General features: G+C 42.2%; 9 protein-coding genes across 20 annotated transcripts in view; 4 read left to right on the top strand and 5 right to left on the bottom strand.

Moving 5' to 3' along the window:
- ralgapa1 (Ral GTPase activating protein catalytic subunit alpha 1) overlaps positions 1-5,449 on the bottom strand; it is a 74,541-nt gene extending 69,092 nt beyond the window's left edge. For 2 of the 4 annotated variants that reach the window (XM_042709778.1, XM_042709779.1), the window contains exon 1: positions 4,990-5,449. In XM_042709778.1, the coding sequence (XP_042565712.1) occupies positions 4,990-5,095 (106 nt within the window). In that variant the 5' untranslated portion in view covers positions 5,096-5,449. The remainder of the gene's footprint in view (positions 1-4,989) is intronic. The other 2 variants (XM_031580740.2, XM_031580741.2) reach the window with 1 other exon arrangement.
- Positions 5,450-8,448: 2,999 nt separating this feature from the next.
- On the top strand, positions 8,449-17,464 carry LOC105899628 (WD repeat-containing protein 20). The gene is made up of 4 exons (XM_031580981.2): positions 8,449-8,774; positions 11,827-12,009; positions 12,576-14,150; positions 15,496-17,464. Exons 1-4 carry the CDS (start codon positions 8,511-8,513, stop codon positions 15,547-15,549), a joined length of 2,076 nt encoding a protein of 691 aa, XP_031436841.1. The 5' UTR covers positions 8,449-8,510; the 3' UTR covers positions 15,550-17,464.
- Positions 17,465-18,071: 607 nt separating this feature from the next.
- Positions 18,072-24,009, bottom strand: LOC105899626 (MAPK/MAK/MRK overlapping kinase). Of its 3 annotated transcripts, none has more exons than XM_031580989.2 (12): positions 23,530-24,009; positions 22,569-22,683; positions 22,056-22,145; positions 21,865-21,935; positions 21,585-21,663; positions 21,337-21,385; positions 21,026-21,204; positions 20,818-20,919; positions 20,135-20,308; positions 19,750-19,873; positions 19,332-19,523; positions 18,072-18,740 (listed from the first exon to the last, which is right to left on the bottom strand). In XM_031580989.2, exons 1-12 carry the CDS (start codon positions 23,621-23,623, stop codon positions 18,663-18,665), a joined length of 1,347 nt encoding a protein of 448 aa, XP_031436849.1. In that variant the 5' UTR covers positions 23,624-24,009; the 3' UTR covers positions 18,072-18,662. The 3 variants fall into 3 exon arrangements, with proteins under 3 accessions (XP_031436849.1, XP_031436847.1, XP_031436850.1); XM_031580987.2 differs by having other exon boundaries at positions 19,750-19,888; positions 23,530-24,008; XM_031580990.2 differs by lacking the exon at positions 23,530-24,009 and adding an exon at positions 22,995-23,287 and having other exon boundaries at positions 19,750-19,888.
- Positions 24,010-24,030: 21 nt separating this feature from the next.
- On the top strand, positions 24,031-34,855 carry LOC105899623 (nuclear export mediator factor NEMF). The gene is made up of 32 exons (XM_012826819.3): positions 24,031-24,194; positions 24,475-24,543; positions 24,677-24,779; positions 24,892-25,017; positions 25,251-25,399; positions 25,489-25,556; positions 25,814-25,903; positions 26,571-26,644; positions 26,738-26,808; positions 26,958-27,033; positions 27,129-27,269; positions 27,614-27,822; positions 28,139-28,327; positions 28,608-28,671; positions 28,777-28,865; positions 28,971-29,074; positions 29,222-29,284; positions 29,970-30,082; positions 30,545-30,602; positions 30,785-30,843; positions 30,970-31,090; positions 31,274-31,562; positions 31,730-31,772; positions 31,856-31,905; positions 32,000-32,153; positions 32,285-32,362; positions 32,856-33,053; positions 33,183-33,221; positions 33,345-33,451; positions 33,794-33,837; positions 33,944-34,023; positions 34,360-34,855. The coding sequence occupies exons 1-32, from the start codon at positions 24,136-24,138 to the stop codon at positions 34,435-34,437; spliced, it is 3,255 nt and encodes a 1,084-aa protein (XP_012682273.2). The 5' UTR covers positions 24,031-24,135; the 3' UTR covers positions 34,438-34,855.
- Positions 34,856-35,090: 235 nt separating this feature from the next.
- Positions 35,091-42,030, bottom strand: klhdc2 (kelch domain containing 2). Of its 6 annotated transcripts, none has more exons than XM_012826825.3 (14): positions 41,705-42,030; positions 40,371-40,697; positions 40,060-40,139; positions 39,834-39,951; positions 39,419-39,531; positions 39,124-39,208; positions 38,925-39,008; positions 38,679-38,759; positions 37,967-38,025; positions 37,543-37,652; positions 37,063-37,135; positions 36,707-36,794; positions 35,953-36,005; positions 35,091-35,663 (listed from the first exon to the last, which is right to left on the bottom strand). In XM_012826825.3, exons 2-14 carry the CDS (start codon positions 40,623-40,625, stop codon positions 35,540-35,542), a joined length of 1,323 nt encoding a protein of 440 aa, XP_012682279.1. In that variant the 5' UTR covers positions 40,626-40,697; positions 41,705-42,030; the 3' UTR covers positions 35,091-35,539. The 6 variants fall into 6 exon arrangements, with proteins under 6 accessions (XP_012682279.1, XP_031436846.1, XP_012682276.1 ...); XM_031580986.2 differs by having other exon boundaries at positions 40,371-40,703; positions 41,826-42,030; XM_012826822.3 differs by having other exon boundaries at positions 40,371-40,703; positions 41,705-42,029.
- A 514-nt stretch (positions 42,031-42,544) lies between these two features.
- pole2 (polymerase (DNA directed), epsilon 2) lies at positions 42,545-48,436 on the bottom strand. Its single transcript, XM_012826820.3, has 19 exons — positions 48,142-48,436; positions 47,569-47,669; positions 47,361-47,436; positions 47,178-47,255; positions 46,974-47,067; positions 46,445-46,519; positions 46,215-46,298; positions 46,073-46,129; positions 45,925-45,973; positions 45,677-45,749; positions 45,381-45,553; positions 45,079-45,168; positions 44,898-44,952; positions 44,604-44,663; positions 44,008-44,085; positions 43,631-43,739; positions 43,304-43,480; positions 43,010-43,077; positions 42,545-42,894 (listed from the first exon to the last, which is right to left on the bottom strand). Exons 1-19 carry the CDS (start codon positions 48,207-48,209, stop codon positions 42,876-42,878), a joined length of 1,584 nt encoding a protein of 527 aa, XP_012682274.1. The 5' UTR covers positions 48,210-48,436; the 3' UTR covers positions 42,545-42,875.
- Positions 48,437-48,866: 430 nt separating this feature from the next.
- Positions 48,867-53,064, top strand: LOC105899611 (kelch domain-containing protein 1). 2 transcript variants are annotated; one of them, XM_012826811.3, is made up of 13 exons: positions 48,868-49,220; positions 49,375-49,445; positions 49,647-49,764; positions 49,891-50,003; positions 50,392-50,476; positions 50,562-50,645; positions 51,042-51,122; positions 51,246-51,304; positions 51,524-51,633; positions 51,737-51,809; positions 51,972-52,056; positions 52,201-52,253; positions 52,565-53,064. In XM_012826811.3, the coding sequence occupies exons 1-13, from the start codon at positions 49,116-49,118 to the stop codon at positions 52,686-52,688; spliced, it is 1,161 nt and encodes a 386-aa protein (XP_012682265.1). In that variant the 5' UTR covers positions 48,868-49,115; the 3' UTR covers positions 52,689-53,064. The 2 variants fall into 2 exon arrangements, with proteins under 2 accessions (XP_031436415.1, XP_012682265.1); XM_031580555.2 differs by lacking the exon at positions 50,562-50,645 and having other exon boundaries at positions 48,867-49,220.
- An 83-nt stretch (positions 53,065-53,147) lies between these two features.
- dnaaf2 (dynein axonemal assembly factor 2) lies at positions 53,148-55,275 on the top strand. The gene is made up of 2 exons (XM_031580542.2): positions 53,148-54,799; positions 54,892-55,275. The coding sequence occupies exons 1-2, from the start codon at positions 53,348-53,350 to the stop codon at positions 55,273-55,275; spliced, it is 1,836 nt and encodes a 611-aa protein (XP_031436402.1). The 5' UTR covers positions 53,148-53,347.
- A 322-nt stretch (positions 55,276-55,597) lies between these two features.
- On the bottom strand, positions 55,598-60,290 carry lrr1 (leucine rich repeat protein 1). The gene is made up of 5 exons (XM_012826906.2): positions 60,021-60,290; positions 59,356-59,599; positions 58,798-58,896; positions 56,869-57,596; positions 55,598-56,312 (listed from the first exon to the last, which is right to left on the bottom strand). The coding sequence occupies exons 2-5, from the start codon at positions 59,536-59,538 to the stop codon at positions 56,057-56,059; spliced, it is 1,266 nt and encodes a 421-aa protein (XP_012682360.1). The 5' UTR covers positions 59,539-59,599; positions 60,021-60,290; the 3' UTR covers positions 55,598-56,056.
- Between the last annotated feature and the right edge of the window lie 6,870 nt (positions 60,291-67,160).

The following is a 67,160-nucleotide window of genomic DNA, read 5'->3' as shown; positions in this document are numbered from 1 at the left end:
CACACCATACACTACGCTTTTGTGCGTGTCAGATGGACACGTGCATGTTTTTCCTCAGGTAAATGTTTAAGTTTGTTAGTGTCAGGGACCCTGTCTTCCTGTGGCCTGGAGAACCTCAGACACACACACACCAGCACAACCCCCCCCCCCCACACACACACACAAGAAGCTTTCAAAGCAAAATCCAGTGTGGCATGATTTTACCCCTTAATCCACAACACAGCCAGCAGGGAATGAAGAAGACAGTAAGCCGAGCAGAGAAGAGAGTTAATGGAGGAAGACAGGTGAGGAGAGAAGGAGAGGAGAAGAGCTGACACATAAGGGGGGGGGGGAGAGAGAGAGAGAGAGAGAGAGAGAGAGATCTCAGGTGAAGCTGACGAAAACAAAGTGTCTGAGCCTATTCCTCTTTTATCACCACAAATGGCCAGGGCAGGGGAGGGCAGGGCAAACTGAGCCTTCTGTCAAGGATCCCCCCCTCCAACAGGCAAGCATTCTTTCCACAGTGCTTAGGAAAACAGAGATGTACTTGGCGTGACAGATACAGAGGACCAGTGAGCCAGGCCACCTGCAGCCATGCAGCACCAGTCAATCTCTAGTCCAGCAGCTCCGCAGAGCTAAGACCTCACTAGCAAGTCGCTGGTCCGGACATCACCCTAGCCACGGTGTGGTCAGCTCTCCACTAATGCCTAGGGGCGTGCTCTCACTCTTTCACTCAGCACGGAGTGGCTGAGCTTCAAGAAGTGGTGTCTGTAGCCAGCCGAACCCCGATTAGACAATCCTGGCCCACGCAGCTTTTCTGCTTTTTAGGGCCGTGGGGTTAAGTGTGTATGTGCAACAATGAGCTTAGCACTGACCACTATGCGTACATGAAATGTGTCTGTATAACTAGAGACAGAATTTGAAAGGGCAACCTGAACTTCATGTGAGAAGTGAGGCAAGGAGGGTGAAGCTCTGTCTGGTATTTGAGTTTATCCTTTTTACAGTGACATGACAGAACAGTAAGCAAAAACACTTAAATCTGTGAAAATAGGAAATGTCAGAAAACTCCTGTTATAGCTCTGAACATGATGAATTGAGTTTTACGGGAATCTGGTCTAGACCAGCACTACATTAAATGGCAACTCCTCTGCATAGCTATGCCATGTTAGGCCCGTCATGTGCAGACAACAAGCATGTGACCACAGACATCCCATGCACATGACACGAGATGCAACCTGACAAAAACGAACTTGTTGCACAACAGGTAGAGGAACTCTGTGGTGCGATAGAATCCACAATCTACAATCCGACACCAGCCTCGTGCCAAGTAATGAGAGTGAGGAATGACATGCATGTGACACTTGCCCCAGGTTACGATGGAGGAGCTGACGAGCAGCGGTCACGGCAAAACCAACATGTGCGCTTCTCTGTCTACTGGGACTGGTGCTTGTTCGTTCTAGACACCACAATACAACTTGGGGCCAGCAGACACACACACACACACACACAAAACATAGCAGAGAAAGATAGAGAGAGAGGGAGAGAAAGAGGGTGTGTGTGTGTGTGTGTGTGTGAGAGTGAGAGAGAGAGAGAGTTTGGCCTGATTACAAGGACTCCAACTCTTTCTCTTCTTCATAGGACTTTCTGTGGACTAAACTGGCCTCGGACAAAAGACCGCACACAGCAGGGGGAGATACACTGCCTGTGCTGAGGCACCCGGACACAGAAGAGTGTGTGTGTGTGAGTGTGTGTGTGTGTCTGCTCCAAAATAGCCCCCGTGTACACAGAGGAGCTCCTTGATAAGAGGGGGTATTTATAAAAACACTCAGGGCGATAATGTCTCTGTCTCTCTGTGTTTACCCTGCAGGCTTGGGACACAGGGGTTTGGCAGTGAACCCTGACGACCCCGTGCAGTGCTGCCCCAGATTTTTTTTTTTTTTTTTTTTTTTGCCAAAGGCCTTGAGGTTGCCAGACCTTTCGGGCATATGTGCAAAATCAGTGCTGTGACGGCGAGAATTTGTTGGGTGTTGGTGGAGTTAGTTTTGGACATGTCGAGTGCTTCAGGAAGAGCCGAGGATGAGATATGAACCCTACATGAGACTTACTGAGTCTAAATGAAATCAAGACAATGTCAAAAATGGGTAGTTTCTAACTGAGATCTACTTGCTCCCATGCACTTTCAAACAACTTGTGGTTTTAACAATCCATGCTAATCCACAGATTTCCCTGGCTTGCCTGCTTTTCAATGCAACCTCAATGCTGTGTAGCACGTCTGGTAAGGCTATGCTGCAATATTTAAATACACAACATGAATACATAGAATGAATCTGTGAAGGAACAGCAACACAAAGGTGATGATGTTTACATCCCTTGAAACTGCTTTGTAGTCATCTGCCGTCTCTGACAGTTTTCTTTAACATCAGCCCCTATATGTTACATACAACAGACAAATGTACCCTTAAAAGGTATCACAACACCATTATATAAATGACACTTAACATCTATGCTCCAAGGTCTATGACTATGTGCAAGACTATACCACAGTACCTCTGTGAAGTTGGCACCTAAGATATTAACACGTTTTAATGCCACTCACTGAAATATATCCTTATATTTAAACACATCCCTCTTATATATCAAATGCCCCCCAAAACAACGTACACAAACCAATTGGAAACAAGCAGGACAGCACAGACACATTATTGGAGAACGGCAGCAAGTTTATTTTCATGGCTTTAAGATGGGGGGAGCCCACTTCACACCGCTTATCGCAGTGCGACGCAGTCTGACCTTTGCACATGGGGCCAGCTCTCTGGCCACTTGTTCAGCAGTCTCCTCACAGCATCAACTGCCTGAACCCACAGCGAGAATGCCGCCCATCCTCTCGGAGCCAGCAAACTCAGGCTGAAATTTGAGTCCACTTCCTTACTCACTTTACAATACATACAGATTGTATGTGTGTGTGTATGTGTGTGTGTATGTGTGTGTCAGACAGCGGCCAAAAACACCTGTTAGGATATCAGCATTTAGATACCTTTCGCACACAAACATTCCCTCCACCCTACTGGTCAGTCAGTGTAAGAGATCAGCTACTGCAGCGCCCTGTTTTGCTTTCTGCCAACACTATTTGCTGATTGTTATCAGCATATCTTTAATGCCTTTCAGATGGTGAGTTGGGCACACCCAGCTGAAGCACAGGAGCATTTGGGTCCATTTCCTTCCCCTGCCAGACGAAATGTCTCTGTAGGTGTGTCAGGTCTTCTTGGAGAGGAAACAACACCATCACAGAGAAATGATCTACAGAATGGAGGACTGAACAGATGACTCCGGATGATGTGGCCCTTTACAAACAGTAACGTCTTGTTCTTGTTGCAACACACAGTCAATCAACCATTTTAATGACAAATTAATATGACATATTTAATGTACATAAACTACCTCTACAAATTCATGAGCAGGCCTAATTAAAGCAAAACACCACGTTCAGTGATTCAGACTTCAAATCTCTGAGGCAGCCTTCCTGAAAGAGACGAAAATCTAATCAACAATTAAAATTCTGTTTTTCAACAACACCTCCTCCTCCTCTAGAATTGCACTTTAGCCCAAGGCTGTGCCCAGGCTAATTCCCTCTCCAAGAAACTGGCACTAAATCCATGAGGATATGCCTCGCCTCACCTCACTCACTGGCACAGGGGCACCATCATGGCACCGTGTGTTCCCACACTACTGGCTACCGTGCAGCGGAAACAGGAAGACTACTGACTGCACTGGGCACAATAGAGGAAACCAGTTAATGTGCTTCGGTGGTGGCAATTCTGTCAATCCCCTGTTACAATGGCATGGCTTTAATTAATCAGTCTTCAAGGAGAGACATCCATGAAATAACAACAGGGGGAGACAGGGACATTTGCCTGATCGTGCACAAAGGCTTGTTGGATAACAGGACTTGGACTGTGCTGGATGGAGAAGCCTGAGCAACAATCATACATCAGGAAGCGCTTGTTGCCTCTTATCCAAACACAGAGGCCCCCGCTGGGAATAGGGTCTGAGATCTCACCCCCTCTCTGACTTTCCTGTCCCGTCCCAGAGGAAGCCCTGGTTTATTTCTGTTGTTCTGTGACGGTCCACCCAGTACTCAAAGAGCCAAGCCTATCCTTCAAATTCCTCTCCCCCTCCGTGTCAAATGCAAGCGTTCCCCCCTATTCTCTCTTCCTACAAGTCAAGTCTCATACACACACAAAACATCTCCAAAACTTACACTGCCATACGGATTCATTCAGGCAAGTTTCCTGATATGGATTAAATGTCTGGAGATGGAAAAAGTAAGCTGATTATTACTTCATAAATGGACCTTGTGGTGGTGGTTAATAAGAAACACAGATGCAGGAGAACTCGGTCTCCTCTCGTCCATAGCTAAGAGAACATTAATGGCATACCATAAGACACTACTGGATACGTTAAGGGTACCAGTGTTAGTTAAACATTCAAATCAAAGCTTAGAGGTTGGTCAGAAACTCTACAAAGATCCCCATGCAACCCAACCCAATGATCCTAATAAACTGAGTGTCTGCAGTCAACATAGGAGGACCAATTTGACAGTGTCAACAAATCTAAAACTGTAGCTGCGAACGAACGAAGCATCTTAAGTCAGAATGGCATTGTTCAAACGTCACACTCTGTCAAATGAATTAGCTCGACAGGGCGCAAATTTTAATAGACAAACGATAATAACGACCCTTGTGTCTGCATACATTTTACACGTTAGCATCTACCGACTGCTTCTACATTTGTCAATTCAGCTACAATACCGCACTTCTCAAAAACAGCATCGCAATCAACACTGAACTGACAAATATGGAATTCACTCTGCATCCAACAGGCGACATTCCGCCAAGCTAAATCACTGGATAGCCAACGAGGATATATACACATAACGATTAGCGAACGAGCTAGCGAACTGAACAGCTTCCACACAGAAAAGTACGTATATTGACCCCTTAACCAACTCACCTATTACGATTCGCAGGTGTTTTAAACGTGTCAGGACATCCTTTTTTGGATCCAATACTTTCTGTGTCGATTTTTTGACATCCCCATGAGGCTTTTTTGAGAACATTCCGAGCGGAAAGAATTTACAGGAGGGAGCAAGCCCCTGCTAATCTTCAGAAGATGGCTAGCTATAGGAGCTCTGCGTCCGTTATCATTTGCTTCGCAAGAATTTCACGGTCCAATGTGTGTTATAAAACCTAAATAAATTAGAAAAACTTGTCGAGAGGTGTGCATTTTGCAAGACAAATGTAAAATGAAATGTTGCCACCCCGTAGCTACAACACTCAACACACCTCTTCCGAAGCAGAATAAATCTCAAAACATGGCGGAATTCAGGAAAAGAAAAACAAGTTAATGGAAATCAGAGCAATTCAACACAGCAACTTAGAGGCATCCCAATCAACCATAACGCTTAGGAATACATTCTGATATTAAATTCAAAGCGTTGAATGAAGTTTGAAGTGTTGCTTTCCCTATGCATACATTTAAAAACAGTTTACTGAAATGTCATCAATTTGATTCATCAAACTTCTTACAAGCCCTTTGCCAGCACCCGCCCCTAATGTGTGCAACGTTAACATACCGAATGTTTAATTGCCTTTTTAGTCTTTTTTTCTTCTAATTTAACCATCGATAATCTCATTCGATTATGAAACATTTGCTAAATTATCCAACTACATAATGTCATAATGACACTGGCTAATTTAGTCACACGCAAATTGTATCGGCCTCTCCAAAAAGTTCAATCTGTATCTTCAATTGATTTGTATGGTCTGTAGACTTTGAAGGAGGAAAGTTGTTCAAAGTGATGTGTGCTCTGCTACCCTCTTCTGGATTGAGGACAGTGAATCGGTAGGTTTCTTGTGCTGAATTATTGTGCCGATTTCAACATTCAGGATATTTAAGACAATTAGTTGGTAAAGGTAGTACTGACACACGCTACCCATCGCAAGCTATAAGCAAACAAATGCAATTGTTCAATTTGCTGAAGGTGCCTTATGTATGCCCAGGTTTTGTTGTCATAAGCAAAAATGCATCTCGACCTTTAACAAATCAGCTGTGATCACATGATGAAAAGCTCAGTGCATATTGCCTATTTCTGAACTGTTGTTTATGACTTATTTAATTTTTAGCAGTGCTGGAAGACAGTCATTTCACTGTACCTTTAGATTACATTATTATAACAGTTCTATAAACATACGGCTAGCTTTTAGAAATTATCAGTTTCAGGGAAGTTTAATATTCTGCTGCAAGATGGCTCCAAATAATGACTGTCATGGTCAACCTCAGATTTACAGCAATTTAGTACAGATATTAGGCTTCTTACATAAATAGGCAACACTTATGGTACTGCACCTGTCAGAATTTGGGCACAACTATTTCTAATGGTATTAACTTTGCTTCTATCTTTCTATCAACCAAATTCTGAAATAGATAACACATAGAACCATACAGGAACTAGAAAGTAGCACACATTTTACTAGCCACCTCTGGTACTTTTCCAACAGTCTTGACTGAATTCACACATATTCTCTTGGGCACCTGGTTGCATTATTTTTCTTTCTACCTTCCCGTGTCCAACTCATCCCAATCTATATCTATTGGTTAGATGATTGTATGTCTACCTGATGCAGTTGTCTGTGTGACTATCTTGTTAGAAACAAATGTAAGGCCCAATAAGTACATGTCAGTGGAAATACACTAACCATGAATTTGCTATGAAGATCTCAGACTACTTCATTTTTGTGGTGGTATGTCTGTGTGTTTTTGACATATTGCTGTAAGTGTAGGGTAACATGCTGAGTCTACCTGCTGAGTATATGACTTCAGCATTATATTTTCAACAGCAAACAACTATGGTGAATTCTCATAATTATTTAACATCACTGAAAGTCTTCTCTGCAGTCCTCTATGTGCATCAGTTTCAACATAATCCTTTCCTAACTTGCACTTCCTCGTCCTTTTTCTACCTCTTCATATCCTTCCTCTAATGCTATGTCCTCTAACTAGTACTTAACTCGCACTTACAGTAGTTACATTCCTGCACTTTTTTTTTTACTTCTTATGTTAAATAGTATTTATTGTTACACTAGGTCTCGATTGCTCGTAGCTTAATTGTTCTCTACTTTGTACATCGCTTTGGATAAAAGCGTCTGCTACAGCTAAATGACTAAATATAATGTAAATGTAATAATCTCTTGGGTAATGATGTAATGCTTTGTATTGACCAATAGAGGGTGGTATTTTCTGGAACCTGAAATCTCCATGAAAGGGCCCCGATTCAGAGCATTAAACCTTTTGTTTTTGGTGAGTGGTGTGTGGTGATGTCATAACATAATAATCTTTGTACTCCTGCCTTGGTCATTTGAAAAGTAATAACCAGCCGAGATGGATATCTCTGTTGAACTGCAGGCCTGCATGATGGCTAGCATAAACGGCTAACATGCTGTTTGGGAGAATAGTGCAGCAGTACTTGTGTATTCCCAAAGCACTTGTTCCGGTAGTCTTGGTCATATATTACAGTAATGTACAGGCCTAAGCATAAAGACGTAAACATGACTTCCAGAAAAATATTAAAGATTCGTAAAAATGTAAGAGAATGGCATAGGTTACTGCATTTTCACTAAGCCTGAAAATTACAAAAACTTTTTTAACGGTTCAGAATGTTTCTGGTTGTTTCTGGTAATGCTTTTCCATAGTCTCCCATTCACTCCTATTGTTTGAACATCCTGCCCACTATGGTTTTGTTATAACACAATGCTGCCTATTACACTTCTAATAACTGTTTTGAAGGAGCCATATGTTGACATTTAGATATTCTTCAAAATGGACTTCTAGACTGTCATGTACAATTTAAGGCAATCATTTCATAATTTCAACATTCTTTCTGGAATTAAGTCTTGTTTTTATCAAATATTCCCAAATATGACAGCTAAGAGTCACTCAGTATTTTGACATCCCTTATCAAACCATTTTTCTAAATCTTACTGAGACATTGCCTACAAATGGTTATGAAATTGGACATACGCACACAGTCTGGTTTGTCTTGCAGTCTGTAGTATTGCATTTAGGTTGCCGTTATTATGTTCCGGCAAGTGTTTCACGATTCTGTTTTCTCTGACTGTAAAGCACACTGTACGCTATGTCTCAACGGGGAAAAAAAAACATTTGTGAAACCGGGCAATTTTTATCAAATGCAGCTGACAGGGTAGGATAAGGCTTTTGTTTTGTTGTTAACTATAATCCACAATTGAAAAGATGCAATCTAGGCTTTTACAACTCATGACAAAACATTTCCAACCTGTACAATATAGGGTCTACAATATAGATGTGCTGTGACGATGTGTATAAAACGTTTAATTAGAGATATTGAACTGCATCCAGCAATATGAGGCAGATTCACCAGTCAGTGCACACTGATTGAGAATGATGTCCAGAGATGCGCATGCTCTTGCGTAAGATCCGGGCCCGAGGAAGGATGAATGCAAATTTCAAAGATGGCGGCGGAGGGAGGAGGGAAGGAGATGAACGAAATTAAAACTCAGTTCACCACCCGGGAAGGCTCCTACAAACTCCTCACTCACTCCGAATATAGCCGCCCCAACAGGGTGCCTTTTAATTCACAAGGTTCTAACCCCGTCAAAGTCTCTTTCGTCAACGTCAACGATCAGTCTGGCAACGGCGACAGAATCTGTTTCAATGTGGGCCGGGAGCTGTACTTCTATATCTACAAAGGCGTCAGAAAGGTAAACACGATCCTTTCCGTTTACGACTCAAGTTTTTCCTGCTGCTAGTTTGTTGGGCTACTTGTTTAGATAGATGCGGAGTGCTCCAGCTCCTTTGGGACTGGGCTGAATTGCGAAGTCTAGGTTAGTTTGTGAATTGATGGCAGCCAGCTAGCTGCAAGCTAACATTAGCGTCAGTGTTGTGGCATGCACAACACAGCTAGCGCTTACTAGCATGCTAGATGGCTAGCAGTGTTAACCAGAAGTCCCCTACTAAGCTGATAGCGTCCTAAGCTGATAGCGCAGGCCCCGCTTCACCTGCTGCGGACGTCCCGTGACAGTGAAGGCAAACACAACCCAAAGCCCTATGGTTAATGTCTGCGAATGCGTTAATAACTTAGTGGTTAACTTGTTTGACCTCTGCCGCTCTTCAACTCGGATGTTTTGTGACGTGACACTTTAAGCATTGGTGACTGAGTCCCTGATGAGTGAAAAGCCAAGCTAAGCTTCAGAGACCTGTAAATGTATGACTCAGCTGTGCTTTTTGGAACGGTGGTGTCATGGTACTGACTTGCTGCGCATCGGAATTATTTAGTGTCGGTAGCTAACGTTAGCTTTGTGATAGACCTGTTTTCGTGTTGGCCTTCCAGGACACAAGTGCAGGTTTGTTTTCCGCTGGCCTAAATCAACACATTCTAGGGGCACTGACAGTGTCTGCTAATTAGTGTTGCTCCAGTGAGCCAAATGTTTCTACTTAGTTGGTCAGCTGTATCGTTTATTTATTTTTTTGGATGAGGGCGAGAGTGGACGGTAGTGACCACCTAGATAGCGAACCTAGTCCCATTTGCCTATCGCAGCACAAATGCGAGTTTTTCAGGCTAAACAAACAAGTGGCCACCAGCGTCTCTGATTTTGCGCACTGTTTTGGCGTTGATGGTAGACAGTGCATCACGAGTGTTGGGTTAGCTGTCCTTCATATAGTTTGGCCCGTATTCCATTTGTCTTGGCATGTAGTTGTGTACTGAAAACAGAACATACCATTGTTTAGGATATCTATCCTGAAACCCTGTGCCTCCCGTGTCCTGTGGGTTAGTTAGTTGAGAACAGATGTTTTTGTCTGTGCTGCATATTGGACATAGCTGGGACTGACAAACGCTGCCGCACATCCAAGCCAAGTAACTCGGTTCGCTTGCTGTTGATAAACAAGCAGCCTGCGTGGGCCAGCAGGTAGGAAATAGCATATTTAAGCAGACTACTTATTGGAAATACAATCCTCCAGGTCTGCATATTTTGAGGCTCAAGTAAGACGGTGCTGAAAGTGGTATGTGTGAGGATTTCGGAGATTCTCACCCGTCAGGATTCCTGTAGATGGCCTGGACAGCTTATGGGTTTTTTCCATCGGCATTATTGGCCGCCCTGAGCCAGGCTGTCCTAAGCTAATTTGCATTTCTGTGGATCCTCTCTTGGGCATAGATATGTGCTTTTTCGATTTGGCACGTTTGGCTGCAGCATGCATTTCCATTACAAGTTGAAAGGTGCCAAGATGTGCCTTGCTCTTTTTAGACCCTCTCCTCAGCAGGGCCAAGCCACTCCAGGTCGACCTCCAAACACCTGAATGACATCGAAGATCACTTTTGTTATTGGCTCAGTCATCATTCAGTGCTTGCTGTGTTGTCTGTATGTATGTATGTTTTTGTATAACAAGACACATATGAAGCAGATCTGGTTAAAAAAAGCTGAATCTGGAAAGTTTTGACTGGACAACAATAGTAAATGGTAAACTGCCCAATCAACGTTTCTACCACAGTGAGTGTGTTTAGGCAGACATTGAATGATCAAAATAAACATATGGTAACATTTTGACCAGTGCTATGAACTCAATACATTCCATGGTTAAATAACATTATCTGGAGAACTAGCAAGCTGGCCCACATAAACAGCTAAGAAGAATAACAAGGATTCAGGCTTAGAAAATAATGGAGTCAATTCTAACCAAGCAACCTTCTTTATCTTTGACTAAAGAAAGAAGTACTAGCCTGAAAACTAAACAGGTTGGTTTCTTTTTAGACTAAACCATGTTTCCTTTGTGAACTAATGTTACACACAGGCTACCTGAATACTTGTATGGTAACTGGGGTATAAACAGAGGAAACTAACGTTACACTTTGTGTCGTGGAGTTCTTTTCCTCTTCTTTGTTGAACATTTTTGTATGTCAGGACACCTCTGCGACCTTTATCCCTTGCTTAAAGACACATCTTCAAGCGAGTAGACCCTGACGTATGGTAATGCAAATCTAAGCGGTGCTTAGTCGACGAGCCAAGCCGCGGCATTCGTATGGAAAAACGGCAACAGAGTAGCTCCTGAGCTGGGCCAAACTGCGCCGGGTCCGTCTCCAAACGTGCCGAATGATGTTGAAGATCTCTTTTGTGATTGGCTCAGTCATCAATCAGCACTGGCCATAGCGGGTCTATATTTCATGACACGTATGAAGCAGATCTGGTTTTTAAAGTTTTAATGTGGAAAGTTTGAAAAGTAACTATAACAACGATAGGAAATGGTAAGCTGCCCATCTACATTTCTACCACAGTGAGTGAGTCTAGGCAGACATTGAAATACAATACATGTATTCTGTCATCGTGACAAGTGGTGTACACTCTATGGCAACTGGGGTATAAACTGAGGAAAGGTTATGCTTAGCGTCGTGGACTAATTTTTGTATGTCGGGACACCTTGGCTGCCTTCATCCCTTACTCAAAAGACTTTCCCTGCTGTGGTCAACCGGCTAAGCTTTCAGTATCACTACACAAGGCTGATGTCATCCCCCAAAACCCGTACTCTATCCATGAAAGAACCATAGAAAATGTTTCCGTATCTGTTTGCCACTGTGTGTGTCAATGTGTTTAGATTCTTGTATGTCACCATGTTAAATAGACTTGCACAGCTGCTGAATGAGTTTGCCAGCTAAACATGTGTGTTATTCTTTCTCTCACTGCTGTGTGTGTGTGTGTGTGTGTGTGTGTGTGTGTGATGTTTATGCATGTGTGTGTGTGTGTAATGGTTTGGTGGTGGCAGGCTGCCGACCTGAGCAAGCCGATCGACAAGCGGATCTACAAGGGGACGCAGCCTACGTGCCACGACTTCAACCACCTGACGGCCACGGCCGAGAGCGTCTCTCTGCTGGTGGGCTTCTCAGCGGGCCAGGTGCAGCTCATTGACCCGATCAAGAAGGAGACGAGCAAACTCTTCAATGAAGAAGTAAGTGTGTGTCTGTGTGGGTCTGTGTCATCCTCGTTGAAGAGGCCTTATAGACTTGATGAGTCAGCCTCTCACCCTATTGTGGCCATTTCAGAAATTGAGTGTTGCAGTGGAGTGTTTAGACATAGCCTTGACTTATGTGTGTGTGAGAGAGAAATAGAGAGAGATGAAGTGTGGACTGCTTGGTCTTTTTGTATGTGGTGGAGGGTCATGGCAAGTGTTTTCACTGCCATTCATTTCGAGTGCAGTCATATCTGCTGCTGCTGCTGCTGCTGCATGGTACTTTCGGAGGCATTTGTAAGGTTATGAGAGTAATTATCTTTAGGAACCTTATTGGCCTGTAATAACAAGAAGTCATTTTTATTTAATTTCCTGACTGATTGTTTTGCTGTTGTACAATAGTCATTGTGTTAATCATTATAAATATGTCATGCACTTCAGGTGAAATCGTGTTGAAATCTTAAAGTAACTAAACTCCTTCCTTTTTCCCCGCCAACTCTCTCCCTACCCCTTCTCTCTCTCATCTTCTGCCACAACCCTGAACTGACCCCTTGCACCCACCTCAGAGACTAATAGACAAGTCACGGGTGACGTGCGTCAAGTGGGTGCCGGGCTCGGAGAATCTGTTCCTGGTGGCGCACGCCAGCGGCAGCATGTACCTGTACAACGTGGAGCACACGTGTGGCACCACGGCGCCCCACTACCAGCTGCTGAAGCAGGGCGAGAACTACGCCGTGCACACGTGCAAGAGCAAGCAGGCGCGCAACCCGCTGCTGCGCTGGACGGTGGGCGAGGGCGCGCTCCACGAGTTCGCCTTCTCGCCCGACGGCAAGCACCTGGCCTGCGTGAGCCAGGACGGCTTCCTGCGGGTGTTCAACTTCGACGCGGTGGAGCTGCACGGCACCATGAAGAGCTACTTCGGCGGCCTGCTGTGCGTGTGCTGGAGCCCCGACGGCAAGTACATTGTGGCGGGCGGCGAGGACGACCTGGTGACCGTGTGGTCGTTTCTGGACTGCCGGGTGATCGCGCGCGGCCACGGCCACAAGTCGTGGGTGAGCGTGGTGGCGTTCGACCACTGCACCACCAGCGTGGAGGAGAGCGAGCCGCTGGAGTTCAGCGGCAGCGACGAGGACTTCCAGGAGCAGCCGCTGCCACCGCCGCCGCCGCTGTCGTCCACGTCGGCCACCTCCTCCTCGCAATTCGGCCGCGACCGGGCCAACAGCACGCAGTCGCGGCTCTCCAAGCGCAACTCCACCGACAGCCGGCCGGTCAGTGTGACGTACCGGTTCGGCTCGGTGGGCCAGGACACTCAGCTGTGCCTGTGGGACCTCACCGAGGACATCCTGTTCCCCCACCTGCCGCTCTCGCGAACACGAACGCACACCAACGTCATGAACGCCACCAGTCCCCCCGGAGGAGGAGGAGGAGGAGGAGGAGGAGGAGGAGGCGGTGGGGGCGGGACGGGCGGTGGGGGCGGAGTTGGAGCAGGAAGTGTGGGGGGTAGCGGGACTGTCATCACCACAACAACTACGACGACAACGGCGACAACAACAACGACGACCGGCACCATCAACAGCAACCCCAGCACCAACGGCAACAACAGCGGCGCCAACACGCCCTCGGTGCCCAACTCACTCACGGCGACTACGCTACCGCGCTCAAACAGCCTTCCACACGGGGCGGCCAGCGTCGCCGCCGGCAACAACAGCAGCGGCAGCACCACCACCACCGGAGGTGGGGGCAGCAGCAGCAGCGGCGGTGGCAAATCAGGCGGTGTTATGGAAGGCGGACTGGCAGCGGGCGTGGCCAAGTTCGCCACGCTCTCGCTCCACGACCGCAAAGACCGTCACCAGCACCACCACCACCACGAGAAGGACCACAAGCGCAACCACAGCATGGGCCACATCAGCAGCAAGAGCAGCGACAAGCTCAACCTGCTGGCCAAGCAGAGCAAAACGGACCCGGCCAAGACGCTGGGCACACTGCTATGCCCGCGCATGGAGGACGTGCCACTGCTGGAGCCGCTCATCTGCAAGAAGATTGCGCACGAGAGACTCACCGTCTTGATCTTTCTCGAGGACTGTTTTGTCACCGCTTGTCAGGAAGGATTTATTTGCACATGGGCGAGGCCTGGCAAAGTGGTAAGTTCCTTTTGAAAGAAACAACGGGGTTTGGAAAAAAAAAGTATCTCACCCCTTCTGTCTCTTCCCTCTTCCATAACCCATCGACCAACCGCCTTCTGTATCAAAATGGAGGTGGATAGAGCCCCCCCCTTCCCCCCACCCCACCTGCCTGCCTTTATTATTTCTCTCTTACCCCTCAGCTCTTGACATCTCCAAATTGTTGCTCTCATCTCATGCATGCTCAACAGGCTTTCCCCACACCTGTGTGTGTGTGTGTGTGTGTGTGTGTGTGTGTGTGTGTGTGTGTGTGTGTGTGTGTGTGTGTGTGTGTGTGTGTGTGTGTGTGTGTGTGTGTGCGCGTGTGCGTGTGTGGGGCCTGGCGTAATGTTAGCTGCGTGTGGTTTCGGCTCCTCTTCGCACCGAGGGCCACCCCTCTCTCAGTGTTCCTCATCTCCATTTTGAATTGGCTTTATTTGTCTCTCCCATCTCCTCAGCTGCCTTTTGTCTAACGCAGATCTCATTAGTTCTTCATCCAGCCGAATACGCCGGGGCTAGAACAATTAGCAGCCACTAAGATGCATATTTCTTCTCTCACAGTGTGTGTGTGTGTGTGTGTGCGTGCGTGCGTGCGTGCGTGCCTGCGTGCGTGCGTGCGTGCGTGCGTGTGCATTAGTAGTGTTTCTCTTTTCATTCAAAGGCAAATAGAAATGCTGCCTTTCCAATAGAGGCAGGCTCTGGCATCCACTAATGGCTGGCTAATCAGACTCAGAGGGGCAATGGGGCCTGGGGGGGCCACAGGATGTATTGACTGCCAGCGCTGTCATGTAAAGCCGTACACCCCTAGCACCATGTGAGCGCGGGGCAAAGTCTTTAGAAAAGGAAGAGCGCTCCAGACCTCTTTTGTGTTTTAGGCTCGATAATGGGTGTTTGTCGTGTGCGTTTGCGTGAGCGTGGGCATTTGTTTTTGTTTTGTTGCCATCATTTTGAAATGTTCTGCATCAGTGAGGCCAACTCTTCCTCCAAGATGTGCAGGGCTCTGCAACTTTCCCCCATAAGAGCCAAATCACGAGGCACGCATAGGATACAGACGACAGACACACAGTTGAAACACAAATGTACAAATCTACATGCAGTGTTGGCGGATACTAAATATTGGTCAATGTATTAATGACCCCCCATCAGCTTACAATGAGTCACCCTACTATAACCTAGAAGCTTTTCAACCCTAGCAGGGAAATAGGCACACTTGTGGGGAAGGGTTCAGTGGGGGAAGGCTGTGGGCATCAAATCCAACAAATCTGCTACCTTTCAATGACCTGTCCCAATGCCAACTTCCTTTTTGTTTTTGTTTTCCTTTTCGCAGGGTTTATTGTCATCCCAAAACCAAGCCAACTCACCCAGTGGGACTGTAGTATAGCTATTTCTGCTGCTAAGAATCCTGCATCACAGAGATGTTGAGTCACACAGAGGCGGATGCTGCTCTTCACCCTCAAAAGCATTGCAAGTCGTTTTTGTTTTGTTTTTTTCCATTTTGTTCTTCCTACCTTGTTTTTTTTTTTTTTCTCCCCCTTTTTTAAATTTCTTTTCCTCCCTGTTTTCGCCTCCCTGCTGAGATCTTTATGTTTTGGTTGTCTCTCGTATGGCCCGGAGTTTGGTGGCTGTGCGTAGATACAGATGGAAAAAAAGGGGTGTGGTGCAATTTTGGTTTTCTAAAAAGTGGCTGGTGTATTCTCCGAATTTTTAAGAGTTGTATTTATTTTAATTTTTTTTTAATCTTTTTTTTTTTTTGCTAACACACATCTGCTTGACTTTAGTTCTCCTTTCCCCGCTTTTATTTCTCCTCGACCCCCCTCCCCTATCTCCCCTTCTCTCCTGCCAGATTTTGGATCATGGTTGACTAAGTGAACCATACGACTAAATCAGTGGTAAGAATCCATCTGGCTAATGATGTTCTCAAACACAGGGAGGCATGAGTCTGAGGATTTTGCCGCCCTCCAACTCCTCTCCTCTCCTCCAACCCCTCTTTATTTAGACTCTATCCTCATTGAGAACTTTGCACTGATTTTTTTTTTTTTTTTTGTTTAGTTTTTTTGTCTTTTTTGTTTTGTAACTACTATAAAGGATTTAAAGAAATGGAAAGGTTCTGAGGATGGCCTCCATGCACTTGGCTTTGTTATCCTCTGTCTTGAAATTTGAAATCTGAAAAAGCTGGATGCTGCAATCATAGTTTTTTAAAACGAGAAAAAAAAATTTGTTTGCACTTAATAGTTTATTAGAAGAGAATGGCTTTACATTTTTGTGTGTGCGCGCAAGGACTCGCAGACAGAAATAAGGAGGAGAAAATATGAACTGACAACTTTGTATCTATTGAGCATTTATTTTAATATTGTTTCAGATCAAAATCTGCTCTGTATAATATTGTACAATAATGTAATTCAGTGATTTGATGGGGCGAACAGCAAATCGATCAGTGCTCTAGTGGACGTTTTTGTCATCATTAAAGGAAATAGTGATCTTTCTTAAGCAGAAAACTATACATATTAATAATATTAAAATAATCTTAAATATGCAGGTTTCTGTTTTTTTTTTTCTCTTTATTTTCTCTTGTACAAATATTCATCCAGAGGTATTTTGGTATAGGAGATTTTTTGTGTTAAATGCTCTAATCTATGAGCTGAAACGCTTACCTGTTGTTAACAGATCCACGAAAGAATGAACGAAAGAGAAATAAGTGTATTTCAGCAGAGGGGCTGTTCAGACTCTACAACTATATGAAGCTCAGGAAGTCTCAAGAAAAGTCTAAAGAAAAAACAAAACAAAAAAAGATGGAGATAGTTCATATTTTGCCTACCAACAGCAATGCTATTACTCAATGTAACGCTAAGTAACACCCAACTAGGAACAACTAGGTTTGAAGTTGAACTGTAGGACCCTTATCTGTGTGACACACTTAAATGTTTTTTACTGTATCTTCTTTTGTGACTACCAATCATTGTTGATGAAACCTACATTGACTACACTAACTGGGGAAGGGATGAAGACACAGACATGGTCATACCCTTGGTTTTTCAATGTGGTTGACATTTTACATTTCACCTTTTGTTCTGCATTAAAACGAGAACGTATATGAATGTGTGGCCTCATGCTTCAATTACTGCCAGACGACTTTCATCTTCAAGTTCTCTCAGTGATCTGTGTGTTTTTTTATTTTAATTTTTTGTTTTATTTTCTCTCGTTTTATGTCACCGATTTTCATGGTGTGGAGACACATTTTTCACTGTCCTGTCCTGGGAATAAAGAATTCATATAGTTGCTTTCTAACTGGAAACAAATTACGTGTTTGACAACACCCTTTATTTCTGAATGATAAGAAAAGCTGATTATATGGTAGATATAGGATGACCCTTCCCAATGGGACAACTAGGTTTTTTCCCCAGCAGGTAATGGTAGTCACATGGCCAGTTTTCTTGTGTGTTCAGATGTAATCATGGTACTGTGGCACACATTGGGAAGATTCTTGACTGCTGTTTGCAATATTTGGTGCCCGCTTCCTTTCTAAAACTTGCCCACTACATCTTGATGAAAATCATTCACCTGTTGAACTTTTATTTTGGATCGGCTCAGAACACCCTTATATCATAATGGCAGCGGCCCTTGTTTTTGCCCGAATAAATACTGCAACATATGTCTGGCCCCACAAGACTCCATATTCAGGGACCCGATTTATGCACTAGTTGAATTGTGAGGAGGGTGTTCAGCGCTGACATTTAATGTTATTATATGCACAACGGTTTCTTAGACATGAAAAGAGAGTGACTAATCTTAAAATGCCAATTTGTGTGCTTTGTGTGATCTGTCCCAAAGTCATTAAGTCTGAAGAAGTGATGTACTCTAACATCATTAATGTAAAAATTCACTTTGCTTAAAAAAACACGCTTCTTTTAAATGTTAACTACATTCTTTATTGCCATGGCATTTGTGTAAGCAGTGCGGGTGACAAGCAAATTATACACAGGAAAAAGTGGTAACAAGAGGAAATGGAAGATTGATGAAAAACAGCGGTCACTTAATGCAGAGGGTGCCTACATTTATCCTGGATGATCAACTTGGGTCAATTTTCACATTACCAACGGTACAATGTAAAGAATGTACAACTTGTCATGACTTGATATTAGAGAATAAGTGCTTGTATTTGTTCTTGTCTGTCATGTGGGTGGTTTCATCCTCATTCTGGCATGACCATCGTCAATCTTCAACGCTACATAAGGGACGCCAGTGATGAGAATAGTCTCTTAACTATTTACTAAGTTAAAGAAATGTACAAAAACTGCCAGTCGGCAATCCAATGGTTTAGTTTTACTGGAGCTGGGATGTTCTTTATCCCTTGCTGTTCAGGTCCTCACCTCTAGGTGGCATTGTTTATTCAATGTACACGTCACATGTTGTTCCATTCTGAACCTGTGGGGCGTTTCCAAGTGATTTCATTCAGGTAGGTCATGTATTGACACAGTGTAGGTAGCTAGTGGTTGCTCAGTATTCCCCACGCTTTCTCTCCAGAGGAGGCATGAAGTATGTTTTGAAAGCTGCACGGTGAGGTTCTTCTCTGGGCTAGGATGCAGGAAGAGGGAAGATTAAGGTAAGCCAACAGTGAACTGTTATGTTCCTCCAACCTACATTAAAATGTAAAGCTCGACAACGCTGCACTTAAACTTTTTGTAATAAGACACATATATTCACGTCATAAATACTTCATAATATGGTCATGTACATGTCCTGCAGCTAGTCATCATGACGGTTAACCCTTATGAGGCCCTTTCCACCGGTGGGAAAATATTTTTTTGTTCTTGCTGTCAATATGCCTTTATAGCTCAGCGAGTTTTTGTCCTAGAATTATAAAAAGAACACCCCCAGAAACCTGTAATCTTCTACATATATGCCACTATATGCATGAATGTTTTTAGTTAGGGGAAATATACATAAACATCAAGGCATGTGAGACTTCCTAAAAAAGTCAAACAGGCCTGGGCCTCCTAATGTTTATTTTTTTTTATGGAAACGTGTGACTATATATAGCATGACATGTTCATGATCTGGTTAGGTAAGTCTTATGACGGGGATTCAAGTAAAGTTATATGTTCAGAAAACACTATCAGCGCTGCCCCACATTGTGTGCTTGCGGGTAGACAAGATGCCATTTACCAGACGTGAGTGGCACTTTTTCGAGGTGATGGAAGGCAGGGAACCCCTGTGCGTGATGGTGAGAGCGGGCAAGCTGGACACCGGGTAGGTGATTTTGGGAGAGGGCACGACCACGTTCAGCTTGGGCAGCTCCACGGGGTACCTCTGCGCATTGCACCGGATAAGAGGATCAGCCAGATGCTTCAGATGGTGCTGCAGGATGGAAAAAAAAGGTGAAGTAAACAACATATGAGGCGAGAGTATAACATTTCTGTTTTCTTTTGAAGGATAAGGTAGGTGGGTGGGAGGAGGAGAGACTGTTTAGAGTTGCAAAGTGAGCAGAGAGTATCATCTTTCCCACTGGACAGGCATTACGTGTTGACTTAGAGGCTCGGACAATCGAGATGAGAGGCTGGCTTGTTTTTTGTTTTCCTGTCACCTGTCTTCTGCCTTGTCTGGCGATGCGCCACAGCTGGTCCACGGAGCTGGGCGTCCCGCTGGTCTCGCCTCCCTCCACCGTCCCGATGGCTCGCCGCAGGCCCACTGCACGCCTCTCTGTCACACTGAGGGGGGGGACACTGGATGAGGTCCATCCAAAATCTACCATGTCATTTGAGTTTTTATGGCAGCTCTCTACAAATGCATTTATATGCCAGATTCTTGTACAGATTCTTAAACCCAAATAAATGATTTTTAGTGCATCCATTCCATTTTCTCCACAGTTTGTCCACTCATATGCGTTATACATTCACCCATGTACTGATAAGCAAAATAACCTGATGTGTAGTGTACGCAACTTCAAAAATGCCGTTGAGTGATCTTACCGTTGCTCCTTAAAGAAGGTGTGTTGCAGTGCTATCTGTGCACTGATGCGCTCATCTGGGTCGTACGCCAGCATCTGGTAGAGCAGAGACAGGTTGGTGGAGGAGCACTGGGGGATGAGATGGGTGATCCCACAGCCCTTCCGTGAGGGGAAGTCAAAGCGCATCGACCTGGACCTGGACAACAGCAGAGGCAGGGAACACCATTTTGTTTAAGCACGGCACCTCTCTCACCTGGTAGGACTGTAATCCATCTGTAATCCCATCTCTTTAACTACTGGGATATGTGCTGGCAACTCTTTAGCTCTCTATCTGTCTGGATGCATTCCTTGCAGATACTCTTCCAACTATCTGTGCTGACTTCACATTTACTCCTGACTTAGTAGTGACTTAGCGTACATGAATCCATGTAGAATGTTGCCCTAACTTCCTCTTTACTTCCTCCTTAATGTTGCTCAGTTTAATGTATCTTAGCTCAGACCCCCTTAGTGCAACCAATGTACTCTTAACCTCAGCCTGCAACACTAATGTTTATACAATTCATTTCCAGATAATTGTATGCAGGTAGTGCTTTTAACAAGACACTACAAAAGAGAGGCTTAACTCAGACTGTAGGCTTAACAGCTTTGAAGAGGTGAAGTTCCTGTGGGAAATAATGGGTGTAAAGTGATGAAATAGAAACATACTGTTTGAACTTCTGCAGCACACCACTGTCGGGTGTTCCCAGTACATCATGGATCTTGTCCACCTGGTCCAGCTCATTTGTTCCAGGAAACAGGGGGCTGAGACTGTGACCACAATACACATTGTCAAAAGCTGGAACTTAACATCATCTAAATCAATATTTCAAGGACATGTGTACACAATTAGAGGCCCAGTTAACACAACATCCACCTGATGATCTCGAAGAAGACGCAGCCAGCGCTCCAGATGTCCATTTTGTGTGAATAGTAGCCGTCGGTCAGCAGGCACTCTGGTGCGCGGTACCAGCGTGTGGAGATGTACTCAGTGTAAGGGGGCTGTGAGTACACACTTCTGCAGGAGCCAAAGTCTGCCAGCTTCAGGACATCGTGCTACAGAGGAAGGTAAATCATGAACTTGGCTCATGCCACCTCTGTGCTGATACATTTCTTACTAAATATGCATCAACTTCATATTGTGTATCTGCGATGTGACTGAGAAGATTAAATCAACACAATACTTACTCTGATTAAAATATTCTCTGGCTTCACATCTCTATGAAAGATCCCATTTCTGTCAAAAAAATGTTAAAAAAAAAAACATTGTCTTAAAAAAAGGAAGCGTGTGGACTCATTTAGTCTACAATTCACCTTTGTTGTCTCAACGACCTGCAATACTGAAAAATCTTTCTATGTGATGCGTGTATTTTCTACAATTATTATGGGTCTCACAGAACAGACAGGGCATTAATCTCATCTGTCTTGCAGTTTACCTATGCATATGATCCAGGGACTTGCATAACTGGTACATGTAGTGCTTGATTTTACTTTCTGGCAAAGGATATTTCCTGCCTGTGGAGAGAAACGCAGCATTTAAATCACTGATAAAAAGATTAACAACACTTTTTATACAGTGACTGGCAACCATCATTCAAAATACAGTCATGGCTTTCAAAATATTTTACTGACATCAGATTGAGTTGAGCTGGCCTCTTAAAGAGACAGTTTTCAAAATACACTTGTATTCATATAATCATATACCACTTCCTGTACCTCTGATGAACTCATAGATGTTCATGTCCATCAGTTCACAAATGAGGGAGAGGGTACCAGATTCCTGATCGCTACATCATAGAGTCAGAACATGACATGTTTAATTTCAAGATCATGACTTTCATGTTTCATTTTCTATTGATCAACCACACTATAATCATTTTTAAAATAATAATCCAAAATATACTTACAATACTAATTCATGAAGCTGGAGAATATTAGGGTGTGGGTTCAAGCGTTTCATTGCCTGAACTTCTCTTAAGCTATTAACCTGCTCCAGGCTAGAAACATAAAATGGGACCATTGTAGTGATCTTCATGTACCATACAAACATGAATTTGATAGCAATAATGTAGAGGGTCTAATCATTTTTTTTCCCGTTTTGGGTAGGTGAATGACAAAATAGTAGTCTTTTTTATCACTTATTTTTCTGTGTACTTTTATCTGCTCATTTGTAAAGCACTTTAAATTACCAATGTGTATGAATTCTGCTATACAAATAAACTTGCTTTAAATACCAAATGCCAGTACCAAGTCTAAGTATGAAGAAAACATACCTTGACCCTAGACTGTAGCCTATACCAGGTCATCATGAGGGCATGATGTCATTGAGCAAGGCACCCCTTCTACAATTACAACTCTGAAGAAGCTGCTGCTTACACACCTAACCAGCATGTCAACATGTCAGTATGAAGTGCAGGTACCTGTCAATGGACTGTTTTATCGTTTTGCAGGCATAGTATTTTCCATCCTTCAGACTCTGGGTCTTTACCACTTCAGAGAACGTCCCCTCTCCAATTTTCTTGACTATTCTGTAATCTAAATGACAGTAAAATGTAAAAAAAATATATTAAACAACTGTGAGGAATTAACTTCTAGTCTGTTTGTGCAGTGTACACCATAGGGTGAAATAGCTGCAATTTTTAGCATAAGTTAAACTACAGCGCAGTCACAAGTGAAATACAGAAATGGTTAGGTTATGATTATTAGTTAGCACTAGCAACAACTGCTGTACGTAAGGCTGGACAGACAATGCGGCGGACAATACAAAACAAATAAAGCTTTCTGGAATTAAATTGTAACCAATTTCATTCCATTCGAAATTGGTTGGTTGACAACTTGTAACTTACTATTCATTCCTCTGTAACGTTATACTGAATGCAACCGTAAAACGTATAAACCACAATGCGGTTACAAGAGGTGACATAACGCATTGTGGCAGTTACATTATAACCACGACGCTGACTGTTGTGAAGCAAGAAAAAAGAAATAGGCTAACACGAGTCAGCACTCGCCATGTTAGCTGCTGATCTCTGTCTCCTTGGTAACCAGGCACGCCTAAACTCTGACCCTAGAGGTGGAGAAGGCGAAACAAGAAACTTTGCGTGTAACAAGCCAAACTATTTGGTGACTGGTCACTTGTCCTCTTTTGATCTTTGAGAGACATCGGCATGTAACATCAACGAATACGAAAATACCTTGATATTCATTTAGTAATACAGACGAAATATGTCACGAAATATGTCACAAAGAAAACATGCTTGAACCATCCTGATATTGAACAAGCCAACATGAAGAATTATTGTCTTGTAATCTCGCATATGTTTCCATAGGCCTACGAAGCTATTTTAAATGGGTAAACATAGCCTGTCATTAAAGCCTTACCTCTTTTACTGAGGGAGTTACTGAGGGTTGATTCAGACCTACGACTATGCCGTTCCCTTTTCTTGTCGGCGTCCATGAAACTGCTTTGTGTCATAATTTTTCCCCTGAAATTATCGCGGCCACAATTTCATTATATTATACATTTTTAAAAATGATTTAATTGAACCCATATTGCAATTGAAAAAGCCTTTCCACAATCCGCATTGGCAACCATTGTCCAAGTAACCCTATTTTCACCATAGAGCGGTTGTCAGTAAACACTCCCTCGGCCTCTAAGCAGCCAGGGTAAAACATCATCCGTATTCCCCGCGTCCTCTGACACTCAGCAGCTTGCAGAGCCCTGTGTCATATCTTGATAGGAGCACGCTCGATCATCGACCTCAGCCTTGGCTCTCGGTGGAGCGCGCGGGTGTGTTTGCGCGTGCACGAGCTCCAAGGGCGTGCGTGTGCACACGCGTTCACAAACACCCGTGCAGCAACCCGGCTTCCGTAGAGCAGTACTCGCATGCGCAGTTAAACCATGTTGCTAATGTGCAGGAGTATGTGGCTGTGGTTCAGCGTGCAAATGTTTTGATTCACTTAAGTGATAAAAGAACACCAGACAAAATGAAAACTAGATTCAATACAGTGGATATTAGGGCAGTCATTGCCGAAATCAATGCCAAGTAAGTACACTTATACTGTTGTTACGTTGTCAGGTGTGAGGCTTCCCAGCTTGCTTGATACAGTTAAACTAATGCTAGTCATGAACTTTAGCCTGTTGGTTTATAAAACCTTTAACCCTTAAGCATGGAAAACCTCATCTGGAGTTTATGAAATAGCTAGTATTACACTGGTAATTGCTAGACGTGCTATTCAACTGTATCCATATGTTTACGTCATCTCAAATATGTCTCAGAAACACAGTACTGCCCTGACAGCTTTTTCTTATCTCTACCGCGTTAGCTACATTGGGATGAGAGTGTACAATGTATATGACATCGACAACAAGACATATCTCATTCGACTGCAAAAGTAAGTGAAATTGTTACTTACCCTTCCAAAAATGGGAACATTTTCGAGATCATTAGGTGATATCGTCTATAGCTTTTACAGTTTGTTACAGAAACCATGTGTGGATGATCAATCATTTCTGTGCATGTTTCAGACCTGACACTAAAGCAGTGCTGCTGATTGAGTCTGGAATCCGAATCCACTCTACAGAGTTTGAGTGGCCTAAAAATAATATGCCATCAGGTTTTGCTATGAAAGTAAGGATATGAATATGAGCGAATGTGTTGTTTAGACATTCTTTAGAGGCCACATATTTTGTAATGCTCTGTACCACACTCATTTCATGTCTGTTTTTCCATGCCACCCTAGTGTCGAAAACATTTAAAATCCAGAAGGTTGGTGTCAGTCAGGCAGCTGGGGGCTGACAGGATTGTGGACTTCCAGTTTGGATCAGATGAAGCTGCATACCATCTGATTGTGGAGCTTTATGATAGGGTGAGAGCCTTAAGTGTACACTCCAACCTGCTCTTGGCCATCCTTCCTGGTTTTACTCTTTGGTATTGGTCAATTGATTTAGTCATTTATCTCTCTGTGTTGTATGGATTAGTATGTCTTAAACACATCATTTTTTCCCCATCCATAATCACAGTAATTAGAGGGCTTATTTTAGTCTTGTCTTTGTGTGTTGAAGCCCACTGAATACCCTGTCCGATTCTGTCTATTGTCAGGGTAACATCATCCTGGCCGACCACGAGTACACTATCCTGAACCTGTTGCGGTTCCGCACGGACGAGGTGGAGGATGTGAAGATCGCTGTGAGGGAGAGGTACCCGGTCGAGAACGCCAAGCCCCCAGAGCCGCTCATTAGCCTGGAGAGGTACGCTGATGACGAGGCTTCTGTTTCTTTTCTGACCTTTAAATGCTTCTGTGAGGTTAACGTGTCAATTATCAATGTTTACCCCACAGGCTCACAGACATTCTCTCCAAAGCTCCAAATGGAGATCAAGTGAAAAGAGTGCTTAATCCTCACCTTCGTAAGTGAAGAATATAACCCCAACCCATATACTTCATCCAGTCCCTTACCAGTATCTTTTTAGTAACAATAGTAATCGGCACAATAGTAGTAATTGAGCAGTTTTGCATGAAGGGCAACTAAGAGGGAAAAAAGTATTAAAGAAGCATTAGTATTTACATTCAGTGCCAATGAACAGATGTGTTGCAACTGCACATATGATGAAGATGCCTTCTATGTAGTTTGATGACCATTCTATGTCCCTGTATGTCCCTGCAGCTTATGGAGCCACTCTGATTGAGCACTGTCTAATGGAGGTTGGACTCTCAGGCCTCATGAAAGTAGACAGCCAGTTTGATGTCACACAAGGTAAATGACCACACGTGGCATGTGCTTTGTGATGGGATGCTGGTAACTAATAACGGCATGGGAAGGGGTTAGGGCTCAGCTGAAGGAAATAGGTGATGGAGATCATTTCCAAGCACTGTTAATGATTTAAGAATATATGAATCAAGTGCCTTGTATTAATATATTCCTTGTATGAATCATGTGCTTATGAAAGCAGGAACATGGCTTTTCTGTGTGCGTGTGTAACTTAGATTATTAGGTGCCACTTAGTCTGCATATGTACAAGAGCATGTTTAGACCAGAAGTGATAAGAAGGGTCGAACTGTGCTTCTTCCGACCTTGTGCAAAACTTCCATCCGTGCCACTACGTGGTTTTCCCTGCTGAACGCTAAACTTCTGTCTATATAAACCTTGTGCGATGTGTTTAATATTGCTTCACTTGAGTGAGCCCGATTGCAATTGTTTTTTGTCTAATAAATATACTTATATGCAGCTCCGGAGTCCTGAGGTAACTAGGCTGAATTTTCACCTATCAAAAGGACTTCGCAATTTGTTCTTTGTTGGTGTGGTGTAGTTCTAGAAGGCTGCATATAGAGGTCCTCCTTAAATCCCCTCATCATTACATAAAGACTTGAGATGTAATGTGGCAGATATTGGTTTGGTGGTATAATGTGTTGATTTCCTCTAGATACTCTTAAGGTTCTGGAAGCTCTGAAGATGGCGGAGCTATACATGGAGAAAGCCGCCACCTTCAGTGAAATGGTGAAAAAGAATCATTAAGAGCTCATATTTCCCTTCCTAATACTCAATATTAGACCAAACTAAATAATTATGTCTCTCTTTTTTTTATCACAGGGTTACATTATTCAGAAATGTGAGAAGAAACCAAGTTTAGTTCCAGATAAGCCAGCTGAAGAATTGCTGACGTATGAGCATTTAAAAAATCTTGTAAATATAGTCTTATAATTATGATTTGTGTGATTGTCTGATTGTGCTAAATTAATGACGACATGTTTAAGGTAGTAATAGCATGAGATGTTCTATTTTTATGTAAAGATTCTGTTTTACTCGTCAGGTATGAGGAATTCCACCCTTTCCTGTTTGCCCAAAATGCAAAAAGTCCCCATGTTGAGTTTGCCTCTTTCAATAAGGTGATTAACTTCATACAGTTCATACCTCTTCAGTCATTCTGGTCATGGTTTCTTTAAAGTGTCTAAACAATCTCACCTGTTGCCATTTTCACCAGTCAGTGGATGAGTTCTTTTCAAAGATGGAGAGTCAAAAGATCGATGTCAAAGCTCTGCACCAGGAGAAACAGGCTCTCAAGAAATTGGACAACGTTAAAAGGGACCATGAACATCGTCTGGAAGCCTTGCATCAGGCTCAAGTAATAACTTCTTTGCATGTGGCAGTTTTTAATCTAACGATGGGGATCGTATGATGATCATTTAATACAGTGACGGAAGACAACAGTCAATTACACTATTGTAGAAAGCATACTGGTTATTTATTATAGTATATTAGTTTATATTAGATTTATTAGATGTGCTCTTTACCATTCGATTGATTGATCCATGAGTGTGAAGTCTCTGTTGCTTGTTTTAGTCCAATTGATGGTATATTTCTGTATAAGGAATCAAATTGCGATTCGCTTCAATTGTCTACATTGTTTGTCAGCTTGTGATTAGCCCATTAATCGCCATTGTGTGCGGTATTGTGTCTGTCGGGTAGGAGGTGGACCGGCTGAAGGGTGAGCTGGTGGAGATGAACCTGCCAATGGTGGAGCGGGCACTGCAGGTGGTGAGGAGTGCTCTGGCCAATCAGGTGGACTGGGCCGAGATCGGCCTCATCGTCAAGGAGGCCCAGGCAGCCGGCGACCCCGTGGCCAGCGCCATCAAGGAGCTAAAACTGCAGACCAATCACATCACTATGCTGCTCAAGTAAGCAACTCGCAGACCAAAGTGAAACTCGTGAAAACATTACAGTGAATTGGATATTATATTTAGCAGACACTTTTGTCCTAAGCAAAATATTAAGTTTTAACAGTATGTGTGCTCCCTGGGGATCGAACTTGTGATTTTGATGTTATTAACTAGTTAAGTTACAGGAACACAATTTCACAATAATCTGTAATTACAGGGTGACTTTATGGTGACAATAGACCAGTTGGGTCATCTTGTAATGGTGTTGGTAACATACACAATTCATTTGCAGTGTTTAGAGACCAATTGTGTGTGTGTGTGTGTGTGTTCACAGAAACCCATACGTCGGCCCAGAGGGTGGGGACGAGCAGCAGGAGGAGGAGGCAGAGGTGGTGGTGGTTGAAACGCAGAAGGGGAAAAAGAACAAGAGGAAGGACAAAGAGCAGAAGGGCAAGCTTCAGAAGAACAAACCCATGCTTGTGGATGTGGATCTCAGCCTCTCTGCATATGCCAACGCTAAGAAGTAAGTTAGAGAATCTCGTCAGCAACAGAGAAAAACAACACCGCACAATCCCATCTGAGTATGTCCTGTCATCTGACTGGACAGGCTAATTTGCATCGAATGACACTAATGAATAATGCCGGCCTCGTCTGTAAAAATGATGAAAGACTGTTCACTGTCCTGTTCTGAATTTTTCCACAGCCTTGCGTTTGCGTCTCTATTTTTGCGTCGCTATTTTTGTGACTGACGGTGTTTTTTCTGTGTTTTTAATGATCTCACAACTTTTAAAATGTCTACCCAGGTATTATGACCACAAGCGCAATGCTGCAAAAAAGGAACAGAAAACAGTTGAGGCTGCGCATAAGGTGACACGGTTGTTCTTTCGTACACAGATCCTTCCTGCTTAAACAGACAGTACAAAACAAACCTTATACTGAACTGTTGCAATCATTATTTCTTTATCTTTGTAGGCTTTCAAGTCTGCAGAAAAAAAGACAAAACAGACCCTCAAGGATGTTCAAACTGTTACCAATATTCAGAAGGCCAGGAAGGTGTATTGGTGAGGCGTTCTCCACCCCAACCTTCATCCAACCTTTTTTTTCTATATTTATGCGTTAGGTAGAGATCGTTTAACTGATGCTGTTCTCCGTGATTGCTGGATTAGGTTTGAGAAGTTCCTGTGGTTCATCAGTTCTGAAAATTACCTGATCATCGCGGGGCGAGACCAACAGCAGAACGAGATGATAGTCAAACGCTACCTGAGAGCAGGTACAAACAGGAACAAAGTGTGAATATTTGACGGTCGAGGGAGACGTAGCCTGTGTATATCCCTGTATATTATCCCTTGAGTCGTGAAACTGTATCCTCCCTAGAGAAATGGGAGAGAGCAGAAATAAAAAATACTCTTTTTCTCAGGGGACATCTACGTCCACGCTGACCTTCATGGAGCTACCAGCTGTGTCATCAAGAATCCCTCAGGTAATGTGACATTTCCTACTTTTCCGACAACTTTACTTGCTCCCTTTAATATAATCTTTTAATATTGATCATGACAATTACAGTTAATATATTATCTGGAACCAAAGACACTTTCTCACAGTTTTAGTAACTGTTTATCACTCAAGACTGAGTAAATGTGACTGAGATTAAAACCGCACCATACCTTCAGTTAGTCAGCAAGGCAAGTTTATTTATATACATTTCATAGACCAAGGCAATTCAATGCGCGTTACATAAATAAGTGCAAAAGGAAAGATCAAGACAAAGTGAAAAGATAGAATATAATTAAAAGATAATAAAGAACATAATTGAAAGAACATACAAAGTGCAAAAATAAAAAAGTAAATAAATACAAAGTAGAGTGCATTTGATCAGATAACAAAAAGCATCTGAGAACAGTTGGGTCTTAAATCTAGACTTGAAACTGGCTATATTTGAATCATCTTTGATGTCATCAGGAAGGTTCCAGAGCTAAGCAGCATAGCAGCTAAAGACTCCTTCACCATGTTTAGTTTTGAAGTCTCTCAGCGTCAGTGACTTATGTATGATCTTTTGAGTGTACCATTGTTTTCCTGAGACGAATGCAGAAGGTCTGCTACATCATTGTGTTACTGATCACTGAACTCTTTCTCCACTGAGGAGCACCAACTACCCTCTCTGACAGGTGTGACCATCCCCCCACGCACACTCACGGAAGCGGGCACCATGTCTGTGTGTTACAGCGCCGCCTGGGATGCCAAGGTGGTCACCAGTGCCTGGTGGGTCCACCACCATCAGGTGAGTCCCCTATCTGATCACGTTTCACATTTCACAATATTTGTAAAACAGTCATCAATATTGTTCAGGTGTTACTCCAGTCTTTCAGCTAGAACATTTTTAGATATATTTGGCTACATTGTTCCATGTTTAAACTGAGATGTTTGCAGAATGGCTTTATCCTTCCAAAGGAAAGCAAGTCTGCTGCGTCCTGTTTAGCTCGCCGGTATCTGCTGCAATCTGTCAGGAATGCTATTATTATCAGTAAGTCCCAGTGGACTAGCGTTCTCTACAGACCTTGGGATTGTTGGGAAAGGCAATATGGACTCTACTGTAACAGATTATAGATTCCTTCGTGCAGTTCTAAAACCAAGGTTACGTGTTATTTGAAGTGCCCTTGTTGAGTGTGCTTTGGCAAGGGGCACAGCTGGTTGTTTGATGTTCATGTGAGCTATGGGGCACTTTTCCTTTCTCTCCGACCAGGTCTCAAAGACTGCACCGACTGGAGAGTATCTCACCACGGGAAGTTTCATGATCAGAGGTACAAAACATCATATTATATTATTTAATGAACTTAATATAGGCTCCCAATGATATATACATGTTTTACATGTCTGCAACATACAGTAGATGAGAAAATGGCAATGATTTATATAATGGATAAATAAACATCACTCATCTCCATTGCATAACCAAAAGCTAAATTACACAACTTCTTTGTAGGAAAGAAAAACTTCCTGCCCCCATCCTACCTAATAATGGGCTTTGGCTTCCTCTTCAAGGTACACCGTATTACTTCATTAATAAACATAAAACCTTTTTTTGTTTTGTTTTGTTTTAGTTTTTTTATATAAAAATGCCCAGTTATAGCATTTGCTCAGTTATGCGTTTGGTGCGCGTCTGTGCAGGTGGATGAGGAGAGCGTGTTAAGGCACAAGGGGGAGAGGAAGGTGAAGACCCTCGAGGAGGAAATGGATGATGTGGCCACCAGTACTGCAGACCTGCTGGAGGAGGGAGAGGAGCTTGTGGGTACGGAATCAATAATCATGTATCCAATCTATACACAAACACACAGAATTATGCTCATGGCTACATCATTATGGATACACACACACACACAGTAATGTTGTGTGGTATGATTTTAGAGGGGGGGGGCATAGTTGTGTGTGTCTTTGTAATCTGTGTAACGGGTGCTTTTATTTCTCATTTCAGGAGACAGTGGTGATGATGGGGAGGCAGAGGGAGATGAACAGGGCAGCAGTGAGAGGAAGATGGAAGGAGCGACAGCAACGGGGGCCCAGACGGCAACAGCGGGGGAGGAGGAGGATGATGATGATGATGAGGGGGAAGAAGAGAGCAAAGATCTAGTACCACTGCCCGAGGAGCCAGAAGAGGACCTGGATGAGAGGGACCAACCAAAGGAGACCGCGGAGGAAGAGGAGAGTGAAGATGTTGCTTTCCCTGACACCACCATATCTCTCTCCCACTTACATTCCAACAGGTAGTGTGGCCTGCAACATGGGCCTTCTTCATAGCCTGACCCAAAACAAATGTGTGGAGCTATTCAATATTTCATCAACCTGATGTGCCCTAACTCTTTATTGCACATTCAACTCAAGAGTGTTTTTAAGAAAGGTCAGCATTAATACTGTCTCCTACTTTCTCCAGAGTGGCTCAAGCTGCTGGGTTTAAACAAGAGGCCTCTAACCAGGTAAGATCTCACTTCACGATCAGTGCTGAAATACCAATCACCTTTTGCTCAGACTGTTCTCTGACTCGTCTGCGGTTGTGCAGGTGGATGCTGATGGACAGGGAACAAAACACGTGACTGCCAAGCAGAGAAGGTAAGGATGAGGGATCACACTCACCCCTGTATTAACTCCCATCTCTCTTTAACGCATTCACTGGATCCAAAGCGTACGTGTTCTGTCTTTGAAGGGATGTCAAGAAGAAGAAGCAAAAGCAGGATGATGTGGATGACCAAGAGGAGCCAGAGACCAATAAAGAGGCAGAGAGTATCCAGAGCAGCAGCAGCAGCAGCAGCAAGGGACAACAGCAGCCCACACAGCCCCCTCTGAAGAGAGGCCAGAAGGTGAGGTGACATTCCATAACCCAGATCTTCTCTGTCTCAGGTGAAGCTCTCATGTCTGGTTTGGAGCACATCATTGACCGAAAAATGGTCTCCGTTTGTGGGAAGCTCAAAATGTGGTTTTATGTTCTCAGAACAAGCTGAAGAAGATCAAGGATAAGTACAAAGACCAGGACGAGGAGGACCGCGAGCTGATGATGAAACTGCTAGGGGTGAGGATGACGACCAGGGCTAAAAAAAAAGACAACATGTGAAGGCTGTCCACAAAGAAAGATGTTGTTAAGAGAAGTGAGCAGTGAGGCATGTATTTTGTTTGCCAACTGGAATGATTCAGTACCTTGAACCTGCTGGCAGTGGCTATGGGTGAGACGGGTAACCTCCCCATCGACATGCCTCAGTCCTTCTCTGTGTGTACAAGAAATGAGTGCAGTTAAAGGAACCAAAATAGTCCTCTGACTAATATTTCTCGCAAGTGTTAGGTTAAAAAAAAAAAAAACGAAGCCTTGTGATGCATGGGGAAGTCATACATAGAGGGTGAGAGAAAGCACTGAAATCTTATCGTGGCATTCTGTTACATTGAGTAAGTTTGCACAAACAAGGAATGGTTGCAATTTTTTGCGTTTGTTTTGTTTAGTGATAATTCATACATTATGTTTGATTAAATCGGTATGTGATCTTTCTCACGTTTTCTGTTTTGAATTGCAGTCTGCTGGGGTAAAAGAGGAGAAAGTGAAGAAGGGAAAGAAGGGGAAAGGTAAAGACGAGAGCGTGAGGAAGGGGCCCCCGAAAGCACCGCAGAAGCCCCGGCCACAAGAGGTCGCCGTGAAGAGGCCAGAGCAGCCGGCCAGTGAGGACGCCGAGGCAGGGGCCGAGGGGGCGGCGGCCACAGAACAAGATGACAAGGTGATGGTTGCATATTGTTTGTGTTTAGTTTGTTTAGTGATGATTCATACATTATGTTTGATCAAATCTGTATGTGATCTGTGAATGACAAGTTCACTTCTTTCTCACGTTTTTTCTGTTTTGAAATAGGAAGCAGATGAACTGGATCCAGATAATCCTGGAGCGGAGGTATAAATATCAGATTATCACCTGAGACAATGAATTTGTTATAACCCAAGAGACACTGATGCTATTGTGCAAGATAACTGGTTTTAGTCACTCTGTTTTGCTGTCCACCTCTCTATGCCTTAGGAAGCAGAGAACCTGCTGACCTCTCTTACTGGCCAGCCCCATCCTGAAGACGTGCTCCTCTTCGCAGTGCCTGTGTGTGCACCTTACACTTGCCTCACCAACTACAAGTACGTGCTGAAGATCATTCAGAGAACAGGGGGAAAGACTCACTACTTGTGAGCAGTTCTGTCACAGTTTGACATTTGGCAATCTCTAGTCACTGACCACTTAGTCACAGTGCCATTCGCAGTGCTGTGGACTTGCTGCTGTCAGAAGGCAATGGGGAATAGGTCTAGGTTCCTGGTGCTGTGAAACAAATTCTCTTGTGCAAACCTTTGTCAAGTCACCATTAGGGATGTTTAAATCTCTCATCTAAAAGATTCCTCTTACACAGTTCTGTAAAGATGAGAAAATCTGGTAGACATTTGAACTAACTAATCCTGTGTATTTGTTGTGGTTGTGTGCCATAGGCATAAGGTGAAGCTGACCCCTGGCGCTCAGAAGAAAGGAAAAGGTATTTTAAATAAGTCATGTCTGTGTGCTTAAAGATACATGAAGCTTGACTTGACTTGCAATGCTGACCTTTCCGCCATAATGACCCCTTGACCTGTCTGTGACAGCGGCCCGGACGGCTGTGTTCAGCTTCATGCGTGCCAAGGAGGCGACAACTCGAGAGAAAGACCTTTTCCGCAGCGTGAAGGTAACACATCTCTCCACTTGTTTGCTCAGTTTCCAGACTGCCTGGTGCAGTCCTATTATCTTTGATCGTTTCAGTGAAAATATTCATAACTCACATATGTCCTGGCCTGGCACTGCCATCCTTCATATCTTTAACTGTACTCATTGCCCACTGACGATGAGATATACACTTACAATTCCAAGGTACAGGTGTCTTGTCAAGAGAAAGCAGAAGGTGTATCAATGGAAACGGTTTTCTGTGCTTTAAAGACCTTGTAACAAAAAGCTGTAGAAGTAAGGGGAAAATAGCCCTGCCCATATCCCTCTGATTTTGTACAATTTTGTGTTTGCCTTGCAGGACACGGACCTTTCCAGGAATATTCCGGGTAAAGTGAAGGTCTCGGCTCCAAACATATTGGCAGCCAAGAAGAAATGAGCCTGCTGTGGGTGTCTGGTATGAGTAGAGGGTTTTAAGCCTCATCTGTATATACGGTAACATGCCTGGGAAAGTACAGACAACAGCTATGAAAACAGCTATCACCCTTACTGCCTGGTGTGGATTAGACCTAATCCATGCTTATCACTGCTCACAGAAAGAGTGGACATTCTTAGGAGATTGAGGACCTCAGGACTAGATTATGGAATTCTGCTTCACCAGCACATTGAGAAACACAGTTGCCATGGCATTGCAGTGTGAGGAAAGTGAATATATTTCTTTTGCATTCATTGTTTGCATTTCTTGTGTGAAGTAATTGTCTCGCTTCCAATTCAGACAAAACAACAACCAAAAGATGTTGATGCATTTTTGTTCAAGTTTATTATATCTCCATTCAAATTAAACGATTTTAAACAAATCTCTAAACGTCTTACTTTAAAAAAATGTTTCTGGAAATAGTGTGTGCAAATCAATGACAGAAAAGTTTGTTTTGTGTTCAAACATGATCAAACAGCTACAGTAAAATTGTTTGCACTAACACAAAGCTCTGGCCATTACATTTTTTGAGTGTTCATAAAACCAGGTGAGGCTGACCTACATGACATTCACAGCAGAAAGAAAAAGAAAACACAAAGCAGAACACACACCAAAAAGCAATTTTTGCAGGCATGTATCTTCTGAACATACACGCAGCAAAGAGAAAATCCACAGGAAACAAAAATATATATAAATATATTTTGACATATGTACACAATAAAACTATGCATTCAAATAGAAACTTGTGACAGAACAGAAACAGAAGCCTGTAGCCATCCTCACAAACTGGATTTCTGCATCCAATCAAAGGGGACTCAAAAGGCAAATGGATATGGGTATATTCCTCCAATCACAACCTTTTGTTTTGATGAGCATTACCACAGAGACTGGAATTTTCATCTTGTCCTGTATCTAAGCACATACGCTGTTCACTGGCAGGCAACCAAGTCATTTTTCCAGCCTCTAGATGCAAGACAGTGGCAGTGCAATCACACAGACACACACACACACACACACACACACACACAAATACCATACATCCAAGAGTCTGAGTGGCCTGCTCGGTTTAGGACCCCATGGTGTTGTTGCTGCTCATCCTCTGTTTGAGGTTATGCAGCAGATGCTTGGGCAGGTAGTCCCAGATGGTCTCCAGCCGATCTCTGTGCTGCACTGCAGCCTCCATGCACAACCTGTGGGGCGGCCATCAATACATAGAGTCTCAGCCATACTCAAGTTATATATGATCTTATGAAGGATTATCAGTGAAGTATGACCGGGTCATTGTTGTTGTGACTCAAACATACTACAAAGATTTTACAAAAAAGAGGATGATCGGCCTAGCCTAAGACTAGGGCAACCAGTCGCCTTCTTGACTAAAAGGGCTGTTTTATCAGTAATGTCATGCATGGCATGATAGAATAACAAGAAGGTCAGAATCTGGGCCACTAAACAACAACAGGGTTCAGTCACCTTACTCACCTTGCCAATGACTTGGGCTGGACATTGAACACCAGTAATTCACTGCTATGGGCCTGTTAAGATAATGATATCATCAAGGGTATTACTGCCAGATCGATTTAGACCGAGGCCACAGGCACATTCAAAACAGTAACATGATTCTGTTTGACAGGCCGACTGCTTGTTGTCCATTCAATTATTTATTTCCTGGGTAATTCATAGGTAAACTCAGTCATGCAATTTACCTCAGCACTCAATACTAGCCCCAAGTTCAAGGAGGAGCAGGAGCAACCCAAGACAGTGGAATGCTCTCAGGGAAAGAAGGTGCAATCTACAACCCTCAATGATTCTTCGCTTTTTCCCTCGAAAACCTTTAATCCCACGAAATAACCTATAACCTTTTTACTTCTACATAGATCCTTTAAAAGGTGCTTCTACGTAGATCCCTTAAAGGTTCTCAGCAAAAATTGAAAACTGTAAGGGTTTTCATACAATAGTCCCTTCCACTTCAAGTGCTATATAGTGCTTACACAGATTTCAACAAGGGCACTATAACTGTTATAGAGTGCATTGGCAAAGTCTTGAGCAAAAACTAAATTAATTTATACATTTTATAATAAATAATAACAATTAAAAAAATGCATCTGTTTTCTTTGGGCTAGAATTATACCATGCTTCTCATTTCCCCCCCCCTCAATACATGAAAAGTTTATCAGTGAACAAGTGGACTGAAGCGTCTAGTATGCAGGGTAGTAAGAACGGTGAAGATACTCACTGCTCGTTCCCGGGATAGAAGGTTATTGGCACAGCCTCCGAACACAAACACCTCCCCCTCGGGGCCGTAGCACGTCGTATGCCAGAGCCTGCACCAGGGACAGAAGGAAACCAGATCTTCACACTCCATTACAACCGGAGAGAGCACCGGGGCCCTCAGCTTGCGCTAGTAAACTGCACTCACAAGACACGCATTACAAATTTGACATAACTGCAGCCAGATTTTTCCACTGTAATTGAAGGAGTGCTTGAGAACAGCCCGTAAAATTGAACACGTTAGCTTAACGTCTGTCTGTATGCTCCATTTTTATTCTCCCCGTTCTCGTCAGCTGCTGAAATCTACAGGAATGCCAGTACCTGGGGCTCTCAGTATGGTTGTGCTTGAAGGACTTCCATTCATTCTTGCTGATGCTGTACAGCCAGGCGTCACCTGTGAGCATAATTTCAGAGCTACATTAAAAAAAAAAATCTGAAGAGCACATACATAGTGAGAAAAAGATAAAGAGCATTCATTGACATGTGTTAATGTGTATTTACCTCACATTTGTTTAGAATACCTGACCATTTTCCTGACATAGAGCTGTCTATGCATTTTGATCACAGAAATAGCTGCTCTCAGAGATAATTGTTTATATGACTCTCCAATGCTCTACAATCAGGAACTTAAACAAAGAAATCAATTCTGTCTCCAGTGGCTTCACAGGAAACATCCAAAGAAACGTCTGTGCCTGTGAAGTATTTGACCCGTGTTCACACCCAAACACACTTGCACCCTCTATGGGACTACTAGAGGACTCTGTAAAATCACTGAGGCTAAGGCACTGCATGCACACTCACTGAGAGTCTGTCTGTAGGTGGTGAAGCCTCCAAACAGGAATATGTGGTCTGAGGACACCGGGGTGAAGGAATGCCAGGAGCGACCCACCGGACCGTTCTGGGGTACAGACCTGAGAATGGAAGTGTTGGCACAAAGCACAGTCAACAGTAAAAACAGGTGAAAATTATGTCTGGGGTGCTGACCAATGACAATCATGCACGGAAACTCGGCAGTGGGAACAGCTGTTGCAAGCTGTTAAAAGGTAATCTGCGACATGGAATGAACACAAGCTTAAACACTAGGCACCAAATTGCAGATCACCACAAGTCCTTGCCTCGCTCATGATAGTTTGATGAATATTGATAGTATGACAGCCTATGTGCTGCCCCGTAGTCTAGGCTTTATTTGATGCCATTGCTCACTTACATTTCTAAAGATACTTACATTTCGCTCCACTCCCAAGTGTCCAAATTAATATAGTACAGGTCATTCAAGCGGTAATTCTGGATGAAGAGCACAGATGGTTAATATATAATGCTAACACACTAGCGGTGCCTTCATCAGAATGGGACAACAGGATTCTCTGTTAACTAATGCTTCTTTCAGTCCCACCAGGATCTTGCAAGGGTTTGTTGTGATTGTTGTGGCCAAAAGTGACAGAATTTCCTGCGGGAACTCTCAGAAATTGCAGTGATTTTGAGGTTATTTCTAATTTCCTATGGGAATTCCTAAAATTGTGATGCAGTGATTTTGACAATAAAAACAACCACAAGTAATGAAGGAGTTCCATGAGTTTATGGGTTTTTTTTGCAGAACATTTTGAAACCCAAGATCCTTCAATTAGCATGAATTTGCGAAAATGGCAAGGTTGCAAAATCCTGAAGGGACTGTTCTCTACACTTTAGTACATATAAGATAATACAGATAACACAGATTATCTATAACACAGATAATAATATTCCATCAGTGAATGATACGTACATGAAAAGTACATTTAAGTACACAGTTGTAAAATACAAAGTGAGAAGATACACACCCTGAAAGACTAAATCAAAAGAAACCTTTTCATCACATGACCACACAACAACATATGTTGATATTTTACATTAAAATTACAAAAAAAGAGTGTTTTAGGTAAACAACCATATCAACTCACCATGTATCGACCCCCAAACACATATCCTCTATTGCCAACAGCTGCACAGGCATGGGCTGCCCTCGGAGATGGGGAATTACCCTAAATAATGGGAGAGATAAGGATGGTATTAATTATTTACCTGTCCAGATCATTTACAGTATGCATTTAAACAGGAGAGTAAGTAAAGGGACCAGCAAATGGTTGTCAACTAGAGGCACGACTGATCAGGCAATCATGGTGTGATTGGTTGATAACTAGGCCCACCTTTGTGACTGGTTGGCTCCAAGACAGTGTTTCCAAATCCAGAACGTGGACATGGTTATTCCAGCCACGTGCTATATGATTGCCCTACAAATAAAAACACATAACATACTGTATACATAAATAAATATCAAACCAGTGTGTTCATATGTACAAATGCCCTTTATCCCAATAGTCAACACATCCAAGTCTAACAACTCACCATAATGATAGAAGTCTCGTCAAATTCAAAGGTCCCTCTGTGACCCTCTTGTGAAAAGTAGCCATAGCCACCAAAAAACACCAAGCTGTTGTTGAAACACACAGAACAGTGGACTAAGTGAACTGATCAAATTGCCAAGACTGATTCTCAACTTAGAAAACCTAAGTACAACCTAACTACAACACTGAAACAATTCTAAGTGTATTAGCCTTGTGTGTACATAGACTTGACGTAGACTTGGCTTTAGTTACAGTAGAATACAGTGCTTGAATACAGACCGCAATCTGTCCCCCACCTATTTTTGTACACCCAGCAGCCCAATTTGTCTTTGCAAGTGGGGGCTAGGCCTTTGAGATTAGTCATCTTCTCCCAGCGCAGCACAGGGCATCTCAGAGGAAGACGATACACCTGAGGGGCAGGGGGCAACGCAGGAGAAGCGCGGTCAGGACAGGCACAGCTACTATCTACTACATGATCCTAGAACTCATGCAGGTAAGGCAATGACTGTGCCAAGGTCATAGATAATATTACCAGTAAGTACAAGTCCTGATGAAAAATGCATGCCTTCAATCGCACTTGATTTTAGGTTTGAATAAATATCTCTTTCAGATGGTTAATTGTAATATGCATGTAAATGAAAGAAAACAGGTCAATCCTATGCTACAAATGATTTCTGAATGTAATAGCTGTGACATTACAGTATAACTTACTAGATTGGTGTTTCCATTGGTATGGTGCCCACCAAAGAGATAGAGAACGCCGTCCACACATACACCACAACTGCCAGACATGGAGGCTGGCAACTCGCCCTCTGTTAACTGCATTTTCCTGCAAAAGACATCAGAACTAAATGAGATTCGGGATTCAAATTACACACGTACGGCTTATGAGAACTAGTTTAATAACTGAACAGCAAAATGTAATATAATGAATTACCATCTTTCTGTTTCCATGTTATAAATCCACATTTCACTCCTGGGCAGGTACAACTCAAACAGCCCCATGGCCTCTGCATTCTGATTGAGAGGGACAGGAGTTTTTTAAATATAATAAATATAAATATAAATAATATAAAATATAATATTCAAAGCATTAATAGCAATACAACTAAGACAACTGGGTCAGCTACATGTTTTCAAACATTACAGAGAAATAAAAACTGTTTAACTGAGTAAAAGAGAGAAAATAATTATGATATTTCCATAAAGAAGATTTAAATAGTGTCAAACCTTGATATTAAGCCTTACTTGGAAGCATACCTTGTATCCTCCCCACACGAACATGAAGTTTCCATCAACAACAGCAATATGACCACTGCGTTCTGGAGGAGTGTCCACCTTTGACAGGTGCATATCTGTGTCGACCACCACCACCACCTCCTCTTCTTCCTCCTCATCCCACACCACCCAGTCTCTTTCATCTTCATCTCTCTCAGAGTCCTCGTCATCCTCAGGCCCTCTTCTGGGCATGGCATCAGCCAAATCGTCCTCCATCTCTGCCATGGCAGTCCTGCTGCTCAAACAACGTAGGGGAGAGTGGGGTGATTTGTGCCAGCAGGGAAGTTGTGCCACCCACTGTTTCTAGGGAACCATAGAAGAAATTGGTCATGTGACCACACATTTTTGAAGAGTCAGCCATTTTACTCATCCTGCAAAGAAGAGAGCCTCATTGCATGAGAGGAAAGCACATTTAAGTTCAAAAAACTTTTTTTGCCTTCCAAAGAAAAATTTCTATGATCAAGGTTGTTTGATTGTTGTGTCTGAACAGTTATAGACAAGTTTGAAAACATTTCACACATGTGTTAGTGCTTTGGAGCCAGCCAGAAGGGAGCAGAAATGTATATTCCCCTGTTGCATCGACAAGTGGGTTGTTCTGAAGTAGGCCAGATCTGTGAAGAGAATTGCAGTCAATTTGGTCTTCATTTGAATTTCAACTTGCACCGGGGGCAAGTTGTGCCACGAGACATATTTCTTAAATAATCTATTTCAGGTCCAAAGTGATTGTTCCCAGGGATGCACCACATCCTGAAATATATGTACATATTTTATTTGGAAGCATTACTGTCATGGCCTCGCTTTAAAGTCACTTTAAGTAAAAACTGGGACAACTCACCCCACTCTCCCCTAAATCATAAGGTGAAAGCTCCTCTTTCCCCATTACTGGTCATTGTCAGAAAAAATAGGTTACGCCGTTCGTCATTCCCTCAAATACGAGTTTTTGACTGTTCTTTCAAGCAGCATCCGATTAGCAATGACTTAAGGCTTGGGTTGGGCCATCCAAGGACTGGACCGCACAAGGAAAAACACTAGTCTATGTTTCAATATTAAAACACAGTCAACTATTTCCAAATACATTTGAAGCTGGCTACTTCAGTGTTTGAGAATTTCGACCATACAGACTAATAACATCTTCAGTAAGCTAGCAAGTAATACGATTGCGGTCTTGGTTAGCACGGGGCGTTAGAGGGATCAAAACAAATGCACATGTCAGCAGGCATGTCAACAAGAAAATACCAATACGCATCAGACATAAACTGCAGATACGTTGTAACATTTTTGCGTTTTCGTTAAAGCATTCTTACCGTTTAGACCAACCAGAGGCTCTTCAGTTCGTGCTAATGTTGATAACGTGAACGTTATTGTAGGCAGCTAACTTATTTCTGCTGTTGGTCCTAGCTAATGCTAGCAACATAGGTTACATACCTTGCGACAGTGCATGCACTGCAGTTTACGAGCACTGAATCAGGAGTAATACCTGCCTATGTCGAGATCAAACGCGCGCAAAAAATAGTTAAAAACAAGTCTGTGGTGGCTCGGATACAGTTAATTGCAACAGAGACGAGCAAAATGTATTTGTTTAACTGCAAGAGGCCGAACCGGAAGTGAGTGGAATCAACAGAGATTGGCCACTTATCAGGTCCCTCACAACCGAACCTGAACACGAGAAAAGTAATTTGCATCAAGCCCAAGCAAGCAATCTCAGATTGTGTTGCGTCACCAAGTGTAAGGAGATTTACGAACGCCAGAAGATGCCTAAAGTCGCAAACAAATCTTCAGACGTTTTGAACTGCTTCATTGAAATAAACATTTTATTTGAAACTCGTAATGATATTTCTCATGTCGCTCATGTCGTAGTTTCTTTAAACCTGCCAAAACGTATTTGAAAAATAAAACTCACGGCTATGGTCTCGCACCCATACCACCTTATTTCAGAATTAGCAAATGATTGACCCTGGACACTGATGAAAACCTCCAGGTGACTTGATGTGACACACAGTGAACTTGTAATAAGTGGCAGTGGCAAGAGCATGAGTGTAGATATCATCCAGTAGTTTGAGTTCACAATCCATTTCCGTCTTTAGGATGCACAAATACTTAAAACTGTCTTTGACTTTCTGAAATGTGAACACAACAGTTTTGTAATGTTCATGGTCATTGAACTATAACTAAAGAATGAAACAAAAAGTTGTCAATCATTAACATCACTCTTCTAAAAGTGACATTTGTAGATACTTGTATTTGTACTTTGCAGAAAGTAACAGACACATACAATCTTTTTTTTTCAAAACTAATAGCGCTGTTTTTCTCATTATACGTCTTTTATTGACAGTAACAATAAAACAGACATGGAAGTTAACACAAGATTAAAAAGACATTTATAGAAATCAAAATCACACAATATTTTACAAGAGTGTACAGTCACAAAAATGCTGCCATGATTGCCGTGTTTGCCATGTCAGCTACAGTCCTTTGCTACAGTCCTTGAAGTTTGCTGGAAACAGAAAAAATGCAAACATGACTTTATACAAACAAATCCTTCTGAATTAATATCAGCAGTAAACAGATCTGAATATGGCAGAACTGACACAACTACATGAATCCCATACCTGTCCTCTGCTGTTCGGTTGGAGGGGTAGTACACCTTAAATGTGAAGCCACTTTTAGGAAATGATCCCTAAAACAGTGAACCAAATGAATGGAGAAATCACAAAGAAAATTATATTTTCTAACTGTGGATGATATGCACTAAAAATATGAAACGAATAACAATGCTAGATTTTTTGTACTAAAATGCAAGTATTTCAGAGGTTTTGAGTATATTCATCTACAGTAAGCTTAGACAAGACTCTTAATGAGAGTACAGTGCCTACATCTCTATATTCTACACAGAAATGACATACCGGATTGATGCACAGACAGTCTTGGTTGGTGATGTTGAAGGGGTCATATTTGTCAGCGAAGACAATGACGTCCGGAACAGGGTAAACCCGCATCGCATAGTCATACGCCCAGTACACCGGGCTGACATACAAGGGCAAAGGACTCAGATGGCCTTGGCACAAGATGGTCTTCACAAACTGCAATTTATAATGACAAAGAAATAAAAACATAAAATAAATCATTATGAAATGAACATCCCCAATGTAAAGGGTAAGGAAGACTGCTAATGTTGTGTCTGGATGAGAGCATAGCATAGGCTCTCTAGAGGTTCAGACGCCACTACTCACGTGGTTGGAAATATCCAGAGTGCCACTCGGCATGCGCACACAATTCCTGCACATTTTGTTGACTAGGTCTTCTCTCATCACTATGATCTCCTGACTACAGTACTGGATTCTGGAGAAGGGCAAAACAAATGTGGTGAGTCTAACAAACCAGGTAGTAAATGATGTCAGATGCAAATAAATCTGCAGTGAACATCAAAATATAACATAACTTTTAAATAACACTTGAAATACTGCTGTCTGCATCATGATTACTGTTGTGACCTACAGAACACTACAACAGATCATATACATAGAGCTTACTGGGGCGTAGACTAAGCAACTGTGATATAACAACTGAGGAAGATGTCATTAACGACCAAGGGAAGGTGGTGTGCTACCTGCATGGGTTGGTAGTGAACACAGAGGAAGGCACTCGCTGTCTGAACTCCTCTGTGATGTGTTCTGACAAGGGGGGCCTGTGGGTATCCATTATTCACATTACATTTAGTCATTTCGCAGACGCTTTTATCCAAAGCGACGTACAAAGGAGAAAACAATCAAGCTACGAGCAATAGAGACGTAGTGTAACAATAAATACTACTTTACACAAGGAGTAAAAAGTGCAGGAATGTAACTACTGTAAGTGCGAGTTAAGTACTAGTTAGAGGAAATAGCATTAGAGGAAAGATAAGGAGAGATAGAGAAAGGAAGAGGAAGGGAGAGGAAGTGCAAGTTAGCAAAGGAGGCGTTCTCTGAAGAGTTGGGTCTTCAAGAGCTTCTTAAAAGGTAGAACACACATTCACACACATTCAGCAAATGTTACAAAACAATAAAACCATTCTCACCACTCAGACCGTTTCTCAAAATACTCTACGGACCACACAAAGGGACTTGATTCTCATTCCAGATGTCCTCAAACGTTTTTTATAACATGGTCACACCCAAGGCCCTAAGACATGTAATTAATGCAAATGGGCTTGTTGCACACTCTCACCGTGGCAGTATTGCACTGGGGCCAGGGTCTTCAGGGCCTGGGACGAACACAAAGCGGCTACTGCAGTTACATAGGACACAAACACTGTTAGGAGGTTCCCAATTCCTATGTGCTTAGCAAAACAAGGTAATTAAGGACAGACAAATGAGAGCTTTAATCAATAACGATGCAATATACATTTTAGAATGTCTTTCCTAACACATAAATATAAAAAACAAGGATACAGATTTAGTTTGTGAACATCCACATGATTTCTCAATAGGACAATAAAACATTGAAGTGCTGTAAACATACCTGTTATGGATGTTTGGATATTCACATATCACATCAGCAAGAGCTTTGAATGATTCTAAAAGGATCAACGACATAAAATAGGTATATAACAACTTAAAAGAGAGGGAGAACATGTTAACACGATAGGGGAATCTGAATTTTGAAAAAGAAACGTAACATTAAAGCCATTTCATAAACACACCTTTCAGTGATTTGATCTGGTTTTTGCCATATGGGGCTGAGGAGAAGTTGCCACAGAAGATGAAGCAGGTGGGAGGCATAGCTGAATATCCTACAGAAAGTCAAACAGAGAGTGTCAATTCAGTTGACCACAATCAGCACAAATGTCATAATCTGTGTAGTACATTGAAAACACCCTAGCCTTCATACGAAAAAAGACTACAAGACTTCCACTGATCCTTTCCGTGCTGCCAAGTCCTTCAAAGAAATTACGAACAAAAAATGTAACCTTGCGGTATATCAACTTAAAAAAAATTACGACACCTGCAAACATAGTGTGGATCTTCTCCAGAACCTCAACATTGTCCAGCCATAGGTCAGACACAATGATAAACATGGCATCCTCATTCTCTTCCTCCAGTTGTTTCAGCTTGGCAGAGGCTTTGACTGAGGTGGTGGACGGGCCTCCAAAAAAGTTCATGTTTCCATAATAGGCTCTGAAGAACATGTTGAGAATAAGATGTGATGAAACACACTTCAGTACCAGCCAAATAAATGCATGCATTTCGAAACTGCAATGGCATCAAGAAATGACTGGTAGAATGTGTTAGTCTGTTTACCTTGTGGTGGAGGAGGGTTCAGTCGGTGGAAACCCAAAGGCATTCACATGGAGGACTAAATCTTCATACCATCCTGTATTTAATTGTAAAAAAAAAAGTGAATTAAAGGGCAATTAAGAACAGCAAACAATAACTAATCATTTACGTACGGAGCTAGTTTCCCACATGAAGTGCGGTTACAATTCATGCATAACGCACACTGAGTGCAAATGAGTTGAGATAACTGAATAGCATAATGGTCACTTTACCTTCAGCAAGAACAAAGCAGGACTCTGTGTAAAGACCGCTGTGGAACTGGTAAGGAAGGGGTTAAGGTGCATAGCAGCACTGACAGGAAACTGGCTATTCAAAACTTTACAAATCAACTTTACAAATCAACTGCATGCCAAAGGATATTGCCTTCGATATGTCCAGCTGTACTGTGCCACTTGGATCTTCAAGGTAATATTTGCCCTGCGGATGGAAAATACAAATAAAAGATAAACATGAAGAATTCATGGCATCAATGTGTCAAAACAAAAGATTTGTACCTCTTTACCTCTTTTAGTTGTGTTATCATGCCCAAGATGATGACCTCCCCCAGCTTAGCAGTGCTTCCCAAGAGTGCTTCAACAGTTTTCAGCTACCGATCAAATCAAAATAAATCATTAAGAGAGGAACGTAGCAGTTTATTGTATTATTTCATAGCATCTTAACTTTGTTGTCTGTTTGTTAAGGTGGCATTGCTTCTGCTAGATAACTGTAAATGCTCCAAGACTTTCACATTACCTGGAATTTATTTCTGCCCTCCTCTGGAGCTGAGCCAATCACAGGAGGAGTGAAAAGTTCATGCCTGTGAGTGCGCTATGGCAACAAGACATAACAACTACCTCAGAAAAAATAACATTACACTGAACACCAAAACAAGATTCAACGCTTCCTAGATGATGACTTCACTAATGCTTTTTGTTGGATCAAAAGCATTTGCCAAATCTCTCAAACATGAAATGTAAACAATGACTAAATCAGGTTCTGCACTGTATATATGGAATGGAAAAATCCCTACTCTACTTGATTCAATGCACCAGGTCTGCATTTTATGTATTTATTACGTATTTTTACTGTGTATTGTGTATTCTTATTATGTATTGTTTTTTTTTTTGTTTTTGTATTTTGAAACACATGGCTTGGGTGGTCACTTCAAGTTCTATGTTATTCTCTCTTTTATGTTGAATAACCCTTTTGTAAAGCACTTTGTGACTTATGTCTGTGAAAAGTGTTATACAAATACATTTTACTTAGTTATTTACTTACTAACCTGTTGCAGGATGGTGTAGCGTTCTCTGAAGAGCTCAGCTTTGTCCCTGGCCAGGCCACAGAGGCCAGGTGATGGATTAGTGGTCATGCTGAGACTAACCGAACCAGAATGAGAGGATTAGAGCTCAACACCCAGCTGAATGCATGCTACCATGCACATCACAAAGGAATAATTAGCATTCTTGAATGGGTTATGGGTACGTACGGTACAAATTTCTTCCTCTCTGCACTGTAAATATATCTTGGAACATCAAACGCTCCAATGATGTTGAAAACATTGTCTCTAAAAATAAACACAATAAAGTAAATAATTTTCATACAGAAATAAGCAGTGCCTGCTGAATAAGGCAGCAACAGGATGATATGTGTAGTCTGTATGTAAACTTACATTGTCTCATCGCTTGACTGACTGCAGTCCTGCACAGCAGTCTCCACCACAGCCAGCTCAATCATGCTAGAAGATACTGAAGGAGGAAAGAGTCAATACATTTCAAATTAATAATTCAGTGGGCACTATAACTAAGACACTGTAGCATCTCAGTGATTTGTTTTCAGTATTGTTTTGTAAAATCTGCAAACCAGTATGTGTCACTTACATGGCTGTTTTTCCACAGCATCCAATATGCGCTCAATGACATCATTCAGCTCGACCTCACTCACAGATTCCAATACCTCCAATAAATACTTGCTGGCTTCCCTGTGAAAGCACAATGTAGTTGTCAAAACCTGATCACAGCAGCGTAGTAGGCACCCCATCATAAATGACAAGATAAACTGATTTAATACACCTAATAAGCACAATTTCAAAACGAACAGTGTGGCTTATTCGTTGTCTACAGAACGACCACGGCTGTTAGTTTTGTGAAAGGAGTGATCATGTAGTTGTCATCAGTAGTGATTCTTTCCCAATAATACAACTCGGGGGAAAGTCTTCTGCCAGCTTTCTGGATCCAAGAACGTAAAACCGTCTACCGAAAACATTGTTTATCTATCACGTTAGCTGTCTAAGTTAGCCGTGCTCATCATCTGACAGTAATATAATGGTGCACAGAGCCAGCTGCCACCAACTACGTTTTACGCCAGCTCGCAGGTCTTAGAACAGTCTTTGTTTTCAGACAGAACATGAATGTGGCATCACTAAATCAGCATTTATTTGAAACAAGACGTACGGTCGTAGCATTAATCCACGCATCTTGAACCCAGAAGAAACCTTGGTCTTCACTTTCCGAACATCCATTTTCAGCTTTAACTGTTGGCGCTAAATTTCAACTTCCGTTTCTGGGTTAAGTCTTCCGCTGGGATTACAAAGATATTTTCTGAGGGTAGCGATCATGCACTCGTCTGCTAGATAGGTAGTCGTCCAGGAAACACTCTTAACTAGTCTAAATACTGCATGCCATGCTTAATAAGATGCATTTTCTTTTTGTTTCAACTGTTGAACTATTAACACTGTAAAAGCAGTATTGCCAAGGCAGAGCGAACATGCAGAAGTAACCTTAAAGTTACCATGCTGGACATTTTTGCCAATTGCCAGACCTTGGGGCTACTTTTAAAATCATATTTTTGAGTACGCTCTGTGCTCTTCATCAAAACCATGGTAGGAATTCTAATTTTTTCAGATGCTCTTTTTTCCTATGTTATGTTTTAAACAGATGGAACAGTTGACAAAATGAAAGAAAATTAACTTTAGACCATTTAATGGTTGTTCTTGAGTATAACACGACCAGTGTATCTGGAAATGTATCTGGAATGTATTTGTGGAAATATAATATCTTTGACAACATTGTTTTCATTGGTTTTGACCAGAATGAGGGTGGGACATTTTTTCAAAATAAAAGTTTTCACAAAACTAAAAGTATTAAATCTCATTTTTAAAGCCACCAGTTATTCTGATTAGGCACATGGAAATAGAAAAAAATACAAATCGATTAGGTAAACTGCTGTAACTGGGGAAATTGCTATCCAAGGGCGCATGTCATTTTTCCAACACCCCGACTTTTCCACTTCCCTTGTCTCGGTAGGCTATCTAAATATCCTCCTGTTTGTTTCGACCTGTCAAATCATTCTGCTGTAGGCGACTTGTTTGCTTGGCAAAAAGCCCGTTCTTATTCATGGAATATAACAGAAATAGAAGTTGAAATTTATGGAACCGGGAGGTGACTATCGTGAGGAGCTCGTGGCCCGAGAAAGAAGCGGTCACACAGCCGTTGTAGAGGGCAATTTTCTCTACGTTTGGGGGGGATACGTGGTGAGGAAAAGACGTGTCAAGTGTTATGGAATAGCCTCGGCAATATCGACAACCGTTACAGAATTAAAGGCTGAATAAAATACAGATCTGACTATTTTAAGCCCTGTGGATATCATCATCAAGTTGCATAACTTTCATTTGTTCTTTTTTACAGTCAATTGCTGAACATGAAATCTTCCTTCCAAATGATGAAATCTGGTTGTATGACTTGGACAGTGGTGTTTGGTAAGAGGATGTTTCTAAAACGTTTCTAAAACACTGAAAACGATGTAATGAGTTATTGGATGACTGGCTTTGTTCAATCATAACATTGCATCCAGAAAAAGGAAACCCACGATAATACTAAGGCTAGACTAAAACATTTGGTTTGTTGTTTATGACTTGTGTGCTAGTGTTGTCAATAAAAATACACATATTTATGTACAGGGAAATTGCCTCCATGGCGGGAGATATCCCACCATCCATGTCAGGCATGTGTGGATGCTCACTCAGTGGGGAAATGTTCATATTTGGGGGTTGCTGTGATGATGGCCAGACAAATGAGGTTAGTTGACATTCTAGCATTCTACTAACGACTACTTTAGAATGATTTATTATCATCTGTGTACTCCCAAGGTCCTATAGGGCATGTGGTCTTTATTATAATGTGCTTTTTTTTCTCTCTCTCTAGCTTTACTCTGTAAACCTCTTGGATAGAAAATACACTTGGAAGAAGAGGAAACATGAATCTGGTTCAGTGCCTTCTCCCAGAGATAAACTGTCCTGTTGGGTTCATCAAGACAGGTAAGACAGGATTGCAAGATGTTTTGTTCTTTCTACTGCAATTCATTCTCCAAAACAGCAAAACAGTCCAGGTGCATTTACCCCCTCTACCAAATGTTCAAAGCATAGCATTCATTCCAAAGCATTTCACAATTCTAAAGGTATAGGCGTGGTCTTGAATGGCTGTGATCCTTTGAACTTTGTTTACTTAGCCTCGTGAACACTTTACACGGTATTGCAATTATAATTTTTTTTTAAAGTGAACACTTTTCTTGCTCAGCTGATGACGGACTTTCATCCAAAATGTCCTGTATCAAAAACTGTGTCAGCACTTACTGTTGTGAACCACAATTATGCCCTGGAGTTTCCTTTACATTGATAGACTTGATAGATTGATGTACTTTTTCAGGGTCATCTTCTTCGGTGGTTATGGTCACAAGGTCCTGAGTGAGCTCAACGGCTCCAGAAACTTTATCATAGATGAGGCTTCATGGGTAAGTTAAAATAACTTTAATTTACAAGGTAACATTTCAGATTGAACTGAGTCAATGCTATCAGTGAAATTTACATCAATTTCAGATGGAGGATGTATTTTGGGGATGGAATAATGAAGTTCATGTGTTTGATCCACGAACAAACAACTGGAGTCAACCACGCACTTTTGTAAGATCTTATTTGAGGCACTGCATTACATTGTACATCATTTGATCTACAATGCAAAACCACAGACATTTTAAATAATTATATTATATGTACAGAACAGAAGAACACGGAAAATAATCATATTGTGTTCAACATGAATTATTATTATTATGAATCATATTATGAAAAATCACAATATGATTATTTTCCGTTTTCTTCTGTACTGTACATCTAATGTAATTGTTTAAAATGTCTGTGGTTTTGCATAGTATATATGTTCACAGTTGTAGATATGTGAAATATATGTATAAAGGATATATAACATACTTTAATACATAAAATGACCAACATATGTTTTGGTTTTTGCTTTTAAGTTTAGAGTGGGCCAGTGTGACATGTCCTTTTTTGTCCTGACAGGGTCATCTACCTGCCCCAAGAGCAGCACATGCGAGTGCTATTCTGGGAAGGAAAGGGTACATTTGTGGAGGCAGAGTCATGGTGAGTGGTCACTTCTATAAACAGTATGCAGCTGTATCCTTTAAATAATTGCATACAACCATGTAATAACGTAATATCATTCTGAGAGATGTTGATTCCCCCCACCCTTTTTATCGTTTGCAGGAGACCCGAACAAGTGACATCCACTGCCTAGATCTGGAGTCTTGGACTTGGTCTGAAATGTAAGGCTGACATTTCATCTCGTGGCTCAGTTGATAACGTCACTGACCTACTGTTCTCCAGATCTATGCACAATATTTAGTCTGTGCCGAAGTAGTATTTCACATGCTGAAAAAAGTACTCTGGCATTACATATAATAGTTCACTTACATCTGTGTGGTTGCAAGACAGGAGAAATAACCGATAATAAATAACTGATACACAATTTATGTAATTTCTAGTACACCTATCTCTGCTCTTCCTGTGGGTCGCTCATGGCATACCCTCACAGCCGTGTCAGACAAATCACTGTTCCTCTTTGGGGGACTGAGTGTTGAGTGCAAACCTATGAGTGAGTAAAAGGCTCTGAAATGTCTTGAGTTGATGTTACCTCACCAATACGTAATATTTGTAAATATGGTGGTAAATACATGCATTGAATTTATCGTAAATAGGTGATGGCTGGGTGTTTGACGTTGAGACAAAAAAATGGAAGGAGCTGGATCACCCATACAAGGATAAGCCAAGGTAGTTGAAAAGACCTGGCAGGTTGCATAACACTTCAGTGAACTACCTTTATATCTACACATGGTTCCATTGTCATACTGCTGTAGATTTAAAAGGGGAATTTAGAGAATGAGGCATTCTGCATTACCACTATTCTTTGAACTTTTTTTTTTTACATTTCAGGTTGTGGCACACTGCATGCGTAGGCAGGGACTCTGACGTCATTGTATTTGGAGGAAGTCGAGACTACATCCTTCTTGTGGACACTGTGGGTATCCAAGCCTTCTTTGGAATACTTTTATGTTCAAACTTGTACATCCTTTATAGGACATAAGTAGTTGATACATATTGTGATATTATGAAGATTGTGATCTTTTTGTGTTAATTATTATAATTGTTTTTCTTTACATAGGGCCATTGCAATGATGCACTCATCTTCCAAACCCAACCGTATCCCCTTCACAGGTAGTGTAATCGATATAATTACTGTGGTGGCACACTGACTGATGGTGTGGTTATGAACTTCCAATCAAATATTTATCATTTACCAAAACATTTAGGGTTTGTTTTTCTCACATTGGTAACGGTGACCCATAAGGTTAGTGTGGTGGAGTTCTAATCATCACCGGGTTACTCCAAAAAGATGTTTCTAGCTCAGATTGTTTGAATGTGATGGTGGTATTATGTACATGTGGTATCATGATGTAGTATTATGTACATTGTATAAACTCAATTATTATGTGATGTTTTGAACTTGTAAATCTTTGTTGTTTTAGGTTATGTGAAGACTTCATTGCCAAAAACTCTACAGTGTTTCAGAAAGAACTTCCATGTTTACCAACAAAACTAAAGGGAGCGGTGAAAAAAAGGACTGCTTTTTTTAGACCAGCAGTATTGTAGGCTACCAGTTCAGATATGAGCCATATAGCCTACCATGGCCCCAATGAGCCACCGTCCAGCTATTGCAGAACATTTCTGTCACAATAATCAAGAGATACAAAGCTCTTTTTTGTTGTGCAGCACTAAAGCCTAAGCCTACCCTTTAGAAGATGGAGCATATGCACATTCAAGCTTGTAAATGTACATGTACAATGAGTTTTGTATTGTTTCAACATTTTAAAATGTTTACAATTTATTTTATACATTATAATTTTGGCTGAATTATAAAGTGCTTACTAGCCATTTCAGGAAGGTATCGATCTTTTGTTTCATAACATGTTAAAATGACATTGATGGGAATAAATAAGTTATATTTTCATGGAACATTTTAATGTTACCAGAGTGACTTGGGAGCGTGTTGATATTGCCATGGTTACCACAACAGTGAACTTTTGTTTATGTTAGGAAGCTTGCTAACATTGCCTAGCTTGACCAGTTACTTTGGTGGTGGTTGAAATACCCACATAAAAACAGAAAACATAATCTTATAACTTAAGTACCTGGTAACCGACCTATTGTGGTGTTCGATTTTTTTGTTCGCGTTTTATTAATTTGATCTTGCTTGTAGAGACTTAAGCCTAGGCCAACGACAGCTAGCTAGCTAGCATTTCCTTACCACAATGGAATTTGGCTCTAAACTTGAAGACATGAATCTGACATCAGACGAAATGAGCCGTCTGGGCAAAGCTTTGAAGGATGAAACTTTTCGAAAACTGTTACATGACTACGCAGAGGAAATTTCAAATCCAGAAAACAAGAAAAGATACGAGGAGGAAATAAAACAGTTGGAGCAGGAGCGGGGCATGGACGTTCAGTTCATCCATCCGAAGCCTTTTCGTGTCCTTAAAACCAGCGACGGTAAGCAGAAGTGCTTCATCAACATCTGTTCAAATGAGTTAATCAGAACCGCAGAGTGTAAACCCGGCGGCGGTGAGGATGGAAGAAGAGGTCTGCACTGGTCACTTCCATACAGTCTAGCACCAGGAAGACCCGATGTGGATTCGAATGGAAACAAGCACATGCTATATGATGTCGTTTTTCATCCCGACACACTCCACATGACAAGTAGAAATGCGAGATTCATGGAACTTGTCGACAATACGGCGATGGATGGGATACAAGAGTCTTTCAAGGTCAAGCTGGACAGAAAGAACACGAAAATTCTGAAGACAAAATACAAAGGTGTGCCACATGCAGCTGTGATACGGAGGGCAACATCTGGACTACCAAGAAAACAAAATGATACGGATAAAAACGATCCCCTCGCATTCCCTTACCCGTATGACAAAGCCGAGACTTCATCAACATTAAGCAATGTTAAAAGGAACTCGTCTGGTGATCAGTCAACACAAACTAAACCTACTAAAGCCGTAGAAACTTGCAGTTCAGAGAAGCAACCCACAGAACCGCATTACACTGTAAAATACAGGTCAGTCGTTGATTTACAAGACTACAGGTGCTCTAGAGACTCTGCACCCAGTCCACGTCCCAGAGAAATAGTTATTGCCATTGATCTGCCATTGCTCAAATCTGCGGCAGATGCTGATTTGGATGTAACAGAAAAACAGATTGTTTTGAAATCCAGTAAACCTGCATATATGCTAGAACTAGACTTGGCCTACCCTGTGGATGAAAACAAAGGACAGGCCAAGTTCAATAAGCAAAAGAAACAGCTGGTTGTCACCTTGCCTGTTCTGCCACTTAAAGAGCCTCTGCTGACAGCAGAGAGTCCTGAACTTGTTGGTGACACCGAGGAACAGCTAAATGGGCCAAGCGCTGAAGAAGAGCGAGAGAAAACTAGTACAACTGAAAATAGCCTACAGACACACGAGCACACATGTGTTGAAGCTGATGCTGAACAGCCTGGCTTAGATGTTCAGTGTGTAGACAATGTAAATGTTCCAGACTGCAGCAGGCTGCCAGAGCTAAGGCTGCATGTGCAAGAATGGCGTTCATCTTCCGCAGATGTCCAAGAGGATACCCCACTGTCACCTGACCTTACTAGTGCTGAATATTTCACAGATAATACTGAAGAGGAGTCAGTACACGAAACAAGAACCACAAAGGAGGAGGTAAGCAGTTTATTATTTCGTTTTTCTAAGGTAGTCATGTATGTCTTTTGAATGAATGCCTTTTTTATTGATGTTGTAACAATGCTTTGAAGGTGGAAACATTCATAGCTGCTACAGCGACCTCATTAGTAGAGGACACACTGGAAAAGATCCCTGACAATGAAGAAGAAACACAGAGTACAAACGAGTCCACCATGGAAGATGAGGAACAAGAGGACTCATGTTCACAGGTGGACATGCTAACCTATGTACAGGCCAAAAAGACAGTACGATTCAGCGAAATGGTTTCTGTAGCAGAAGAAGAGGATGAGGATGACTTGCCTGAAGAGCAGAGCTGCAACAGCACTAGACCAAAGCAGCCATCAGCAGTTCTGCGAGAGATAAACCCAGAAGACGGGACTGAGGTGATCATCAGCGATCACACAACATCCTCTGCTTTTGTGTTTCAGAACTCCCTTCTGTATGAGCTGGACTGAAATACTGAGACACTTGAATCAATTTAGCGAGCCTATTTGATGTTTGTACTTACCATACAAAGTGAGGGACTGGCATCATTCTATAGCATGATTATGGCAAGATTTCCTTTGTGTCTGATGATTTAACAAGAACTGTCAACTTGCAAACAAGGCCTCTGATGTTAAGGCTATTATTTTCAGCTTCCTCAGAAGGTCAAGTTACAACATTGGCTTTAATTTAGCATTATTTCTTCAAAGTTTGTTTCAGTTGTTCTATCCTGCTTGTTTACATCTACTGGTTAAATCTGTCTGCTTAATACAGAAGTTTTTCAGTCAAAGAGAATATTGTTTAATATTTATTGGAAATTCAATATTCATTCAAGCATGTAATTCATTACAACAAGTAAAAAAAAAAGTATTCTCATTCCACTCAAGTATGATAATGGAGTGTTTCATTTCAGTTCTAAGTGCACCCTCCTTTCAAACAAACAAGAGTAAACAAACAAGAGTAAACAAACAGACAGCATACATACTACATACAGAAAACATTCAACCATCAGTCGCCACTTCAGCCTCCAAATTCTGACCTCTTAATAGTGGAACGTGAGTGGTGGACATAAGTGTGGACAAAAAAAAAAAAGCATAACGTCAGGGGCCAGTGTTAAAAATCACAGCATTGAGACACCCTCCCATGTCAATGTCCAAATAGGCTGATATCACCACGCTGGCTAGCTGCCCCAAAAAAATGAAAAAAGGTCCAGCTGAATCGACCGCTTTGAATAAAAATTTTTTTTCGGAAATGTCATCTGACTCCTCGCTGCACGCAGTTGTCAAGGAACTCGCAGTAGCACATGAGCGAGCAGAAGTGGCGCTGCACGGGCGCCTCTGTGCCGCCCATGTCGTCCACCAGGACCACCGTGTGGGAGACCAGGTGAAGGTTCATGCTGACTGAGGTCTGGATGAAGGAGTCGAGGCAGACGCGGCCGCAGTCACACACCTTGGCAGCATCCAGCTCGGGGCACAGGTGAAAAGGGATGCTTTGAGGTCCATACGGGATTCTGTGACATGAAAACAAGGTGTTTTATTATTAAGTCATTGGTACTAGGTTTTCATAACAGCTCTGGTCATCCTTAAAATTGCGGCATATATTGTGGCATGTTGTATCATTAATACAATGGCACACCGTTTTGGAATACTGTGCTGTAGTTGTTGTTGCTTGCATAGGATTGGACAGTGGCCAACATATTTTTAAGGATGGCCTCAAGAGAAAACAGTAAGCTGTCTGTATTCAAAGGACTAAAGGCACCAAACAAACGACAGCTAACAGTTTCAGTTTCACTACAGACGCCAAACCAGAAAGGCCAGACCTGCCTGATATAATCTACTGTAAAACTGAGCACCATCTTCCTAGGGGCATGTCCTGTCTTCAAACGGTTGATTAATCTTTCTATATAGTCATCAAAAATATGTAACCTTAACTTTACACTCATGTTTTCACAACACATTTGCATGATGGACAAATGACATATGTGGTATATGTGGATCACGTGTTAAAAGAGGAGAATACAATAAGACACCGCAAACCTTGAGTTTTCTGAGTACCTGTGTCCTCACCTGAGATTTACTACAGCCCTGGCAGCCAGTTCTTGCAGCGTGAGAGGAAACTTGAGCTGAATGGTGTGGTCAAAGGGATTGGGGTGTGTAAACGGGTTGCCAAACAGGTCCAGGTTATCCAGTGACAGCTTCCGGAAGTCACTGGGCAGAACCGCCAGCTGGTTGTGCGCGGCAGAGAGGTAGCGTAGCTTCGACAGCTGCCCGAAGCGAAAGGGCAGGCACGCGAGCTTGTTATCGTCCAGCTTTAGGTTGACCAGCTCCCTCAGCTGGGAGAACTCGGCGGGTAGGGCCTGGAGGCGGTTCTGGCTGAGGTCCAGGTGCTGGAGCGTGCGCTGGAGGCTGGAGAGACAGAGGGCCGGGCTGAAGGTCTCCAGGTGATTGTTGTGAAGCACCAGCTCAGCGAGCGAGCTCAGGTCGCCGATGGTGGCGGGCAGCTTCTTGATGTGGTTGTGGCTGAGGTCCAGCTTGCGGAGCAGCTTGAGCGAGAGCATGCGCATGTCCACACGGGAGAGCTTGCAGTAGGACACCTGCAGGTGCTCGAGAGAGTAGGGGAAGTTGGAAGTGAGTGGGTAGTCTTTCTTGGAGATGACAACGAGCTTCTTCTTGGGCTTTTCGACATCGCGGGCACGGACCGGCGTCAGGGTGGAGAGAGGCATGGTGTCTGCATCACTTCCTCTGTGAGCCAGGCGCGCAGCGGAGAGGAAGTTCTTGAGACTGTTGGCATCAGCCTAGGGAAATAATGTCACAACAATGTTGCTTAAGTTTTTTGCACAAAAGTGAAGTCTTTTGCATTACAAAAGGTACAAAAAAAAGATCTGAAGGTGCCATGTATACCATGTCTGTTTTTTCTCAAACAACAAATGAAAGACATAATGCACTGTTGTGTTTGTATGCAGTGTATGACTTTTTTTACTATGCAGTAATTAGAGAGGTCATTAACTTTCACAGCACACCTTTCCCTTCTACATCAACATGGCAATCATCTTTCCAAACAGCAAGCAGGGTTTCAGTCTATAATAAAAACTGGGATAACCTAACAGTATGTACTATTTAGACTCGAGGGCATCACATTCTAAATCCCTTAGTGTACAGTAACAACCCCTAAAGAGATGCAAATTACTTTGTGTCTGATCGATACAACTGCATCAAAGGGGAGTTACAGAGCACAAACTGCACCCTACAAAACTACAATAATCCTCTGAATACTTGTGGGAATAGACAAATTACAGGGAGATTTCCACACCCACGTCTGTGCTCACACCACTCTTACAAACTACCGATGCCTTAGCACTTAGACAAAGCCCTCCACGGCACTGATGCTGGGGCATAACGTGAAAATGTCAGGGCTATCGCCGGCACCATTGACGGGACCCAAACGCGCGTGCAGGAACTGGGGGAAAGGTCAGTGGAGCTCAGCCACGGCTCCAGCTCACCCAGGGAAACAATGACTAAGCCGAGGATTCCGCTGTCTGAATGCATCACAGTTCATGTCTTATTCTTTTTGCAGGACCTGTCTTTACATGCCCTGTTCCGGAAAACAAGCCCCGTAAAATTTTTTAAAAAGAGGCAGCAGAACTGTAATCAAACCAGAGGGGGTGGTTGTGAACAGCTACGTGCCATGGCCTTGTTTACAGGAACGAGGGGACAACATGCAGGTAACAGAAACAAAGGCAAGAATGTAACCACACCACTAGTCTCTGTTGAAAGTAGAAACTAAAGGTTACAATAACATATCCTCTATTCACTATGAAGAAATAAACCCTAAAGCCCTAACATCAATGATGATGATGATGATGATGATGATGATGAAATGTCACAATGAGTCATTGCACTAGCATCTGTTCTTTTCTATTTAGTCTCTCTTCTTTAATCAAACACAGAGGGGGTCATGTGTTCCATTAGTGCAGTGGGGATGGGAAAATGCCTTACCTTGCTTAAACAGATGTCCACAGCAGGCTCTTTGAGTCTGACAGTGGCTTTGCCTTCATCCATGAACATTGTAAAGAACTTCTCAATGTTCTCCTTCAGCTATTGGATCCAGATGAGACATCAGATTAGGCATGGGAAATGTCAACAGGAATAATTCACCTACAGGCATTTGGTGACCCATGCTTTACTATACATTTGACTATGTCTATTAAGTACAATTTAAATGAATATACCAGAATTGGACAAAGAGTTTAATTAAATCTGTACACGTGTACTCAAAAGTTGTCATATTTCACATCAACAATCTTTTGCCAAATGTACCAGTGATCTAGCTACTGTGACTACAGAATTATGTGTTTGGGAAACTTGTGAATTGTGTCATGCAACTTGTTGTGGCCTAGTTAGAAGGTATGTTTTTTACATTTTAAAAACAGAGGGGCATGCTAACTCCCAAGAGAAAACAATCAACATGCAGGCACAAAGTAGCAATTTTAGACTCTGTTGTTAAATATAGGCCAACTGTTGAAAAAAAAAAAAAAAGACTTAAAGGTCACAGACCTTATACTTTGAGCCAGCTCTGTCTTTTGCTGTACAGACCAACAAATAGATGCCAGTTCGTTGCGTTGTCTTGTCTACGTGTCTCCCAATAGACAACACTGCCCTTGCTCCTTTGCCTCGGCTTTTCATCCCAAACGAAGGCAGTATCCGATTGATCACTTCGACATCGCACTGAAGCTTCATCGTACCAATGAAGGAGGTTCCAAGTTCTGCGTGAATCACGTCTCCCAAAAGTTCTCAAAACCTGCAACGTCAACAGAAGTGACTAATGATGCCATCAAAATGCCAACCCCATAAAGAAAAACAAAACACTGAAAACCATGATGTAACTATTACGCAAGACCCCATAGAATTGCTCTATGTTTAAAAGTAGACAAAGATGACCATCTTCCTCTTTTAGTACTTTTAGTATTGCCATACTGAGGTGGTTTGTCCATCAATCCCTATACGGATAATTTTCACGTAGCTACGTTGCATACATCAACTAGCTCGGAAAGTGCCCATGCACACAATCCAGATTGACATCAGCTACATTAGCTTGTCAAGCATTTAACGTTCAGCTGAATACTTCAAATATGATTAAATTAGTCACATCGCACGATAATAATAATGTTAGCAAATATTACATTTGCAATGAATAAAACATTAAGCAAAGTGTAACTTACTTGACTGGCTAGCTAACGTTACCTTGAGCTAGCGAGCTTCCAGGCTATTTAGCTAGCAAACTTGTACCTGGACATAACATCGTCGACGGGAAACATCACAGACTTGCTGGATGATAGTATTGTTTACACGTACTTATCTCATCTGTTAAAATGAGAGGCAGTGTCATTGTTTTATTACAAAGTATTACAAAGGTTGTTAACAACGTCAGAACTAGCTCCTTGTTTTGGTGGGAACCACTACTCTGCGCCAGCAAGAGGACTGCACATGCGCAGTGTAACTGTCTTCGCCCTGCTTTATGTTTTGATGATGAACTATCGAGCACGTTCTCGAGGGTCGCAGCGGGTTCTCTGAGTTGCAACCAATCATCGAGTGAATATGCCGACCTGATGCTTCGCCTGGGTCTTATTGAATGCTAGATGTGGCGCCTATTTCTCAAAATCTTGTGATGCAGCCTTTCTGCAGTTGATTTATCTTCTAAACCCATTTGGTCTCTACTGTCAGAAAACTGTTGTCATTGGAGTTGTTCGACAGGATCTCAGACATTTCTGGAACAAAAGTGTGTGCATAACTTGTATTGGGTAGGGTTAAAATTAGTTATACCCCTTTATGTAGCCCAGGGTTGGTGTAACTTTGGGGTCAAGACTCTTTCCCTCTTTTCCTCAAATCTGAAATATGAAGTGCCTGTCCAGAGATGACTGACATGCATCCACTTCCTAGTTTGTTATTGGTTTAAATCCTGTCCATACATATCTGGCATTCTCACAACTAGATCAGAGTCCATCTTAGTATAATGACCAAACCAAAATGATGGGGTTGTTTGGAAGTGCTGTATTGTATCAATCATGGTCATGCACTGTGTAGGCTCCTGTAGAAGCCTCTAGAAGACAGTGAATGACATGGCTTAACGCCTTGTGAAATATCGACTTAGGGGTATGCTCACTTTTTCAAAAGGCTTAGGAATGTAAATCTCTGAGCAAGGAATGGCTGTACCTTGTGATTTTGAAAATACTTGTTAGGTCAGCGAGTGCCACAGGATCCCCTTTTTTGGTGTGTGTCTAGATTCACAGAGCTTTAGGCCTTCAGCGGTTGAGTTTTGAACATTCCATTGAAGAAATGCATGCTTCAACAATTTTAAAATTTGGAACATTCATTCTACAATGTTCTAAACACGCAGCTGTGATGACAGCCTTTGAAGAGTTAATTTAGTGTAGAAAAAAAGACAAGATTTGCTAAAAACACAATAACATAATAATGATGGATGATTTGATGTTCTCGACATCTTCTTTAAGACTGGGAGGGGGTTGAAGTAGTAGGCTACTGTGATTAAGTTATCTCAGAGGGAGTTTTTAATTGAGTCTGCAAGGATTTATTTTTATAGGTTGGTCTTTAAAATTCTGAAATGTTCTGTCCTTGGTTTTAAACTGAATCATTTCATTTGAGTATTTTTTTTGTTTGTAGACTTACATTACAGCCCCTCATGGTCTATCTTGATCAACTGCTATATCAGTAATATACAATTCCACATACAAGTTTGTTGCAGTATAAATCACATAAAAGTCAAATAACCAGTTAATCAGTTCCAATGGACATGTCTAATATGTATATTATTCGGAGAAAGAAGAGAAGACACCAAGAAGGCACCAAGCTACTGTGTGTAGGATAATGTCAGGATGTGTAGATACTCTTTGAGTGTGAGATTTCTACTGCATTTTTTTATTTGCACTTCTTCTTTCAGCCACTTGGTGGGGGAAAAGATCTGCGAGGACCAGCCTTGTCTGACCTGCCTACTGGGAAGGAGCAACGCAATGAAATGTATGTCAGGGATATCATGACAAACTCTTCTAATCTTCTAAACTCTTCTGACTTTAGTGGAAGGGGGGGGGGGACTAGATGTGATTCTCATTATTGTTTCATTTATTTATTAATGATAAGTTTTTCTCAGTTGTTAACACACAAAAAACGAAAATTCGGCACAATTTGCAAAACCTTCACATCATGTACCAATCGCTCGACCCAATTTGGCACTACTTCACACTCCCTTATCTGCATTAGACTCTGACTTTCCTTCCTTACACTCTGATGTCAATTACACATCACCTTGTTGTCAAAACACTACACACAATGTTCAGTTGTTGCACACACTTCTCAAGTAAAATCTCAAAGCATCTACCTACAACACACAAATAGTCAAATCTCTAAACATTCAGGTCTTTTAAGCAATTTGCAATGAGGACTGCAGCATAAAAGTGCCTTGAGCCTCTGTTTTGTTTGGTAAACAATGGAGAACTTTGAAGAGATCGACAACCAGAGAAGGTGAGGGGTAAGAGTGAGAGGAGGAGGAAGAGGAGGACAAGAAGGAGGGGGACAAGGGGGAGGAGGAGGAGGACAAGGAGGAGGAAGAGGATGAGAAGGACAAGGAGAAGAAGGAGGAGGAGGAGGAGAAAGAAGAAGGAGAATGGTCATCTCTAATGAGATTTGGGCCGCAGTGGTAGACCATGTGCTCAACCATGGTTTGAGCATGAGGGAGGCTGGCCAGAGTGTCCAACCAAATCTCAGCCGCTTCAAAGTTGCTGCCATCATCAGAACCTTCAGGATGGAGAACAGGTACGAAATCTATTTGCCTTGTGTACTGTAATACTGCATATCAATAGAATACAGTGTGCTCCGATATTTGTATTTTGCAGGACTGAAAGAGAACCACACCGTGGAGGAAGAACACACACTTTCACCGCCGAACAGGAGACTGAAATTGTAAATATGGTTTGTGAGAACAACGGTATCACACGGTTTACAGTACTGTACTGTTCTCTGTGTGTATCGAAATAAAACTTTTTTTGCTGCATTTGTGTGCTGTTTTATGTTTGACTATGAAAAAAGTAGGCCTACACTGAGACATTTTACAAAAGGAGAAATGGCTCATTCTCCAGAGTCATTGTCATTCATATGGTGTGTTCCATTTCGATGATTGTGTTTTCAATTTTGCACTAAATGCTAAATGCTTGGTAGTGTGCAGCAAATGCTTAGTTGTGTGTACTCAATGACTGTATGTGTGTGTCATTTGAAAATGTGGCTGTGTGTACCAAATGAAAACACAAGTTCCATTTTGTGAACAGTTAAGAGATCTGATGGCAAAGAGTCATCTTGCAAAGGGAGTGTCAGGTTTATCATTTTGTGTGTGAGGTTTTCAGTTATGTGTGTGCAGTTTTGAGAAAGCCATTATTGTTTTGAAAAACGTGTGTTAACAATTGTGAAAAACTGTAATTAAAGATATTTCTCTTAAACTTCCTTACGAGAAACCGTTTGAAACAAAAATGAGACGAGGCACTTCAAAATCTACCATAATTGACAAAAAAAAATCCTATCCCTCGCCTCAACAGCTTTGAAAAGTCTTCTTGTCATGTGTTCTTAACTGTGTAAATGTGTGGCCCACCCCCAACCACCAGCGTTGCCTTGAGAGCGAAACACAGGATGTAATATTTAGATGTTTTAACATTAAGTCAAAACTAAGCATGATTTCTGACCCTGCTGAGGCTCTCATTTAACTCCATAGGTGGAATTTGGTCCATGTAGAAGTTTGTGAAGCCGGAGATTTCATCCTAAATCTCACTCTTAGTTCCATTTAATCTTGATCTTTTAGAGAAATTCTTTTTAGATTTTCTTTTCATATGGGTACTTACTCAGGCAGTATGTTGCATTAATGAACTAATTAGCTATATTGTAAGTAAGGCATTGAAAATGAAGTTGAGTCAAGGAGAAGAAAGCATGCATGACATGGACTGATATTTTATTCTGGTTTGAAGTGTGCTTCAAAGTTTTGACTTGTTGGTGATACTACGGTCTAGAGTAGGCTATCTCAGAGTAAGTGCCTGCGGTGAAAGCGATCTCTACCCCAGAAAAAATGTTCACCATTACAGATGGGTAACGGTCTATGGCAGATTCTAGAACAAGTCTTTTTTTCCTTAATGCATTCAGATGTCTGATTAACACAGCTTTCAAATGAACTTGGTCTCACTCAATGTGATTAAGCATGTCAAGAAATATTCCACAATATGAAGAAATAAAGTGGAATAATCTTCTTCTCTGTGACCAATGCTCCCGACCAGCCCTTGTGTAAAATGGCCCCATGATATCCCCTTTTGATTTGCCCATAATTAACTAAGATAATAGGTGCTAATGTGGTGGATGACAGCCTGAGTTGTGTGAAATAAACTATGATGTGCCGAGACTCTTGTGTGAGCCCCCAGAACCACTCTGAAGTCCATTAGCCCTCTGATTACACATTTGAATGGACTGCCTCTGGAATTTCATTTCGATTCATTCTGAAAGATCAGTGGAACATCCACAGATGTGCGAGAGGTTTGTGTATTCTCCCAAGTTTACGGATTATGCGCTAAAGGATTGTGAAGGAGTCTTTGTGGTGGCGTCACATTTTCATGCAGCTAAGTTACTGGGTTCAGGCACCTGTGAATATGTTTAACTGCACATTATACACAACTGTAGCAGCCCCTCTTGTCTAATGTAGGCTTGTACCGTAAAACTGTAGCTATTGTTCTTGAATTCACACTTTCAATTGAAACTGCACTGAATTTAGACTAGTAATATGGTGAAAACACATGAAACTAACATGATTTCAGCACATATAATGTCCTCTGGTGCTACACGATCTCCTTGAAACCAACCAGTAGATTTTCAGTGTAATATTCACATAGTAATTAAAAGAAGATGGAGGCAATGTTGCCTCATTAGTCAATATGCATGTATTATTGCAACAGACTGAGCATGATATTGAATTTTAGATTTATAGTCTCTCAACACAGTGAATATTTTTCATAAATTTCAAAGCGAACCCCGGTAGGAGATATGCAATCAGTCAAAGCCCACTCTTTTCATCATCACCTATGAAGTGTGGGGAGATATTTATTTCAGGCCATGAAAAATTACACAAAGTAACATTTCATGTCCTCTGGACCTAAAAGAGACTGGAAACAAATATTAAACTTTGTGGGCTAGAGGGTGTTACGGCAGACTTTCCTCATCTGTCAGCACCTAAGTGAACTAGGATTCCCCTTGTCTGCCCAGCTCGGTTAAGGGAAGGGCTAGGTTAGTGGTACGCTCCCCTTTAAAAGCAGATGTCTGTTTGACAAACAAAGGCATTGTAGGCCTCCAGGCTAGGCTGATCAGACTGCACTATAGCCCAGAGCACTGTGACTCTGACAGTCAAGGTCTACTGCTGTGCCCTTTTCTCTAGAAGAGAGCTGTCCTCTATCATTGCTGAGGGGTGTTCTCACTGCCTCTTGCCCAAACATATGTGATGCTATATCTTACAGTACCGGTATGTACAGTGTATTTCAGTTTTTCACAATAATATTTTAGAACAACTACATTATCACAATTACTTTTTTTGTTGTGGTTGTGCTGTGGTAGCTTGTTTTGAAAATACCTGCCATCTTAAATTAACTTCAATATGTGAAGAGCTGGAAATAGCTGTGAGTGGGATTTCATCACTGTTGTAACCAGGGAGTGGAATGAGCTTCTGGGGATTTTCCATTAAATCACCTTCACAGAAAGGGCCTTAAGGCCTTGGCCGATTTCACCTTTACAGAAAGGGCCTTAAGGCCTTGGCCTCACCTTTACAGAAAGGGCCTTAAGGCCTTGGCCGATTTCACCTTTACAGAAAGGGCCTTAAGGCCTTGGCCGATTTCATCTTTACAGAAAGGGCCTTAAGGCCTTGGCCGATTTCCGAGTCGGTCCTGGTAGCGTTATCATTAGTCTTATTGCAGATAGTCTTGATGCAAACAACTGAATTTGTGAAAGGAATCTTGAAACCTCATGCCATGATAGATAATGCAGGAAAGGGTGGGAAATTACTACAATGCACACTAGTGAAGCTGTTGACGTGTTCATTATGCTAGTTATATGTTGGAAAAGATGTGAAGTTGACTTGTATAAAAGTGTAACAGTATAATCAGTTGGGCTGGTTAAAATATTTACTCTTTAATGAAAAATGCAATAGAATGTGTAGCATCTGACAGGGAAGTCCCTTTATCTTGACGAAAGCCAATAGCTCGACTCTGCTTATCTAAACACTGGAGGTTTTTCCTTCTTGCATGTCACTTGTGATATCGCAGACATTTTAATCAAACCAACTGGAATATTGTTCATTCTCTGCAATACTTTTTAAAAATCAACATTCAAAATAACAGGAAGCTTTCAGCCATATCTAGACAGATGTGACTTCCAACACACCCATGTGCATGTTCTCATAGAGCATTTATACATCGTACTCGTTTCTGATTCTCCTTGAAGGCATTGAAATGACTGTAGAGTCTCCAACACGTGTGCATTTGTAATGAATCAACATGATGAGATCAGTGCCGGAAAGAAAGTGATCCATGGACCCCAGTTAATGTGGGCTATAATTCCAACTGTCTGTTTGCTGGGCATGTAGCGTGGATCGAAGTCAAGCAAGATCATAGACTCATCAACCACACTCGTGAAATCACGCTTGCTAGATAGTCAATTTTATTATATTCGAAAACCACCCTCTCAGGCATTCGCAGATAGACTCCGTGACCAAAGAATGATGACAAACAATGATTATCATGAAGGTCCCTGACATGGCAAGTGGGAAAACACCGCAAGAAGACCTCGGCATTGCCAGGAGGGGAAATGAATATATTCAGTCTAATGATCAGGATCCCTCCATTGACATTTCACGAAATCCAATATTCAACCTCAGAGGAAGCAATCTCAGCACGACTCTCTTTCTCTCCTGGTGATGTGCTTTCTGAGCGTGCCGCAGACCAATAAACATTTATAACCCTCACGTACATTTGGCATCAAGCCCGCCCACTCCAGAACCGCCACAGCATCCTGGCTATAATAAGCTGCCTGGTGTGACATGCGCGATTGTGTGCGTGTGTGTGCGCGTGTGTGTGCGCGTGTGTGAGTGTGTGTGTGTGTGTGCGTGTGTGTCTGTGTGTCTGTGTCTGTGTGTCTGTGTCTGTGTATCTGTGTGTCTGTGTGTCTGTGTGTCTGTGTGTCTGTGTCTGCGTGTGTGTATGTGTGTCTAAGAGAGGCAGGAAGAGGGAGGATGAGAAAGTCAGGGAGGGAGTGATGGAGGAGGGGAGGGAGGTAGG

The sequence above is a fragment of the Clupea harengus genome, chromosome 14, assembly GCF_900700415.2.
Source record: "Clupea harengus chromosome 14, Ch_v2.0.2, whole genome shotgun sequence".
Taxonomy (NCBI): Eukaryota; Metazoa; Chordata; class Actinopteri; order Clupeiformes; family Clupeidae; genus Clupea; species Clupea harengus.
This window is presented reverse-complemented; position numbering and strand designations above follow the sequence as displayed.

What these genes read in the sequence shown, in the direction of transcription:
- LOC105899628 (XM_031580981.2), top strand. Translation starts at nt 8,511, where the DNA reads ATGCAAATTTCAAAGATGGCGGCGGAGGGAGGAGGGAAGGAGATGAAC. An exon ending in TCTACAAAGGCGTCAGAAAG is followed by an intron (nt 8,775 to 11,826) that starts GTAAACACGATC and finishes TGGTGGTGGCAG; the next exon opens with GCTGCCGACCTGAGCAAGCC. An exon ending in GGGCGAGGCCTGGCAAAGTG is followed by an intron (nt 14,151 to 15,495) that starts GTAAGTTCCTTT and finishes TCCTTTTCGCAG; the next exon opens with GGTTTATTGTCATCCCAAAA.
- LOC105899626 (XM_031580987.2), bottom strand. Translation starts at nt 23,623, where the DNA reads ATGACACAAAGCAGTTTCATGGACGCCGACAAGAAAAGGGAACGGCAT. An exon ending in TCCCTGGATCATATGCATAG is followed by an intron (nt 21,386 to 21,584) that starts GTAAACTGCAAG and finishes TTTTTTTGACAG; the next exon opens with AAATGGGATCTTTCATAGAG. An exon ending in GTGCTGCAGAAGTTCAAACA is followed by an intron (nt 20,309 to 20,817) that starts GTATGTTTCTAT and finishes GCTGTTGTCCAG; the next exon opens with GTCCAGGTCGATGCGCTTTG.
- LOC105899623 (XM_012826819.3), top strand. Translation starts at nt 24,136, where the DNA reads ATGAAAACTAGATTCAATACAGTGGATATTAGGGCAGTCATTGCCGAA. An exon ending in AGTGCTTAATCCTCACCTTC is followed by an intron (nt 25,557 to 25,813) that starts GTAAGTGAAGAA and finishes ATGTCCCTGCAG; the next exon opens with CTTATGGAGCCACTCTGATT. An exon ending in CCACAGAACAAGATGACAAG is followed by an intron (nt 33,054 to 33,182) that starts GTGATGGTTGCA and finishes GTTTTGAAATAG; the next exon opens with GAAGCAGATGAACTGGATCC.
- klhdc2 (XM_031580982.2), bottom strand. Translation starts at nt 41,045, where the DNA reads ATGAAGACCAAATTGACTGCAATTCTCTTCACAGATCTGGCCTACTTC. An exon ending in CCAATGGAAACACCAATCTA is followed by an intron (nt 39,532 to 39,833) that starts GTAAGTTATACT and finishes CCTGCCCCTCAG; the next exon opens with GTGTATCGTCTTCCTCTGAG. An exon ending in CACCTACAGACAGACTCTCA is followed by an intron (nt 37,136 to 37,542) that starts GTGAGTGTGCAT and finishes TTATGCTCACAG; the next exon opens with GTGACGCCTGGCTGTACAGC.
- pole2 (XM_012826820.3), bottom strand. Translation starts at nt 48,209, where the DNA reads ATGGATGTTCGGAAAGTGAAGACCAAGGTTTCTTCTGGGTTCAAGATG. An exon ending in GAGAGGAAGAAATTTGTACC is followed by an intron (nt 47,068 to 47,177) that starts GTACGTACCCAT and finishes TGGTTCGGTTAG; the next exon opens with TCTCAGCATGACCACTAATC. An exon ending in GATCCACACTATGTTTGCAG is followed by an intron (nt 45,169 to 45,380) that starts GTGTCGTAATTT and finishes GACTTTCTGTAG; the next exon opens with GATATTCAGCTATGCCTCCC.
- LOC105899611 (XM_012826811.3), top strand. Translation starts at nt 49,116, where the DNA reads ATGGAACCGGGAGGTGACTATCGTGAGGAGCTCGTGGCCCGAGAAAGA. An exon ending in CCATACAAGGATAAGCCAAG is followed by an intron (nt 51,810 to 51,971) that starts GTAGTTGAAAAG and finishes TTTACATTTCAG; the next exon opens with GTTGTGGCACACTGCATGCG. An exon ending in ACATCCTTCTTGTGGACACT is followed by an intron (nt 52,057 to 52,200) that starts GTGGGTATCCAA and finishes TTCTTTACATAG; the next exon opens with GGCCATTGCAATGATGCACT.
- dnaaf2 (XM_031580542.2), top strand. Translation starts at nt 53,348, where the DNA reads ATGGAATTTGGCTCTAAACTTGAAGACATGAATCTGACATCAGACGAA. An exon ending in CAAGAACCACAAAGGAGGAG is followed by an intron (nt 54,800 to 54,891) that starts GTAAGCAGTTTA and finishes AATGCTTTGAAG; the next exon opens with GTGGAAACATTCATAGCTGC.
- lrr1 (XM_012826906.2), bottom strand. Translation starts at nt 59,538, where the DNA reads ATGAAGCTTCAGTGCGATGTCGAAGTGATCAATCGGATACTGCCTTCG. An exon ending in GAGCTGGCTCAAAGTATAAG is followed by an intron (nt 58,897 to 59,355) that starts GTCTGTGACCTT and finishes TGGATCCAATAG; the next exon opens with CTGAAGGAGAACATTGAGAA. An exon ending in AGGGCTGTAGTAAATCTCAG is followed by an intron (nt 56,313 to 56,868) that starts GTGAGGACACAG and finishes TTCATGTCACAG; the next exon opens with AATCCCGTATGGACCTCAAA.